General features: G+C 36.1%; 1 protein-coding gene and 1 pseudogene across 1 annotated transcript; both read left to right on the forward strand.

Annotated features, from left to right (window-relative positions):
• The first annotated feature begins 38260 nt into the window (after positions 1 to 38260).
• On the forward strand, positions 38261 to 55398 carry LOC122032520 (N-terminal acetyltransferase B complex catalytic subunit NAA20). Its single transcript, XM_042591824.1, has 6 exons — positions 38261 to 38619; positions 46829 to 46919; positions 50435 to 50567; positions 53275 to 53344; positions 54889 to 54949; positions 55034 to 55398. Exons 1-6 carry the CDS (start codon positions 38542 to 38544, stop codon positions 55123 to 55125), a joined length of 525 nt encoding a protein of 174 aa, XP_042447758.1. The 5' UTR covers positions 38261 to 38541; the 3' UTR covers positions 55126 to 55398.
• LOC122033056 lies at positions 45428 to 45564 on the forward strand (annotated as a pseudogene).
• Positions 55399 to 72089: the final 16691 nt, after the last annotated feature.

Consider the following 72089-nt stretch of genomic DNA (forward strand, 5'->3'; position numbering starts at 1 on the left):
ACCCTTCAAATTTTCTTGTCAAGAGGTATCATTAGCAATCGCACCCAACTCCCTCCGACCACCTGGAACCATCGAACCTTGCTTCCCTACAGTAGTTACACGTAATGAATAGGATAAAAAGTGTAAAGTTATTCTCACTTACGTTAGGTTTAGATGTGCAACCCCAGTTGACTCATCTAGATTGAGTTGTCAAGCTAAAGCTTCCAGGCGTTCTAGCTGATTCTACTTGGACTTGTTTGCTAGGCTTCAACTCCCAGCTTACTCCACTTGGTCTTGTCCGCCAACCTTTAGCCCTCTGCTTACTCCACTTAGATTTATCTACCAAGCTTTAGCTCCCAGCTTATTTCACTTGGACTTTGTCTGCCAAGTTTTTAGCTCCCAGCCGACTCTATTTCGACTTGATTCACCTAGCATCTAGTTAGGACTTTATTGTTTGATTCAAACCAAGACTTAGACCATGTCTAACTCCTAATCAGGTCTTCAATTGCCTAGTTCCACTAGGACTTAATAATTGTCTGACTCATGATCAGGACTTCACCACATGTCAAGTAATTTGTACTTGCACACTTAACACAAATTGCTAGATTGCAACTAACCTAACATTAACTTTAGTTATACATCAAAACTATGTGTTAAATGTTGTGCTCCTAGCACCAACAATCTCTCCTTTTTGATTGTATGAAAACTAAATTAAAGTTAGTAAACAATAATAAAAAAACTAAGGGCATTTATAGTCAGTGTATGATAAGAATATAAGTAATGCAGTTATACATGAATATATTCATTTAAAAAATAACTCTCCCTTAACTATTGCTCCCCGGGTGTTTAAATTGGGCAGTTAAATTTTTATCTCTTGTAAATTTAAAATTAACTTTAACCTTTGTTTTAACCTCTCTTAATTTTAAAAATTGACTTTAACCCCTATTTTTATCCCTCCCCCCCTTTTTCATACATCAAAATGGTTTAATTTGGAAAGAAGAGATAAAAATAAATCAAGGCATATAGTCAAGTGTAATTAAATAAATAAATCAAGCAGATAAACAAGATAATTAAATTGTAATAGGATAACTCAATTGTAAACAAAACATACAAATTATAAAATAAGTCTAAAATAAACCGCAAGTCAAGATAAGAAGATAAAAAAAAAGAGTTAACCAACTATAAATAAGCCTAGTAATAATAGATCAAAGTCTAGGAAGAAAGCTAGTCTATCTTGCATAATCCAAGTCTTCTTCTAAGTGTACTAAACTCGACTTCTACTAAGACTTTTGTGAAGATGTCTGCTATGTTAGATTTGGATTCAATATATTTAAGTTCAATGTCATCATTTGATATGTGTTCTCGAACAAAATGATGTTGAACTTCTATGTGTTTGATTCTGGAATGATGTACATGATTTTTTTGTTAGATTAATGGAGCTAATATTATCAATCATAACTTGAACCTTGTTATAATTAAGTTTATAATCTCTAAGTGTATTCATCATCCATAACAATTGAGCTACACATCCAACCATAACAACATACTCTGTTTCAATGGTGGATAAGGTCACATAGTGTTATTTTCTACTACTCTAACTAATTAATGATTAACCTAGAAATTGATAACTTTCACTCATGTTTTTTTTGTCTAACTTACATCCAGTATAGTCTGAAGTAGTGAATCCTACTAACTCAAAGTTGCTTGTTCGTGGATACCATAGTTCGACATTTTGAGTTCTTTTAGATACCTTAAAATTCTTTTAGCTACTGCTAAATCTGACTCTTTAGCACAAGATTAAAATCAAACATACCTATTGAGAAAAGTATATTCGGTCAACTAGTAGTTAGGTACAAAAGTCCACTAATAATACTTCTATAGTATTTGGCATCTACCCTCTTTTCACTTGGGTCATTATACAATTTGACATTTAAGACCATTGGGATTGCTAAGTCTTTAGAATTTTCCATCCCAAACCTTTTAATTAATTCATTAGCATACTTGGTCTAATAAACATAAATATCTTCCTTAGTTTATTTCACTTGTAATCCTAGAAAATAGTTAAGTTTGCCTACTAGATTCATTTTAAATTCACTTTCTATAGTGGACTTAAAATCCTTTATAAATGAAATGTTAGTTGACCCAAAAATAATATCGTCAATATAGACTTGAGCAATAAAAATGTCCTTAGCATGACTTTTGATAAATAGAATTGGATCAACTTTACCTTATCTAAATCCCTTAGAAATTAAGTAGACAATCTTTCATACTAGGCTCTAGGTAGTTATTTTAGTCCATAAAATATCTTTTTAAGTTTTAGTATATGGTTAGGGTTATCTAGATTTTTCAAATCCTAGTGGTTGGGATGTATACACTTCTTCTTTAATAAAACCATTTAAGAATGTTGATTTTATATCCATTTGAAATAGTTTAAACCTTTTATGAGTAGAAAAGGCTAATAACATCCTAATTGACTCAAGTTTAGCTACTGGGACATATGTCTCATCGTAGCCCAATCATACTACTTAACTAAACCCTTGAGCTATAAGGCGAACTTTATTTCTGGTAATTTCTCATTTAGCTTGTTTCTAAATGCCCATCATGTTCCTACAACAGCTTTATCACTTAGTTTGAGTACTAAGTCCCAAACTTGGTTTCGATTAAATTGGGCTAACCCTTCTTTCATAGTTATGATCCAATCTGGGTCAAGTAGGGATTCATCTATATTCTTTGGTTCTATTTTGGATATTAAAGCTATCTAACTCAGATTTCGGTAGGTAAATCTGGTTCAAACTCCTAAGGTTGGATCTCCTATAATCTGTTCAACTAGATGATTAGTGTTGGTTCTAGACGTCCTTATAGTTTGACCTTTAACTTGAGTTTGAGGTTGATCATCGTTTGACTCATGTCTAATTTTTCTTAAGTTATTGTTAACTACTTTATTACTTTCTAATTGAATATAGTGGTCTGTTTTGGTTGAATTTTCTTGATTAAAGGTTACATTTATGGTTTCTTTAATTTTAAGAGTTTTCTTATTATAAATTATATATTCTCTACTATTTGTTGCATACCCTACATATCTTCCTTCATCAATCTTACTTGTAAATTTTGGTAGGCTATCTCTAGGGCTTAAGATATAGGCTTTTGCACCAATTTTTTTGAAATATTTAATTGAGGGTGTCTTATTAAAGAATACTCCATTGGGTGTCTTTTATATAGTTTTATTAATATGAATTCAATTTTGAACGTAGTTCTGTCCATAAATAACTTAATAAATTAAACTCATTTAACATTATCCTAGCTGCTTCTATTAGAGTTCGGTTCTTTGTTTCAATTATGTCATTTTGTTGTGGAGTCCTAGGACATCAACATTCATGTTTGTAATCATTTTCTAGATAGAATTTTTTACACATATGATTGTCAAATTCTCCTCCATGGTCACTTCTATTTTTCTTAATTTTAATAGTTGTTTCATTTTCTATTTATTTAATAAATTGAATTAGTTTGTATAAGGTTTCATCTTTGTGTTTTAGAAAGTATGTCCAAGTAAACTTTAAAAATTCATCAATATTTACTAGACAATATTGACTTCCATTTAATGATTTAATTTTGTTACTCTTAAATTAATCCATATAAATTGTTTCTAAGATGTGAGTTGTTTAATTTGAGTTGGTTGATTTACGAGTTGATCTTACTTGTTTACCCTTCTTACATGTATCATAATTTAAGTTGTCAGATTTGGTTAAGATTGGTAAACCTTTAACAAGGTCATTTCGACTTATTTTTAACAAGCGTTTAGCATGAGTATGAGCTAGTCTTCTATGTCACAACCTAGTTTTGTCTGGTTGTGAGATAAAACATGTATGTGAGGAAGAAGGTTAGCTTATGGTATAAATATTATTTTTTCTAGTTTCTAGCAATGCCAACTTAGGTTATTTAGTAGATTTAACAATACATTTGTTTATAACAATTCTACTTTATATCCAATGTCATAGAGTTGATTTATGCTAAGCAAATTGAAACTTAGGCTTTCTATAAATAAAACTTTCTTAATGAATAACTTTGAATTTAATACTATGTTACCTGACCCGAATACCTTTAGCTTTTTATTATTTCTGAAGCACACTATTCCCATTTCTTTGAGCTCGAGTGAGGCATGTTGGTGTAGGGAGCACTAGACGATCGAACCTATATTTTGATTATGGCAAAGGGGTTCAAAGTTAAGTTATCTTGTGATATAACAAGTGTGACTAAGTTTATAGGAAAGTTCTAAGTGATCTTAGACAAAGGAAAAGTCCTAGTTGAGGCTAGGCAGGTGGAAAGTCCTAGTTGCGGTTAGGTAACAAAGTCATGGTCTGAGAGACAGGACAAAGTCTTGAGGATCGAGGACTTTGGGCAAAATCCTAGAGTTAAGAACTCTAGGTGAAAATCATGGGGGGGAAAACACCAGGTGGAAGACTGGACGAGTCATGGAGCGAACGCCCAGCATGAAGTCCTAAAGTCTTGGACATTGAGCAAAAGTTTAGTTGGTCTGGATGCCCAATCTAGCAAAAGATAAACTCTCCTGAGAGAAATAGGTGAGGACGAATTCCCCGAAGAGGGAACAGTAGGTGTCGGTCCGACCTAGAGTTTCAATGAAACTCAAAGTTAGGATTGGACAGTTCGAAAGCTATCAAAGTCACTTTTTATATATACTATTTGTTTATTATTCTAACTCTATTTTATAGGGTCAGATTTTGCCTTGTTCGGTCAACCAAACATTAGGATCGGTCGACCAAACCCCCAAGCAAAATGATCAGACTTCAGCTCATGATGAGGTGTTGACCGAGAGATCGATCGACTAAACAGGGTGGTTCAGTCGATTGAATGGTGGATAAACAACGAGTTAATTGGACCAGATAAACCAATGAGGGTAACGGGATCAGTCAATCGAACGGTGTGATCAGTCGACCAAGCAAAGATCTCATTCGAAGCGGTAGTATATGGATGGAAAGCCAGACCGATATAAAAGGATTGATCGAACGATCAGGGGGATCGGTCGATCGATAAAAGTCAGGTTGTGAAACTTGATCTCGAGATCAATGGATCTGGATCAGGTTCAACTCATCTATAAAAGGAGGCTTCGAGTAGCACTTTGATACAACAAATTCAAACATCTTTTGCTCTTGTGTGCTACTCCAAAGACAAGTCCAAAAAGTCATAACGTTGTCCCAACGACCAAAAGCTTGCATCTCCAACCCTTTAAGTTGTCGGTATAATTTTTCATTTATTGCATGTAATCTACACCATTGTAATTGTACTTGTTTTTGTAATTCTCTGAACTAATAGTAAATTGCCCAAAGTAAACACTCAACGAGTGTGAGCCTTGGAGTAAGAGTCATCATAGACTCTGAACCAAGTAAACCAAAGGTATTAGCTTGGTTTTCTTTCTTACTATTCTGCTGTGTTTACTTTATTTTTCAAAAAATGAATGTGAAAGTCACGAGCACTATGTTGGATCGAGATGCGCTAGAGGGGGTGAATAGCGCTCGTGGCTAAATCGTTCGATTTGTAAAACACTCGAGTAATTAAAACGCAGCGGAATAAAAACAAACAACACAAAGACACAAGTCGATTTTACTTCGTTCGGAGCCTAAGGCGACTCCTACTCGAAGGCCCGCGATCCTTGATCGCTTCCGGTGGGCAACAACTATAAGCTCGTAAAAACTATTACAAACTAATTACAATTCAAAAAAGATTATACCGACAACAAGAGACTAAATCTGAAGCTCCAGGTTGTCGGGGTGTCGTTACAGCACTTCGGGATCGTCTCGTAGGCAGCCTGTAGCAGACAGTTCACTTGGAAGACAATTATCCAAGCTGCTGGTCGAGATGTCCTTTTATTGGGCGTTCAAGGCGCCTCCAGTGCCAGTCAAGGCGCCTTGAACCCCAAAACTTATCCCTGTTCCTGCGCTGTGATAACCTCCGCTGACTGTTGCTTATCCCAACCTGAAGGCGCCTTCATCAAGCTCCAAGGCGCCTTCAATGGTCCAAGGCGCCTTCAATCCCTATGAAGGCGCCTCCAGCTCCACTTCGCAGCCAGCTTTAGGTTTTGCACCCGAGGCGCCTCCAAGCCTCATGGAGGCGCCTCGGACACTGTTCATCCGAGTTCTTCTTTGTGTTTTTGGTACATGCAAGTATGTTAATCCAAAAATACCTGCAACACAAAGTTAACACAAAATAATAGTATGAATATGAAATTATGACAGTCTCGGGACTGTCCGGGTCTGACTTCGGATTTCTGACCGGAAACCCTAGGTCGACCCGACGCCTACTGTTCCCTCTACGGGGAGCGCGTCCTCACCTACTCCTCTCAGGAGATTTACCTGTTGCCAGTGCGATCCTCCAGATCGACTGGACTTTTGCTCAGCACTCGACGCTTCCGGACTTTCTGCTGGACATCCGCTTCCCGGCTAGTCCAGTCTTTCACCTAGTTCGCGACACCAGGACTGTCCACCTAGGGTTACCACCCCCTAGGACTTTTGCCTGAAGCCATCGACCTGCCAAGACTTTCCGCATAGGGTTACCAGCCCCTATGACCTAGGGTTACCACCCCCTAGGGTTTTTCCCTTTGCCTAACCGCAGCTAGGACTTTTCTCCACCTAGGGTTACTACCCCCTAGGACCTAGGGTTACCACCCCCTAGGGTTTTTCACCTGCCTAACCGCAGTTAGGACTTTTCCTGAAATACTCATTCAACATGTTAGATCACAACACACCTTAACTTTGAATCCTTTGCCATTATCAAAACTCAGGTTCGATCGTTAGATGCTTCCCGCACCAACAATCTCCCCCTTTTTGATTATGGCAACCCAAATTCAAAGTTAAGTAAAAACAAATGCATAAAAAGGTTTTAAGTGAGCAAGTTTAAGTATATAAAATCAAATCACCGCCTAACTTAAGCTAACACTTAAACTTTTGTGAAGCTCCCCCTTAATACAGGGTTTCACTTTTTACTTTTTAAAGTTTACTTTTGAATTTTCTTATTATCCCCCTTTGCCTTTATCAAAAAAAAATAAGCCAGTTTCAATTTTTCAAGCCAACACTTAAACTTTTGTGAAGCTCCCCCTTAATACAGGGTTTCACTTTTTACTTTTTAAAGTTTACTTTTGAATTTTCTTATTCTCCCCCTTTGCCTTTATCAAAAAAATAAGCCAGTTTCAATTTTTCTTTTTGAAAAATAACTTAGACTACAAAACAGGATAAGTGCTAAGTTGAAAAATGACTTTTCACCTAAAATTTTGAAAGCACTAAGTTAAAATTTTGAAAAATTATCTGAAAAGTAACCTAGAAAATATCTTAGCAATAAAATATAATGTTAGGTTTCAATGTTGGCTAAGTTTGAAAAAAAAAAATTTGAAAGTTGCTCTATGAATCACTTAGCTAAGCCTTTTGCAAACATTGAACTTTGAAAATTTAGCTTAAGTGAAACGTGACTTAGCTTAATTAAAAAAACATGTTAATTTTTTAAGTTGAAGAGAGAGAGTAGCTAAAAATTTAATTTAGGTTATTTATTCAGTCGGTCCTTAAGTCCAAGCATGAGGTTAAATATATTTCAAGTTATCCGGATTGTTTTGTTCAGGTATCAGAGCCCTAAAGTATGAGCATGCTCAAACTTCAAATCTCCATTTCCTTCAGGGCTAATTCCATAGTCTAGTAAATTTAGGGGAGCAAGATTTTCAAGTTAGTTTTCCAAATATTTTTCAAAGGATCTTGAAATAAGTTTGTCAAGTATTTTTCAAAGGATTTTGAAATAAGTTTTTCAAATATTTTCAAAGGATTTTGAAATAAGTTTTTCAAGTATTTTTCAAAGGATTTTGAAATACGTTTTTCAAATATTTTCAAAGGATTTTGAAATAAGTTTTTCAAGTATTTTTCAAAGGATTTTAAAATAAGTTTTTCAAATATTTTTCAAAGGATTTTGAAAAAAATATTTTTAAAGGGTTTTGAAATTTGTTTTGCAAATATTTTTCAAAGGATTTTGAAATAAGTTTTTCAAATATTTTCCAAAGGATTTTGAAATAAGTTTTTCAAATATTTTCAAAGGATCTTGAAATAAGTTTATCAAATATTTTTCAAAGGATTTTGAAATAAGTTTTTCAAATATTTTCAAAGGATTTTGAAATAAAGTTTTAAAAGATTTTTTAAAATGATTTTGAAAAGATTTTTCAAATAATTTTGAAATAAAGTTTTAAAAGATTTTTTAAAATGATTTTGAAAAGATTTTTCAAATAATTTTGAAATAAAGTTTTAAAAGATTTTTAAAATGATTTTGAAAAGATTTTTCAAATAATTTTAAAATAAAGTTTTAAAAGATTTTTAAAATGATTTTGAAAATATTTTTCAAATAATTTTAAAATAAAGTTTTAAAAGATTTTTAAAATGATTTTGAAAATATTTTTCAAATAATTTTGAAATAAAGTTTTAAAAGATTTTTTAACATGATTTTGAAAAGATTTTTCAAATAATTTTGAAATAAAGTTTTAAAAGATTTTTTTTAAAATGATTTTGAAAAGATTTTTCAAATAATTTTGAAATAAAGTTTTAAAAGATTTTTTAAAATGATTTTGAAAAGATTTTTCAAATAATTTTGAAATAAAGTTTTAAAAAAATGAAATAATTTTGAAATAAAGTTTTAAAAAAAAATGAAATAATTTTGAAATAAAGTTTTAAAATATTTTTTTTTTAAATGATTTTGAAAAGATTTTTCAAATAATTTTGAAATAAAGTTTTAAAAGATTTTTTAAAATGATTTTGAAAAGATTCTTCAAATAATTTTGAAATAAAGTTTTAAAAGATTTTTTTTTTAAAATGATTTTGAAAAGATTTTTCAAATAATTTTGAAATAAAGTTTTAAAAGATTTTTTAAAATGATTTTGAAAAGATTTTTCAAATAATTTTGAAATAAAGTTTTAAAAGATTTTTAAAATGATTTTGAAAAGATTTTTCAAATAATTTTGAAATAAAGTTTTAAAAGATTTTTAAAATGATTTTGAAAATATTTTTCAAATAATTTTGAAATAAAGTTTTAAAATATTTTTTAACATGATTTTGAAAAGAATTTTCAAATAATTTTGAAATAAAGTTTTAAAAGATTTTTTAAAATGATTTTGAAAAGATTTTTCAAATAATTTTGAAATAAAGTTTTAAAAGATTTTTTAAAATGATTTTGAAAATATTTTTCAAATAATTTTGAAATAAAGTTTTAAAAAAATGAAATAATTTTGAAATAAAGTTTTAAAAAAAAATGAAATAATTTTGAAATAAAGTTTTAAAAGATTTTTTTTAAATTGATTTTGAAAAGATTTTTCAAATAATTTTGAAATAAAGTTTTAAAAGATTTTTTAACATGATTTTGAAAAGATTCTTCAAATAATTTTGAAATAAAGTTTTAAAAGATTTTTTTTTTTTAAAATGATTTTGAAAAGATTTTTCAAATAATTTTGAAATAAAGTTTTAAAAGATTTTTTTAAAATGATTTTGAAAAGATTCTTCAAATAATTTTGAAATAAAGTTTTAAAAGAATTTTTAAAATGATTTTTAAAATGATTTTGAAATAATTTTGAAATAAAGTTTTAAAAGATTTTTTAAAATGATTTTGAAAAGATTTTTCAAATAATTTTGAAATAAAGTTTTAAAAGATTTTTTAAAATGATTTTGAAAAGATTTTTCAAATAATTTTGAAATAAAGTTTTAAAAGATTTTTTAAAATCATTTTGAAAAGATTTTAAAATGATTTTGAAAATATTTTTCAAATAATTTTGAAACTGATTTTGAAAAGATTTTGAAAATATTTTTCAAATAAATTTTGAAATTAAGTTTAAAATGATTTTGAAATGATTTTTCAAAGATTAATTGATTATAGAATTATAGTTATGAGTTTAATTTGAATTTTAAATTCCTTGGTCATCTCACCCGATCTAAGTTTTCAATCAGGTAATCCTATAATTTTTGTGAGATGAATTATTGTTGAATTTAAGAGTCTGATTTAACTTTGTGTTAGATTCAGGTTTAGCTTTGGTTTCAACAAGTAAGCATTCTTTGGATAAACTTCTGGGCTATGGTGAGTCACACGGAGCTCATTAAAGTAACCATGCATTCGAGGTTTTCCAAATAGTCCTACCCATTGAACTTAATACTAATCCTTGGTCTAACTAGTTAGGATCCATTTAAGGGTAGCTTCGGTCAGTTCCACTTGGCCAAATGCACCAGGTCGAAGTCATATCTTCCTAGACATGCGATGCCCAAGTTTCCCTAACGTACTATCATCCAAAAACTTCACCGGTATTGTTGTTAGAGTTAAACTCAGCCCTTTTTAAACTATCCTTAATTACCCTGCCGGGTAATCTACTCTTGTTTTACCCATTTCGGGTAAATTAGGTTCAGTTACCCTGTCGGGTAGTTCAGTTGGAGGTGCCAGCTAGTTTGGATCCACCATCTATTTTTGAATTTAGAATTTTGAATTTAGAATTTCGAATTTGATTTAGAATTTCGAATTTTTGATTTAGAATTTTGAATTTAGAATTTTGAATTTAAATTAAATTTGAATTTTTGATTTAGAATTTCGAATTTAGAATTTCGAATTTGATTTAGAATTTAGAATTTATAATTTCGAATTTGATTTAGAATTTAGAATTTTTGATTTAGAATTTCGAATTTAGAATTTCGAATTTGATTTCAAATTTTTAATTAAATTTTAATTTGAATTATGTTCTTAATATTGTTTTTCTATTAGCTCCCCCTGGATCATAGCCTCGATATGGTCTATCAAGATAATAAACTTGATCTTTGGGGACCCAATAGTGACAAGTTCCAATTTGATTAACCAAGTTGGATTTTGGCACCCATGCTTGGACAAATTTTCTATTATTTCTATTAACTAGCGATAAATACGATTTGTATTTCGTTTTGGTCTTAAATCCAAGTTCGGCTTTGTTGTAAACGGCTCGCTGTTTTCCATGAATCAGATCCAGATTCTTGGAACCCAAGGTGAACCGTTCCAACGTGTTCTTGAGTTCTCTAATTTGAGCTTTCAGATTGGAATTTTCTTCCTCAAGTTGTTGGACTTGAGTTGAACTTCCAATTTGAACTGACTTAGTTAAAGAACTTGAGTCAGTCGCTTCCTTAAGGGTTGTTACCTCCTTTTGGAGTGACTTAACCCGGACGTTGGATTTAGCCAACTTTTTAAGCAAGTATAGAATTAAATTTTGTGAGTCATCTAAGTTAATACTAGACATTAAAGCACTTACAGTGGTGTTGGGTCCTTCTGAAACGGATACGGATCCGTGGCTTCGCTTGGACTCGGTGTCTGATTCGCTCTCGGTCTCTGAGTCGGACTCGAACTCGGACTCGGTGTCGATAATGTTCGCTAGTACTAGTAGAGCGAGGAGGCTTGCTTGTTCTTCTTCATCGGATTCAGATTCGTCTGATGACTCGGACCATGTTGCCTTTAACACTTTCTTCATCTTTTTCTTTCTAGCTTCCTCTGTCTTGCATGTACCTGCAACCAACGTAATACCTTCCTCGACCGAAGTAGTGTCATACCGTTCATCTAATTCAAATAAATTGTCTATTAATTTATGCTTACTTACTTGGGTAGCTTCGTGTAACTGAATCAGATTCTCCCACAGCTCCCTGGCGCTTGAGAATGGGCCGGCGCGATTCAGCTCCTTATTCGTTAAGCCGCACTGAAGTGTATACGTTGCTTTTGCGTTTGCTTCTACCTTTTTGATAAGGTTTGCGTCCCAGTTCTCGAACGGTAGTGGCATGCCGGCACCGTCTGTTGGTATTTCGAGCCCGGTCTTGGTGATCATCCAGACATCGAACTCGGTTTGTAGGTACGACTCCATTCGGCCTTTCCAGTAGCCGAAGTCTTCGCCGGAGAAGAGCGGTGGTCGAGTGGTGCTATAGTCTTCTTGGAGAGCCATTGAATCTTGCACGAAAAAATGAGCAAAAAACTTGTCCCAGGACTTAATCCTGGATTAGTAGTGCGGGAGAGAAATAAAAATAGTAATTCAGGAATTTTGAGAAAAAATAATAAAATATTATTAAAATATTATTAAAATAATATTTAAAAAATATTACTACAAATTTTTGAAAATGCAATATTTCGATAATTCCAACCAATGGTGAAAAGATGAAAATTAATTTTTTAAAAACAGTTTTGGAGGGAAAAAAAACGAAAGGCGTAAGGTTATATTTTTAACCTATACAAACGACAAAGCCACGGAAAAAAAATGCTTGAATGGTGGTTGCACCAGTTCAAAGCGACCCCGCTCTGATACCAATTGTTGGATCGAGATGCGCTAGAGGGGGGGGTGAATAGCGCTCGTGGCTAAATCGTTCGATTTGTAAAACACTCGAGTAATTAAAACGCAGCGGAATAAAAACAAACAACACAAAGACACAAGTCGATTTTACTTCGTTCGGAGCCTAAGGCGACTCCTACTCGAAGGCCCGCGATCCTTGATCGCTTCCGGTGGGCAACAACTATAAGCTCGTAAAAACTATTACAAACTAATTACAATTCAAAAAAGATTATACCGACAACAAGAGACTAAATCTGAAGCTCCGGGTTGTCGGGGTGTCGTTACAGCACTTCGGGATCGTCTCGTAGGCAGCTTGTAGCAGACAGCTCACTTGGAAGACAATTATCCAAGCTGCTGGTCGAGATGTCCTTTTATTGGGCGTTCAAGGCGCCTCCAGTGCCAGTCAAGGCGCCTTGAACCCCAAAACTTATCCCTGTTCCTGCGCTGTGATAACCTCCGCTGACTGTTGCTTATCCCAACCTGAAGGCGCCTTCATCAAGCTCCAAGGCGCCTTCAATGGTCCAAGGCGCCTTCAATCCCTATGAAGGCGCCTCCAGCTCCACTTGCAGCCACTTCAGGTTTTGCACCCGAGGTGCCTCCAAGCTCCATGGAGGCTTCTTTGTGTTTTGGTACATGCAAGTATGTTAATCCAAAATACCGCAACACAAAGTTAACACAAAATAATAGTATGAATATGAAATTATGATAGTCTCCGGACTGTCCGGGTCTGTCATGAAACCCTAGGTCGACCCGACGCCTACTATTCCCTCTACGGGAGCGCGTCCTCACCTACTCCTCTCGGGAGATTTACGTGCTGCTCCTCCGGATCGACTGGACTTTTGCTCAACACTCGACGCTTAGGACTTTCTGCTGGACATCCGCTCCCGGCTAGTCCAGTCTTTCCCCTGGTTCGCGACACCAGGACTTTCCACCTAGGGTTACCACCCCCTAGGACTTTTGCCTGAAGCCATCGACCTGCCAAGACTTTCCGCATAGGGTTACCACCCCCTATGACCTAGGGTTACCACCCACTAGGGTTTTTCCCTTTGGCTAACCGCAGCTAGGACTTTTCTCCACCTAGGGTTACCACCCCCTAGGACCTAGGGTTACCACCCCCTAGGGTTTTTCACCTGCCTAACCGCAGTTAGGACTTTTCCTGAAATACTCATTCAACATGTTAGATCACAACACAGCTTAACTTTGAATCCTTTGTCATTATCAAAACTCAGGTTCGATCGTTAGATGCTTCACGCACCAACACACTATTCACCCCTTCTAGCACTTTTGATCCTATAATTGATATCAGAGCAGAGTCGCTCTGAATCGATACAATTACCATTTAAGCATTCTTTTTTCATCCTTTTTTTGAAAAAAAATAAATTCTTACACTTTTTTTTTATTTTTAAATTTTTGTCATAAGTTAGAATTTTTCTAATAACCTCTCCTGACAAATTTATTGATTTGTTGAATTTTTCCTCTAAATTAGTGCAACAATAATAGAGTCAATTTTTCGCCTTATTCTCTTACCGCATTACTAATCAAGATTAAGTCTTCGAATAAGTTTCATTGTTATTATCTGTGCAAGATTTTCTATCAATGGCCTACCAAGAAAGTTACAACACCACACGCCTACCACTATTTTCCGATGAAGGTTTTGGCTACTGAAAGAACCGAATGGAGTACCACATGAAAACACCAATGGAAATGTGGATAATCATCCAGACGAGATCCACATATCCCACCAAAGACGGAGCTCTCATCCCCTGTGACAAATGTGATGCATCAACCCATAAAAAGATCGAGGCTGATGGAAAGGCGGCTCGAGCCCTACAATGCAAATGAACCAAAGATGGGCTAAATCGAGTTGGATCATTCAGCAGTGCAAAGGATCTCTAGCAAAGGTTGATCAAACTTCACAAAGGAACCTCCGATGTTAAGGTATGTAAGAAAGATTTGCTGTTAAATAAATTATATAACATCAAAATGTTGAATGGAGAATCAGCAAGTTAACTACACACTCGAAGATCTGCTTATTAGACTCCACTCAATTGGACAAAAAATGGAAAATCGTGATATTATAAGGTATATACTACAAGCCTTTCCTAGAAATACCTTATGGGCATCTATGGTAGATGCCTATAAGGTTTCCAAGGATCTTTCAATTATTAGATTAGATGAATTATTTTCTGATTTTGAGTTATACGAATGGACTAATGCATGCCCAGCCGAGAAAGATATTACTTTGTTGCAAGCACAAGCAAGATTAAGAAATAAAAGATCAAATTTTGACCTGAACCTAAATTCGAACTAGAAGACAACAAGGAGATCACCTCCAAACTAGTTAGCCAGGTTCAAAAATTGCTAAAGAAGCAAAGGACAAGGAATGCCCTAAAAGATACGTGGTCTGAGTCATCAGAAGACTTTGAAGAAGAAGAAGAATAAGCTCAAGCAATCTTCCTTGCTCTACCAGTACAAGCCTACATTGCCGAAACCGAGTCCGAGTCTGAAACTAGAGCTAACTCAAAAATCGAGTCTGAAAGAAACCACGAATCTGTATTCGTTTTTCATGGGCCAAATAATACTGTAAGTTCTCTGGTTGCTGGTGCTCAAGTAGATGATCTATAGAATTTAGTTTCATATTTATTAAGAAAGTTGGCCAAATCTAGTATCCAAATCAAGTCACTCCAAAAGAGGCAACATCCCTTAAGGAAGTGACTAGCTCGAGTTTTTTGACCTAGCAAGCTCAAGATGGAACCTCAACTCAAGTCCAACAACTTGAGGAAGAGAATTTTAATTTAAAAAATCAAGTCAAATAACTCAAAGACATATTGGAACGGTTCACATTGAGTTCCAAGAATCTTGATCTGATTCTTGGAAAACAAAGGGTCGTATACAACAAATCCGGACTCGGATATAAGGTTAAATAAAAATTCAGATCATACTTATCTTTAGTAAAATGATTATATAGAAACCTAGCCCAAGCTTGGGTCCCTAAGTCTAATTTGATTAATCAAGTTGGACTTGATCAATATTGGATCCCTAAATATTAAATCCACTACCATGAGAGGTCTTATCAAGGCTATGATCCAAGGGAAGCTAATAAAAAATTATTTTTGTTATTAAATAGAATTGCATGATACTTGATTTACCATTTTCTTTATTTATGCTTAGATTAGGGTAGATAAGGACTTAGGATTGATCAACACTTGACAAGTTAGACCTATGATTTTCAAAAAGAAAATTAAATATCCAATTTCTTTAAAAGGTTTTGTCTAGAAGTGGTTACTTCAATACTCAAGAAGGCCTAATGTCTCGTCACAGTCTGAAATCTAATTATTGAAATATATATTTAATTGATTAATTGTTAAATCTAAGTCTAACTCAAATGTCGACCAATCCATAGAATTCAATTTAAATTGAGGATAAAAATTAACCATATCACAAAACCTATAAGGTTCCTTGATAAAAAATGATGAGATGGATTTAGGTTAAAATTAAGAATTAGTTTAATCAAATTCAAATCAAACACAAATTAAATCAAACTTAAATGAACTCAAATCAAATTTAATCAAACCTAAATTAAAATTAATTAATTTCAAAATCATAATAATTTCAAAACTTAATCATTTTAAATTTTAATTAATTTCAAAATCATAATAATTTCAAAGGTTAAGTAATTTTTAAATTTTAATTAATTTTTAAAATCTTATTTATTTTCAAAACTTGATTAATTGTTTAAATTTTAAATAATTCTCAAAATCTTAATTAATTTTAAAACTTAGTTATTTTCAAAATTTAAATAAATATTTTATAAAATTCAAAACTTAACTTATTTGATAACTTAGGAAAAATGAGATGGAAAATCATGAAAATAAATGATTACTTTAAATAGATTTTTAATCTTATTTTTCATTTTTCATGCTTGGACTCTAGAGCCCCTCAAATTTAAACAATTTATTATTATTATTTTGGTATTAATCAGGGTGGAGAAAAAGGAAGTTAAAATATTTTTTATTTACAAAGTCTATGTATTTTTTAAAATTTAGAGTCAAAAGCTAAGTTTTGCAAAAACTTAAGTTTTCTTTTGTAGCGTCAAAAAATGGTTTTTGGGATAAGCCAAAGAGATTCTGTTTAGATAAGTATTTTTACAAGAAAAATCTTTTTAAAAGATAAGTAAGAAAGTCTTTTAAAGATATAGATTTAGCTAAATATTTTTACAAGGATTTTTTTTTTTAAAACTAAGTAAGAAATTCTTTTAAAACTATAGATTTAGCTAAGTATTTTTACGAAGAAAATCTTTTCAAAAACTAAATGAGAAACCCTTTTCAAAACTAAGTATTTAGTTAAGATTTTTTTCTTTAAGCTAAACACATTTAGCTAAGATTTAGTTAAGTGCTACTTTCAGGAAAAACTTAAAGGAAAAAGATTAAGGAGTCAATCTTTCAAATTTAAAATTTTTCTATAACTTTTTCTCTCTCTACTTAGTACTATTTTTGATATATGTTAAAGGGAGAAAGAAAGGTTAAAGTTAAGTTAACTTAAGTCAAAACATAATTAAACATAATTTTTTATTAAGGAGGAGCAATTTTTCAAAAAATTCAAATTGTTTTACTTAGGCTCATGCTCAAATTCCTTATATTACAATAATTTTTGTTATGCTTTATTTAACTTTGAACCATATTACCATAATAAAAAAGTGAGAGATAGATTGTTAGTACAAGGAGTACCAGACGATCGAACCTGTGTTTTAATTATGGCAAAGAGGTTCAAAGTTAAACTATCTTGTGATCTTCCAAGTGTGACTGAGTTTGGAGGAAAATCCTAAGTGATCTTAGGTAAAGGAAAAGTCCTAGCTGAGGCTAGGCAAGTGGAAAGTCCTAGCTGTTGATACGGTCTGACTTGACTGTTGTTTTGATGATTGACACTGATTTAAGTTTGTATCAGATATTAATTAAACTCAGATTGATTACTGATCAATGTTGATTAGGTGGGAGGGAAAAGTCCAAGTATGGAAACTTGGCACGCGAAGTCGGAGAGGGCTCGGTAGGTCATTCTCCGGACTAGGTCAGAGAGGGCTCGGTAGCTCGTTCTCTGGACCGGACGAAGTCGGAGAGGGTTCGGTAGCTCGTTCTCCGGACTAGGTCAGAGAGGGCTCGGTAGCTCGTTCTCTGGACCGGACGAAGTCGGAGAGGGCTCGGTAGCTCGTCCTCCGGACTAGGTCAGAGAGGGCTCGGTAGCTCGTTCTCTAGACCAGGAAGGCTTTAGGGTTTAGGGCTGGGAAGCTCTAAACCTACCTACATAGGCATTGGATCGGTCTGTTGAATATCCAGTGATACTATGGATATCTGATCGGTCTGTTGACCGATCCAGTGATACTATGGTTATCTGATCGGTTACCAGACCGATCAGTAACCAATCAGTAACTCACTGTGAGAATTACTGATCGGTCTGTAGACCGATCAGTAACCAATCACTAACACTCTGTGAGATTTACTGATCGGTCTGGAGACCGATCAGGAGGCAATGAAGTTCGGGAGAGAGTATAGGGGATCGGTCTGTGGACCGATCCACCTATAGCCTGATCGGTCCACAGACCGATCAGAGCTCTCCTGGACCGATCAGGCCATAGCCTGATCGGTCCAACAAGCTGTGGATCGATCCACAATACTGTCTGAAGTTTCTGTTGTTTCTCTGCAACTTCTGATCCATCTGATTTAACCATCTGCTGTTAGCTTTTTAAGTTACAGGTTGCAGGTATCATGCCAGTGCTTAAATTTAAATTAAGCTCCATTAGAAGAATAAGACAAAGGGTTCTTTCTACTGTGTTTCGCTGTAAATGGTCAATTGGAGCATCAACGGTTACTGGCTGCGATCAGGCTGTGATCTGGCTGCGATCAGTTGGGAATCAGCTTGACTCTTGCTCATTGGTTCGAGCTCAGAGACCCCAGTGAAGACCATGAAATCTATTGGTGTGAGTTCAGAGAACCAGAGGAGGAGGAAGAGTGATTGGCGACGTCGTAGCTTGCAGCAGGGATTCGGTGCAGGTTGACAGCAATTCGGGACAGGCTGAACGCAGTGGAAGCATAGGCATAAGAAGAAGGATGAAGAGAGGTTCGAAAAGCGAACTCTCGGTCGATCAAGCAAGGGTGCTGAGCTTTGAGTTCTTGGCTGTGCTTCTTTCTTGTGCTCTGTTTAACTGTTGTCTTCGCGTGGCTGTGAGCATTTTTCTTCATTCTCTTTAGCCACTGATTTGTAAGTCTTGTGCTTTATTTACATATCTTCTGAGACTTTGTGGAGAGGTTACTCCACCGAGAAGGAGAAATCTTTAGCCGGTATCTATCCGGGGTGTGATCTACCGAAAGATCAAGAGATCGTCCACCTTACGGACACGCCGAGGAGTAGGGGCAAGTTATCCCCGAACCTCGTACATACTGGTGTTAGTGGTGTGTGTCTTTCTTTTCCTTGTATTAGATTTTCATGTGCATATTTCCGCTGCGCTAACGAGTTGATTGAAGAATTTAGTTAAGTTTTAGAGGAGGCTATTCACACCCCCCCCTCTCTAGTCATCCGAAGATCCTAACAAGTGGTATCAGAGCAAGGTGCTCTTCATCCGGATTAACATCCTAAAGAGCAAGAAGATGGCTATGAAGGAAGGGTTTAGCACCAATCGTCCACCCTACTTCGACGGAGCAGACTTTCAATAGTGGAAGAGCCGCATGGAATATTATCTCAAGACCGACATCTCAATGTGGTTCTCTGTCAAGGAAGGGTTTACACCTCCGAAGGACGAAGAAGGTAAGGAACTTGACTCATCAAGGTGGTCCACTGAGCAAACTCGCAAAGGACAAGCTGATGCCAAAGCAGTGGTCACTCTACAATGTGGGATAGCCAAGGATCAACTCGTCAAGGTAGGTCCATTCACGAGCGCAAAAGACTTGTGGAACAAGCTCATCGAGTTCCAAGAAGGAACTCGAGACTCTCGGATCGCCAAGAGAGATTTATTCTTAAACCAACTACAAAACCTCACCATGAAGGAGAACGAGACGGTAAGTGAACTACACGGAAGGTTCAAAGAAATTATCAATGGTCTTCATTCCGTAGATGAACGCGTAGAGAATCGTGATCTCGTAAGGTATGCTCTCAAAGCCTTTCCTAGGAATGCCCTGTGGTCATCTATGATAGATGCCTACAAGGTCTCCAAGGACCTTTCAATTGTTAAAGTAGATGAATTTTTTTGTGAAATGGAACTCCATGAGTTTGCTAACAAGGGTCAAAAAGAGAAAGGTATTACCTTAGTTGCAGGAGAAAAGAGCAAAGATTAAAGAAGGAAGAAAGAAAAGAAGAAGGAAAAAGAGATTCCTTCATCCTCATCCTCCTCCGAGTCCGATGATGAAGGTGGATCATCATCAAGCGAGATGGCCAGCTTTGTAAGGAGAATCATGAGAAGAAGCCGGAGATACAAAGGGAAAGGTAAACCTATCGATCAAAAAGTTGATAAAACTAATGTTACTTGTTATGAGTGTAGCAAGAAAGGACACTATCGGAGCGAGTGTCCAAAACTCAAGAAGAAGGAGGAAAGGGCCAAGAAGAAGAAATCTCTTAAGGCTACTTGGGATGAATCCTCCTCAAGCTCATCGGAGGAAGAGAAGAAGGAGAAAAACACACGTTAATTAGCGTTCATGGCAAGGGAGGAACCGGATTCCGGGAGTGATGGTGACACAAGTGACACCTCAACCGTGGCTTCATCATCTTCGGATGATGAAGAGGTAACCTCTCCTCATTTAGAGAAATGTTATAAAACCATTGCACATTTATCTACTTTGCTTAAGAAATCAAAAACTCAAATTAAATCATTAAAAGATGAAGTAGAGCACTTGAGGGCCCTTAGGGAAGATGAGGTTGATGACCTACATCTAGAGGTCCTTGAGGATGAAAACAAAGCCTTAAAGGGTGAAGTTGAGAAACTCAAGAAAATGCTTGAAAAATTCTCAACTAGCTCTAAGACCTTAGATATGATTCTAAATGCCCAAAGGGCGGTCTACAACAAGGTTGGGTTAGGATATCAACCTAAGGAGTCTAGTTTCATTTCACTAGTGTCTAGAACCCAATTTCATAGATCACATGCTTCTAGGGTTCATGAGACTAGGAAGGTTGTGACCAAGGCATGGGTTCCTAGGTCTTTCATTGTAGATGCATTAGGTCCCAAGATTTGGGTACCTAAAACGTCTATTTTTCGTGTCTTGTAGGCATTGGTCAAGGGGGAGCATCTATCAACTTGGTTTGTTGATAGTGGATGCTCCAAGCACATGACCGGGGACAAGTCACTCTTTACCACCCTTCAAAACAAAAATAGAGGTAATGTGTCATTTGGTAATAATGGTAGCCTTAAGGTTATAGGAGTTGGAGACATTCATATATCCGAATGTCTCCAAATCAAGAATGCCCTTCTAGTCAAGGGGATGACCTTTAATCTCCTAAGTGTCAGCCAATTGTGTGATACGGGTTACACAATTGAGTTTCATTCAAGTCAATGCCTGGTCAAACACATTGACACACTTGACACGGTACTAGTAAGCACAAGGGTAGATAACATTTATCAAGTATCTTTTAAAAGTGCTACTAATGCCTCTGCTAAGTGCTTCATGTCAAAAGAAGAAGAATCATGACTTTGGCATAGGAGGTTGGCCCATGTAAACATGAAGAATATTCGAAAGCTAGCCAACAAAGGATTAGTGCGAGGCCTACCAAGCATCAAGTACCAAAAGACAAAATTATGTGATGCATGTCAAAAGGGTAAGCAAACAAAAGCGTCTCATAAAGGTAAAAGCGCTGTAAGTACCTCTACTGCTTTAGATTTATTGCATATGGACTTATTTGATTGTAGTAATGTCATTTCATTGAATGGAAGTAGATATTGCTTAGTGATCATTGATGACTTTACTAGATATACATGGACTTTCTTTTTGAAAAATAAGGATCAAATCATAGATATTTTTGTTTCCTTTTGTAGAAGAACTGAAAATGAAAAATCAACAACAATTAAAATAATTAGAAGTGATCATGGTAGAGAATTTCAAAATCATAGATTTTTAGAATTTTATCAAGAAAAATGATATAGGCATGAGTTCTCTACTCCAAGGACCCCACAGCAAAATGGGGTTATGGAGAGAAAGAATCGAGTCTTGCAAGAGGCTGCACGAAGCATGCTCAATGAGTACTCACTACCGAGCTACTTATGGGCTGAAGCTATAAATACAGCTTGCTATGTGCAAAACTGAGTCTTGATATATAGGTTTTTAGGAAAGACTCCCCATGAACTTTGGTTTGGAAAACCCCCTACAATTAAACATCTTAGGGTGTTTGGTTGTAAGGTGTTTATCTTGAACACCAAGGATCATCTTGGAAAGTTCACGGCTAAGGTTGATGAAGGGATACTGGTCGGGTACTCTCTCATCAGCAAAGCCTATCGAGTCTACAACAATAGGACTAAATTGATTGAAGAGTCCTCGGATGTAGCATTTGAAGAAATCCCTAAATCAAATGATCAATCGAGGGATGTAGGAGAAATTCAATTTGAACTTAGAAGGCTAAGTTTGAATGATCAAAACATAGAAAGAGTCGAAGTTGACTCCGATGACGATGAGCAAAGGCAACAAAGGGCTCAGGCTGATCCTTTGCTTGATACTGAGTCTTTGCCTGTGCCTAGTGAGACCACTCATGAGGCACCGCCGACGCCAAGGCAATCTAGGATAGACTCTAGTCATCCCCAAGACCAGATTGTTGGAGACATCCAACAAGGGGTTAGGACTAGATCATTCTTTAGAAATGAGTCTAATGAGGTCGCCTTGATCTCAGAAATCGAACCAAAAATAGTTGATGTGGCATTGCACGATCCTGACTGGATCATAGCTATGCAAGATGAGTTAGGTCAATTTGAAAGGAGCTAAGTGTGGGACTTAGTTCCTAGACCTAAGAAGACCACCATTATTGGAACCAAATGAGTCTTCAAAAATAAGTTAAACCAAAAGGGAGAAGTCGTAAGAAACAAGGCAAGACTTGTAGCCAAGGGCTATAGTCAAGTCGAAGGCATCGATTATGATGAGACTTATGCTCCCGTGGCCCGATTAGAGTCCATTCGTTTGATGCTAGCTTTTTCTGCACATAGAGGCTTCAAGCTCTATCAAATGGACGTTAAATCGGCTTTCTTAAATGGTTTCATTAAAAAAGAGGTCTATGTTGAACAACCACCGGGGTTTGTGAATACCGAAGCTCCAAACCACGTGTACAAGCTCAAGAAAGCTCTTTATGGGCTTAAACAAACACCTCGAGCTTGGTACGAAAGGTTGTCAACTTACTTACTAGAAAAGGGTTTTGTAAGAGGTCAAATAGATCCAACACTATTTCTGCGTAGAGATGGTGAAAACATATTTGTAGCCCAGGTGTATGTCGATGACATAATTTATGGCTCAAATAACAAGGGCTATTTGAATGAATTTATCACTCACATGGAAAGTGAGTTTGAGATAAGTTTGGTGGGAGAATTGATATTCTTCCTTGGACTTGAAGTCAAACAAACTCGAGATGACATTTATGTCCATCAGACGAAATACACTCAAGAGATGCTCAAGAAATTCAAAATGAGTGACTCTAAGGAAGTATTCACTCCTATGGTGACAAACACTCACCTTGACAATGATGAGAATGGAAAATCAGTTGATCTAACGCAATATAGAAGCATGATCGGTAGTCTTCTATATCTCACAGCTAGTCGACCGGACATACTTTTTGTTGTGGGCATGTGCGCTAGATATCAAGTCTGTGCCAAGGAATCTCATTTAATTGCAGTTAAGAGAATCCTGAGATACCTTAAGGGCACAATTAGAGTAGGTCTATGGTACCCTCGTACGGAGTCTTTTGACTTGATAGGTTATACCAACTCCGATTATGCTGGGTGTAAATTGGATCGGAAAAGCACTAGTGGGGGTTGCCAATTTTTAAGTTCATCATTGGTTAGTTGGTCAAGTCGGAAGCAACATTGCGTTGCTCTCTCCACGACCGAGGCTGAATACATTGCCATGGGAGAGAGTGTATCACAATTGTTGTGGATGATCCACACCCTAGAAGATTATGGGCTTTCGTATAAGGGAGTGCAAGTGTTGTGTGACAACATCAGCACAATAAACCTAACGAAAAATCCAGTCCATCATTCAAGGACCAAACACATTGAAGTGCGTCATCACTTCATTAGAGATCACGTAGCTAGGGGAGACATTGCGCTCACATATGTTGAGTCAAAATCAAACATAGCTGATATTTTCACCAAACCCCTTCCGGAAAATGAATTTAGTCATTTAAGGAGAGAATTGGGAATGTGTTTGGCTCAATAGGCCATTAGGACTTCATCATGATCAATAAGGATAATTAAAACGATAAGAGAAATTGGGAAATTAATTTGGGCAACTTGGGGACATCTCACACAAACTATAAGGTTTAACAAATTATTTTTGTTTGCTAGAAATGGGGTGAGATGCTAGGATCAGCTAAATTATTCAAAATGTATCATGCATCTCTTGAATAATTAGGTTGAAGAGACATAAATTGAGTATGGGGAAGACCATTACATAATTCATGTGTATTTTAGATCTTACTCATATATTCCAACCAAGGAAACTTGGTTGGACCTTTACCTAGAAATTATCTAACTATGGATGATGTGTTGATTGATACCTTTGATCGATACCTTTCATGATTTTGATTGAAAATAGGACAAGTTGTTGAAGTAATGATAGCAATTTGGATATATTTTGACAAACTCGAAATTGATCATAGCAAGGATGTGTTTTGAACCAGGTAATAGAGAGCCTAAGTCTTGATTAATACCTTGGTCCACTATAGATCATAGTTTCAGAAGTTTTTCTGGTTTTGAAACTTTTAGATTCAAAAACGTCTGAACTCTATGCGTTTGGAGTTGATCTAAGTTTTTAAAGGTTTGGAACTTTCGGGTTCTGAGCAATTTCAGATTGTAAAAGCTTATCTTTCGGAAATATTCATGTTTGTAGATTCTTCAGGTACTAGGTTCTGAATTTGGAAGTTTCTGAACTTATTGAGTTCTGAATCTTCAGTTTTTAGAAACCCTAAAACTTCTTCGAATCTTAGATTACTGAAATTCCTAAATTTTCAATTTGTCAGACACTGATCGGTCTACAGCCCGATCAGAAGAGGCTGGATCGGTCTATCGACCGATCCAGAACTCTCTGTTTGCTTGCTGATACTCTCCCTGATCGGTCCAGGGACCGATTAGATTATTCTGGTACACGAGGATCCTGATCGGTCCAGGGACGGATCAGGAGATTCCCTGATCGGTCCACCGACCGATCAGGGTATTCAGGAGACCAAGGGAGATCCTGATCGGGCAGCCGTCCGATCAATCAACACCTGGATCTATCCCATCCCTCTTAACTCTTCCCGATCCTTTCTCTTCCCATTGCACGCCGAAGCCCTAGCCGACACCCTCCTACGCCTCAACTCTTCTCTTCGTTCTCCGAGAGATATGGCACCAAGGTAACTCCATTCTCCCCGAGCTCTACTTATTTTGGCACTTCATTTTTCATTTCTCATCGTATCTGTGTTATTGTCTTGGTTCTCGGTTGTTGGTGCTTTCCGTGCTCACCTATTTGCCCCGTCCATGTCACATCTTTTTTAAACCTTTAGGAAGAAACAAGCTGGTGAGGGAACCTCTAAATCGTCAACTGAGAAATCCAAATCTAAGGCTCCCTCCCGACCTCAACCATCCGTTTCTGGGCGATTTCCAAACCATCACTTTGAAGAAGCCTTTAAACAAAGAACCTTCAAACTGCTTCCTTGTAGGTCTGTGGATCGAAAATTCATGGATGAATTCTGTCCATCTGTGTCAGAAATAATTGCCTATTACAAACTTGATTCTCTAGTCTACTTAGAACGGGACATCAATTACGACTTAGTATCCAAGTTTTATAATAATCTTCATCAAACTTATGATGTTAATTATAGAACTAGAGTTGCTAAGCAAACTGTTGATTTCTCTTTCTCGGCCTTCTTTGACTATCTAGCCTGCCGGAGGTGTTCAGGAAATATCTTTTCCATATATCCTGATTTACCAGACCCTTTACCTTCTCCATTTGATGTCTCATCTGACTCCATTTATGAGTATTTCTTCGGACATCCTAGACCGGGTGGACAGGATGAGTTAGATGGTGATTTTCCTACCTTTGCAGCCCTGAGACTATCTGTCCCAGATTACATTCTTTTTAAGATTGTCACAAATTGCCTTCTGCCAATCACATCCAAGCCCTTGTCAGAGATCCGACCATATCACTGCCTGATACTTTATGGATTGCGTCGGCGTCTCGATTTTGACATCATGTCGAGCATTTACTCTTCTATCATCTCCTATAGTGAGTCTAACAGCTTCACAGTTTATATGCCTTATGGGCATATAATTACGGATTGGCTTGAGACCCTACAGATTGATGTCTCCAAGGGAAGGATAGTCAAGATGGTGAGGCAGGACTGCAGACTTGGAAAACATGCATTTTCCAAGTCTGGCATCATAGGACAGAATGAGGCGGTTCGTTGGAAGGACGGGAGAGCACTGGGTGAGTTACCACGGGCACCTCCACGACAGGTTGATGCTGCTCCCGTTGCTACTCCTCCTCCTGCTGCTGTTGAGTATGGAGAGGCAGATCCTGATCTACGCTGGCAGATTGTTGAGCTGGAGAGCCGCATTGATCAGCACGATGAGCTACTGGTTGTTGAGCTCCATGGGTTGCGCGTTCGGATTGACCAGCGTTACGATGATCTACGCAGTCAGTAGTTAGTGACGCAGCAGGTGCTTCTGGGATGGATGGCCAGCTACCCACCTCCGCAGTATTACTCGGGCTATCCACCCTCGAGCATGCCGCCTCAGGGATTCATTCCTTCAGCAGATGATGATGATGCTCCTCAAATTGAGGATGTTGATTGATACACTTTGTTTTATGTTGGTCATTTTGACTGCCTATATTTCAGATACTGTTTGATGGATACTGTGTCTGACCTGGATATTAGCTGTTTATGCTACTCATTTTTCTATTACTTGCTTCTCTTTATTTTTCAGTTCTTATTGACTATTTATATGCTTTTCATATGTCATATCTTGATTGTCTCTTATTTATTGTCCGATATTACACTTAGAGGGAATTCTGTGTGGATTAAGAAAGAGACAGTATGGGTTAAGGGGGAGTCCTTTGAGTCTTATTACCTAATTCGTACCTTTTCGGTGTTTGACAAAGGGGGAGAAGATGACTAAGTTTAGAGATGAATGAAGTTTTGATTTTAGGGGAGAGGATAACCTTGAGGCTTATTAACTTCCTTAGTGTTGTATTCGTCTTAGAGGGAGGATCTTGATTCACCTAAAATTAGGGAAATATGAGCATTTCTGATCTAAACTTAAATCGTGTTGTCAAACAACAAAAAGGGGGAGATTGTTGATACGGTCTGACCTGGCTGTTGTTTTGATGATTGACACTGATTTAAGTTTGTATCAGATATTAATTAAACTCAGATTGATTACTGATCAATGTTGATCAGGTGGGAGGGAAAAGTCCAAGTATAGAAACTTGGCACGCGAAGTCGGAGAGAGCTCAGTAGCTCGTTCTCCGGACTAGGTCAGAGAGGGCTCGGTAGCTCGTTCTCTGGACCGGACGAAGTCGGAGAGGGCTCGGTAGCTCGTTCTCCGGACTAGGTCAGAGATGGCTCGGTAGCTTGTTCTCTGGACCGGACGAAGTCGGAGAGGGCCTGGTAGCTCGTTCTCTGGACTAGGTCAGAGAGGGCTCGGTAGCTCGTTCTCTAGACCAGGAAGGCTTTAGGGTTTAGGGCTGGGAAGCTCTAAACCTACCTACATAGGCATTGGATCGATCTGTTGACCGATCCAGTGATACTATGGATATCTGATCGGTCTGTTGACCGATCCAGTGATACTATGGTTATCTGATCGGTCACCAGACTGATCAGTAACCAATCAGTAACTCACTGTGAGAATTACTGATCGGTCTGTAGACCGATCAGTAACCAATCAGTAACACTCTGTGAGATTTACTGATCGGTCTAGAGACCGATCAGGAGGCAATGAAGTTCGGGAGAGAGTATAGGGGATCGATCTGTGGACCAATCCACCTATACCCTGATCGGTCCACAGACCGATCAGAGCTCTCCTGGACCGATCAGGTCATAGCCTGATGGGTCCAACAAGCTGTGGATCGATCTGTTGACCGATCCACAATATTGTCTGAAGTTTCTGTTGTTTCTCTGCAACTTCTGATCCATCTGATTTAACCATTTGCTGTTAGCTTTTTAAGTTGCAGGTTGCAGATATTATGCCAATGCTTAAATTCAAATTAAGCTCCATCAGAAGAATAAGACAAAGGGTTCTTTCTACTGTGTTTCGCTGCAAATGGTGCAATTGGAGCATCAACGATTACTGGCTGCGATCAGGCTGTGATCTGGCTGCGATCAGTTGGGAATCGGCTTGACTCTTGCTCATTGGTTCGAGCTCAGAGACCCCAGTGAAGACCATGGGTTCTATTGGTGTGAGTTCAGAGAACCAGAGGAGGAGGAAGAGTGATTGGCGACGTCGTAGCTTGCAGCAGGGATTCGGTGCAGGTTGACAGCAATTCAGGGCAGGCTGAACGCAGTGGAAGCAGAGGCATAAGAAGAAGGATGAAGAGAGGTTCGAAAAGATCGAACTCTCGGTCGATCAAGCAAGGGTGCTGAGCTTTGAGTTCTTGGCTGTGCTTCCTTCTTGTGCTCTGTTTAACTGTTGTCTTCGCGTGGCTGTGAGCATTTTTCTTCATTCTCTTTAGCCACTGATTTGTTAGTCTTGTGCTTTATTTACATATCTTCTGAGACTTTGTGGAGAGGTTACTCCACCGAGAAGGAGAAATCTTTAGCCGGTATCTATCCGGGGTGTGATCTACCGAAAGATCAAGGGATCGTCCACCTTACGGACACGCCGAGGAGTAGGGGCAAGTTATCCCCGAACCTCGTACATACTGGTGTTAGTGGTGTGTGTCTTTCTTTTCCTTGTATTAGATTTTCATGTGCATATTTCCGCTGCGCTAACGAGTTGATTGAAGAATTTAGTTAAGTTTTAGAGGAGGCTATTCACACCCCCCCTCTCTAGCCATCCGAAGATCCTAACACTAGCTGTGGTTAGGCAATGAAATCCTGATCCAGGGGCATGGGCAAAGTATTGGTGGGTCAAAGACTTTGAGTGAAATCCTAGAGTCGAGGACTCTAGGTGAAAATCTTGGGGGTCGTGGACACCAGGTGGAAGACTGGACGAGTCGTGGAGCGAATGTCCAGTATGAAGTCCTAAAGTTTTGGACGTTGAGCAAAAGTCTAGTTAGTCTGGAGGACCGGTCTAGCGAAAGATAAACTCTACTGAGAGGAGTAGGTGAGGATGCGTTCTCTGAAGAGGGAACAGTAGGCGTCGGTCTGACCTAGAGTTTCAGTGAAACTCAAAGTCAGGATCAGACAGTCTAGAGGTTATCAAAGTCACTTTTTATATATACTATTTGTCTATTATTCTAACTCTATTTTATAGGAAGCTTAACATTTTACAGGGTCAGATTTTGCCTTGTTCGGTTGATCGGATGTTAAGATCGGTTGACCGAACCCCCAAGTAAAAGGATTAGATTTCAGCTTGCAATGAGGTGTTCACCAAGGGATCGGTCGATCGAGCAAGGAGGTTCGGTCGACTGAACGGTGGATAAACAATGAGTTGATCGAACCAGATAAGCCAGTGAGGATAGCGATATTAGTCAACCGAACGGCTGGATCGGTTGACCAAATGAAGATCTCATCCGAAGCGGCAGCACCTGGACAGAAAGTCAGGCTAATACAAAAGGATCGGTCGATCGATAAAAGTCAAGTTATGAAACTTAATCTCGAGATCAATGGATCTGGATCAAGTTCAGCTCGGCTATTAAAGGAGGCATCGACTACCACTTCGGTACAACAAATTTGAACATCTTCTGCTCCTGTGTGTTACTCAAAAGATAAGTCCATGAAGTTGTAACGCTATTCTAATGACCAAAAACTTGCATCCCCAACACTCTAAATCGTCGGTATAGTTTTTATATTTTGCACTTAATCTACACCATTGTAATTGCACTTGTATTTATAATTCTCCTAACTGATAGTGAATTACCCAAAGTAAACACTCAATGAGTGTATGTTAGAACTTAAGGGATGTCCTAAGGCAATCACCTTACGGTTTTTTCTATTTATTTGATAAGTATGGATTCACTATTTGAGTGTATATTATATGTTTGATTATCTTAAACTCATTTACTAAATGCCCATAATATAATTCATAACATGAGAGAATTTGTGATTGGATTGCAATAACTAGTGATTATTGTTGGTACCCCAAGGTTGTTTTGATGTGATCAAACAAGTTAGGTTAGGTTTTGTTGTGTTTAACCCTGTGTCTAAGTGTACAGGAGCTTAGGAGCACAGGAAGTCGAGCAAAAGATGCAGCTAGCGAGAAGGGCGTTATGGGAGAGAAGCCGACGGGCTTGGTGTATCTGAGGGACGAGGTGCTGCGGAAGAGTACATCTACGGACGAGAAGGGAGTGTGCGGTGTTTCTAAGGGACGAGAAGACAGGAGTGGAAGATTGCTCGAGGAGCAAAAGACGTAACTAGCAAGAATGTCAGCACAGGAGAGAGTCGATGGGCTCGGTGCGTCTGAGAGACAAAAAGCTGTGGAAGAGTATGATGGCGGACGAGAAGGAAGCACGCGGTGATTCTGAGGGACGAGAAGCTGGAGCGGAAGCTTGCTCGAGGAGAAGGCCAGAAGTTGGGTTCAAGTGAGCCCTATTTCGGATGGCCGAGATCACCCAAGCAAGAGGAACCAGAGTAGAAAAGAGGCGAGCGAAATCGGGCCAGAAGGCCTGGACTGAAAAAGTCAACATGGTTGACTTTCTAGGTCTGGGCACCTGGAATCAAAGTTTATCCGGATCATGATTGACCGTGATCCGTTGCAAAGGGAATAAAATTTTATCCCCCCCAAGGCGCCTGGAACCTTTCCAGGCGCCTCGAGCAAGGCTATATAAGTAGCCTTCATCCCAAAGCTAAACAACAACAAGAAATAGTGCAACAACACTTGTAGATGCTTTTTGTTTTATTTAGCTTTCTTTTTCTGTGCATTCATTGTTGCAAGAGGATTTTCCACCTGAAGGAGATTCGTAGTGTAATTCAACTACCTTGGATTAACAACCTTCCCGGTTGTAACCAAGTAAATATGTGAGCCTCGTCTTTTTAGTTTATCATTTATTTATTCTTATGCAAGTGTTTGTTTAAGTTATAAGCCGATGAAGGTACTTTTGTTTGTTTTTGTGCATGGACTATTCACCCCTCTAGCTGGTCGTGGCCTAACAAGTGGTATCAGAGGTATGACGCTTCAAGAGGACTGATCGTCGATCGAATTAAAAGACGATGGCTGGAGCAAGCATCTACCCACCAATATTTGAGGGGGAGTTCGCTTTTTGGAAACGTCAGCTGGAGGTATTTATTAAAATGGATTTTAATATTTTATTAATAATAAAATATGGTTATGAAGCACTAAAGAACACAAATGGAGAAGAAATTAAAAAACACCTCTGAACCAAAAAGTAGCATGACGACTTTATGTCAAATGGTAAGGCTGAATATCATTTAATAAGCGTACTATCGGTGGAGGATCTCGACAAAATCAGCAACTACCAAAGTACAAAAGAACTTTGGGAAAAGTTCTTGAAGCTCTACGAAGAACCAATTGAAGCCGAAACCAACTCCTCGATGGACACTGAGTCATCGTCAGAAGAATCCAAGACCGAGAAAATTATCGAGATATCCCTTATAATCGAATTCTTTCCTAAGGGCACAAAAAGCTCATCCCAGATGAGCATCGATGAAAGGGGAGAGTCTTTAGAAGAAAGCAGCAGTTCAGGGGAACTACTGATAACGAGATCGACTAAGTAATTTGTTAAATTGCTATCAAAAACCTGTTGCATGCTAGAAAAAGAAAACAATGAATTGAAATTGATTTTAGATAAATCTTGTCAAGTAAAATATTATGATAAATTAAAAATTGAAAATGATAAATTGAAAGTACAAGTAGAAGACTTGACAAATCATGCATGCTTAAATGTTAAAATTCAAAATTATAATACACTAAGCTGACATCTTAGATTTCATAGGGGCAAAATCAGAAAACTATCCAGAAAATATGTCCCAAAAAAATTTTTAATTAATCAAGTTGGAAGGAATCTATATTGAGTTCCCAAATCTTGTATAAATTAAACTTTAATTAGGCTTAGGACTTTCAACGAGAAAATTAAATATTTGATTTCGCTTAGTGCCTCGGCACAGCTTGGAAGTCAATTAATGAAATAAAATATTTAATTGACTAACTGACAAAAACATTTAAATATGATTAAATAATGCTTTAATTAGTTGTCAAAGTTACTTAAACATTTTTTTTGCAATTGTTTTTAACTTAGATTTTTTTTTAAAACTTAAAGTCTTTTAAAATTATTTGTCTATCAAAGTTTTTTTTGAAAGCATCAGTTTAACTTTATCAAAATTATTTCTCCAAAATTACTCATATATATATATTTTAATTTGTTTAACTTAAGAAATTATTTTTACAAAACTTAAAGTTTCTAAAAAATATTGATGTTACAAATTTTTTTTAAAAGGTGATATCAAAATTATTTTTAATTTTTTTTTCAAAAACTTGAGAAGTTTTTTAAAAAAATATTGGAAAATCAAAGTCTCTCTTAGAACTAAAAACTTTCTTATTTTTTTGACAAGTTACCCTTAGATTTTTTTTGGTACCCCATTTTTTATGCGATCAAAGGGGGGAGAGAAGGGAAGATTAAGTTTAGGGTGAGGTGGTTTAAAACTTTTTAAAAGATTTTAATTTTTACACTTGAATTGTAAATTCTTTGCTTTTACTTTATGTTGGTTAACCCTAACTTAATATGAGTTGCTCACATCAAAAAGGAGGAGTTTGTTGGTACCCAAGGTTATTTTGATGTGATCAAACAAGTTAGGTTAGGTCTTGTTGTGTTTAATCCTGTGTCTAAGTGTGCAGGAACTTAGGAGCACAGGAAGTCAAGCAAAAGATGCAGCTAGCGAGAAGGATGACATGGGAGCGAGCCGACGGGCTCGGTGCATCTGATGGACGAGGTGCTGCGGAATAGTACACCGGCGGATGAGAAGGGAGTGTGCGGTGTTTCCGAGGGACGAGAAGTTAGGAGCGGAAGATTGCTCGAGGAGCAAAAGACGCAACTAGCGAAAAGGTTAACATGGGAGAGAGCCGACGGGCTCGGTGCGTCCGAAGGACGAAAAACTACAGAAGAGTACGTTGGCAGACGAGAAGGAAGCACGCGGCGATCCCGAGGGACGAGAAGCCGGAGCGGAAGCTTGCTCGAGGAGAAGGCCGGAAGTTAGGTTCGAATGAACCCTATTCTGGATGATAGAGATCACCTAAGCAAGAGGAACAAGAGCGGAAGACCCGGACCGAGACGAGCGAAATCGGAGCGGAAGGCTCAGATTGAAAAAGTCAACATGGTTGACTTTCCAGGTCCGGGCGCCTAGACTTCGGGCGCCCGGAACCAAAGTTTATCCGGATCGCGTTTGACTGTGATCTATTGCGAAGGGGATAAAATTTTATTCTCCTCCAGGCACCTAGAACCCTTCCAGGCGCCCCGAGCAAGGCTATATAAGCAGCCTTGCTCCCAAAACTAAACAACAATAAGAAATAGTGCAACAACACTTGTAGACGCTTTCTATTTTGTTTAGCTTTCTTTTTTTGTACGTTCATTTTTATAAGAGGCTTCTTCGCCTGAAGGAGATTCTTAGTGCGATTCAATTGCCTTGGATTAACAATCTTCCCGGTTGTAACCAAGTAAATCTGTGAGACTCGTCTTTTTAGTTTATTTTCTATTTATTCTTATGCAAGTGTTTGTTTAAGTTATAAGTTGAGGAAGGTACTTTTGTTTGTTTTTGTGCAGAGGCTATTCACCCCCCCCCCCCCTCCGATCTGGCCGCCAAGGGGCCTAACAATTATTTCTACATGTGTAATTATAAATATATTGAAATTTCTCTAGTCGTTGAATTGATGCATTAGGACATCATCAATTCTATAAGACTAGCACAGGTTATACTCCTTAATTCGGTCAAGCAGTTATTTTCTCATTGGCTGGAGACATTGGGATGTCGAAAATTAATTGTAGATGCTGACTATAGTAACTAGTTCATTAGAGTGACACATTGTAAGACTTCATATGGTTCTCTCTCTCTCTCTCTCTCTCTCTCTCTCTCTCTCTCTCTCTATATATATATATATATATATGTCACTGCAGCACGAGTGCAAGTTTTCTTCAACTTGAGGTATACAAGTCATCTTGGTTATGGAGACTTATACTTTGACATCTTAAGCAAGCATCTCATTGAGGTATGGACTCAAGATGATTGAGTATAAGTTGAAGTGCCCGAAGGTATTTGGATAGCCCACAGAGGATTCATCGTTCCTTGCGAAGAGACGTATACCCTATGACCACTCGTTAGGATTATTACTCGTAGTCTTTAGCCAAATCATCACATGTTAAGAGTGCGAGACTCTTGTATACATGTATGAGTAATTTGAATCCATAGAATGAGAAATTATTACTTGGGCTAGGTGTGACGTAGTCATCCTAGTGGAGATAATACACATAGATCATGTCCTAAACCAAGTGGGTATAAAACGAGTGAAAGGAACAAGACGACTCACGAACAAGACGACTCACTGTAGCTGATGAAGAGTTTATAATTAATTCTAAGATCAACTATGGTTTTTCAACTAATTGAGGATCATGATATATTACTAGGTGTCACTCATGATCGTTCTATAATTAAGTAGTTAATTATGGATGACCAAGATAAATCGGGAACCTATTGGGTCATATGCACTAATGAGTCTCTAAAAGACGTAAAACAAGTTAAAGAATATGATTCTTAAATCAAGAGATAAATGTTTGGTTGGACCATACATAAGATAAATATGGAAATATTTGTTGCAATGGAATCATGGATGAGTCACATCTCTTATATATGGAAGAGTTGGATCATATTTGGTTTAATCATGAATTAGTCATGAACCAACTTGGTTTAGTTGTAACCAACCCAAGGGGTTAATGACTTAATTTTTGGTTAAGGAATAATGAGTTGGATTTGAACTTTCTAATCCAACTCATTAATGAGGGTTATATATTGATATGATTGAGCGAAGATTATATATATGAGATCATTAATTAGCTTGTAAGGTTTTTGAAAAATCTCAACTCAATTTCTCTTCTCCTCTCCCTCTTAACTCTCTCTTTGCTGCCACCAACAAGGGGAAACTCTTCCCCTTGTTGCTGTGACCACTATAAAGAAGAAATCTCTTCCTTGTGTACTTCTCTTCCTCTTCCTCTTGATCCCTCTTCTTCACTCGTGGTTAGTAACTTCCGAAGGAGAGGCTTGTACTCAAGGAGTTATTTTGAGAAGCTCGGCGTGGATATGAATAGAGGTGAGGTTCGACAACGTCTCTACTGTTGATGCCCTTCTTGTTACAGGTCATCCGTAAGGTACACCTAGCGTAAATTTACTTTCCATAAAAATTTAATTATGCGATCATGTTTGGCATGTTGTATCATTGTATGTGTGTGGTGTGTGATGTAATAATTTAGGAATTATTATTATTTTATTTTCTACTACGCATATTTACAAAATGTGTTTTAGCACAGACCGCATCGGACATATCCTAACAGTGTAGGCCTTGAAGTAGGAGTCGTCATAGACTTCGAACCAAGTAAAACTAAAGGTATTAGCTTGGTTTTCTTTCTTACTATTCCGCTATGTTTACTTTGATTTCTGAAAAACGAACGTGAAAGCCATGAGCATTATTCACCCCCTTTAGTGCTTTCGATCCTACAAGGTAAACATTTTTCTAGTTTCCGATTATGTCTTTGGTGCATCTACTGTCCAGTATTCATTCATGTTGGATTTGACTTGCCAAGTTTTTTTAGTCTAACTTGGCGATGAGTGTGGTGTAACATATCTGCTTTGACTCAGTTTCTTCATTGTTTTTACAATTAGCTTTTCCCATAGCTCTTTCTCATTTTTAAATGATCCAACTTTCTCAACTTGAGGGTGAGTCAGACCACAAAGAATTATGGTTATTGCTTTTGCATTTGACTGAGCTGCTTGCTTCATGTTATTTTTCTCTGAGTTTAGTTAGCACAGTTCACCTTTCATGTATTTTGGCTAGTTGGTTCCATTTTGGATACTATTCTAGCAATCTGAGTTAGTTTTAAGAATGTCTTCCATCTTTCTTCTCCAATTGCAAAACTTTTGCCATTGAAGAGAGGAGGGCGGGTTGTGTTAAATCCTTCCTGCAATGATACTACTCTAATACACAAATTTGTTTATGTTGTATTAAGGTTTGAGGCAGGATATAAGTTTGGTTTGGATTTGGAATCGTTGTAATTAGGGTTCGAATTGGGTTCAGGCTAAGCTTAGATTATTAATCAAATTAATTGTTTATTCTGTCTCAAAGCACAAAGTTCATCCTATATTAGATTCAGATTTTGTTTTAGGCTAATTGAGCAGAAGTTTCCTAAGTTAGCTTCTAACCAATGACAAGACACGAGGGTCTTAAGACAAAGATAACTTAAGAATCTAACACTAAATCAACTTTAATACAATGTCTTGGTCTAATTGGTTTAGAGTAAGGTGAGTTAGCTTCTACTAATTTCACTTGACTAAATGCACTAAGTGTTGAATGTCTCTATGCGTATTTTAAAGTTTATTTTCGAAAAACATGTAGTGAAAACATAATAATAATTTTCTAAATTATTATAATACACATCACACATACATGGGAACACATATGCATAGATATAATAGTAGAATAATTTCGTTTAGGAAATATACTTATTGGATGATGTAGGCAGGAACGACATCAACAAACAACCCTCACAAGGATTGCCCCTATTCATATCCACGTTGAGATACCTTTGAGATGACTTCTCTAAGTCACAAACTTCGTCTTAGTTTTGGTACTAGCCAAAGAAGGAAGACGACACAATCTAAGAGAGAACCCATGACTTAATTTGTGCTCGTCTACAAAAGCAACCCTACGACACAATATCGAGAGCACAAATAGTCCCTTGGTTGCTGTCAAAAGTCCTACAACACACGCAAGTGGTGGGTGGCAACGAGAAATAGCCAACGACACCAAGAGGACAACAACTCCTTTGTTGTTGTTCGGCAGCACAACAACTTGCTGGCTGCTGCCCGATGGTTGAGAGGTTGTCTGGTGGCTCGGGACGTCGATGATAGGTTACAGGGGTGGCCGGGAGGATGGCCGGCTGTCAGCACGTGGCCGAAGGCTGGGAAGAAAAGGAGGTGACTATGCTTCCTTTGTGGGCGATGACAAAGAGAGGGAGAGAGGAGAAAAAAAAACACTAAAACATTGTCTCATGTTTCTCTCCTATAGAGAAGTCTTTATACATCTCTATAAGGGTTTTATAGCAATATCAAAACCCATACCCATTATGCTAACCTGGTCCATTAACAATAAATTTGGTTCAAAAACTAAATCATCTTCGTTTACAACCAAACTAATTTTGATTCATAACTAAACTAAACCAATTAAATTTATTATTAAATTATAATGAATCCAATTCGCCTACAATAAACATGACTCATTATCGTTTTTGGTGTTCATATTTATCCTTTTGTTTAGTTTTATAGGATTTAATCTCTCTCAGTTTGAGATAAACGGGAGAGCTGATAAATTATTTTTTTTGAAAAAAATAAAATAAAAAAGAAGAGTATTATAGGAAAAGAAAATGGAATGAGATATATGATTTGGTTAATTTTATAATGGATACACTTTTTGGATAAATCACAGTTGAATATTTATATTTACCGAAATTTAAAAAATTGTGATCAGTTCCGTATTTATATTCCAAGTTTATTGTTTATTCTTTAAAACATATTATAAATTCTTATTTCATTTAGTTAAATATTGTCTACTTTATATATTTGCGTAGTCGCAACCCTAAATATTTGAATTTCTTATATGTCATAATTTCTAGTTCGCCATCTGCATCGTCTCCCATGGGGTAGGGATTTTCTAATCCAGGATCCTTGGGATCCTCTAGTCCAAGATCTTTAGATCATCCTTAGTCCGATAAATTTCATCCTGCCTATATAGGTAGTGCCCCAACTTCTCACAATGAGATGGTGGAATCCACTACTTAAGTGTGGATCTCACCATCCCAATGTGAGAGGTTGAGACACTACCTGTATAGACAGAATCAAATTAACCCCTTAGTCCCTTGTTCATCCATTGATTGAATGAACTGAATCTCACCTATTTAATAAGTAGGATCTAATTCATCCAATCAACAAATGAACAGGATCTTTTTTGATCCAAAATTTTTTTTTTTGGACAAAAGGATCTGACCTCGTCTCGTCTCCCGTGTTTCCTCCGCCCTCATTTCATTTTGCACGCCACCACTTCGCTGCCCCCTCGTTATTCTTAATCCGCCCTTCTGCAGGAGAAGTTTTGTACTGTAGCCCGAGTAGAGGAAATCGAACAGATAGAATTAGTGCATATGATCAGGAGCGAATAAAAATCTGGTTAAATCTAATAAATCGATTTAATTATTTTAGAATTTCGGTTAATTTAATTAATTATTTTTTAAAAATTCGGTTTGGGTTTTAAAATTTTCTATTCAATTAAATTAAAAAAATCGAATTTTAATCCGACCTGGATTTAATTCTCGGGTAACGTGGGCCACGTGCCTACTTTTTAAAGCCCAAATCCCTAAATCTCCTCGTTAGCAAGCCGCTCGCGACTCTCCTGTCTCCCCACCCGACCCCGTCGCACGATCCCGTCCTCTCTCGCCGCTCGCGACTTTCCTGTCTCCCCACCCGACCCCATCTCAGAATTTCTAGTTCGCCATCTGCATCGCCGCCCGGGTTACCTCCGCCCTCATTTCGCTTTGCGCGCCACCACTCCGCTGCCCCCTTGTTAATCTTCATCCGCCCTTCCGAAGGAGAAGTTTGGTATTGCAGCCCGAGTAGAGGAAATCGATCAGATAGAGTCAGTGCAGATGACTACCATTCGTCGATTTTGCTGTAATGATCTCCTTCGTTTTGCTTCTGTGAACCTTGACCATCTGACGGAGACAGTAAGTTCACACGCTTAACTTTTCTCGTTCGCATTATTTCTTTTATACACATACACTCTGTGCTTTTGCTAATCTATCAAACAAAAAATTGAAAAGAAAATTGATAGCTTTATTGATCATATATATATATATATATATATATATATATATATATATATTTATCACAGATCGATACATATTTATATACAGAAATTTCTTTTACTTGGTCCTAAGACTTTGTGGATCTGTGTTTATACTAAATCTATCAAACAGAAAATTGGAAAGAGAATTTGCAGCTTTGTTGATCACTTTGTATTACAGATTGTTTCATATGTGTTTACAAGGAATTCTTTTACTTGGTCCTAATACTGTGATGAAGATCGATTCCTCCATTCATATCCATTCTTACTCATCCTTTTTCGTTATTATCTTCTTTCAACCATGTCAACATCAGTTTGCATATAATATAATCATGCCTTGTCTTATTTTGTGACTTAAAATTTGCTAGTCATCCCTTGTATGCAAGGAAGGGAAATTAGTCTTTTTTAAATTTCTCTCAAACAAAGTAACAATTGTCTTAATTTGCTTCATCCAATGCAAGAAAGATTCTCTCATGTAGTACAAATTATTAGTTATTTTTTCTTTGACCTTCATATCTTACATCTAACAACATTTCACCTTATATTCTGGGATCGACTTCTGAGTATGTATAAGCTGTGCTCAGGATTTACTCAGTAGGCAAATCAGGGTGAAGGATGTTGATATGGTCCCGAGTATAGGATCGAGTCACAGGTCGAGATCCGGATCCGTACTTGGTCATGCAACACGTAAGGGGGGAAGGGAGGAGGGAAAATACTCGTCCTAGACAGAGTTCAAATTACTCAAGGGGGAAGACTCGTCCTAAACAGAGTCTTAATTGCTCAATTTTTCTCCCCTCCTTTATTAATAATGACACTCCTTATATAAGGAGTCAAACATGACAAGATTAGGAAAGACCAACCATAAAAGAAAACAAGGAATCAAAAATAGAAAAGCTAATTAGGCCATTATTTGTTTTCTACTATAGCAGTAGTTAAATTAGGCCATTATTTATTTTCTACTAATTAGGCAATAGCTAATTTATTTATAATAGCTAATTAGGTAGTAATTAATTTGTTTCCAACTATAGCGATGTTCAACAAAGGCGTCCACCTCGGCGCCCACATCATCACTCCCCTCCTCGATACTGAGCTTGTCCTCAAGCTCGAAAGCGGGGTATAACGCCACTGATAGCATGAAGGTGGACGTCTTTGTTTAACATCGCTATAGTTGGAAGCAAATTAATTACTACCTAATTAGCTATTAGAAATAAATTAGCTATTGCCTAATTAGTAGAAAATAAATAATGACCTAATTTAACTACTGCTATAGTAGAAAACAAATAATGACCTAATTAGCTTTTCTATTTTTGATTCCTTATTTTCTTTTATGGTTGGTCTTTCCTAATCTTGTCATGTTTGACTCCTTATATAAGGAGTGTCATTATTAATAAAGGAGGGGAGAAAAATTGAGTAATTAGGACTCTATTTAGGACGAGTCTTCCCCCTTGAGTGATTTGGACTCTGTCTAGGACGAGTATTTTCCCTCCTCCCTTCCCCCCTTACGCTAGACGAGTATTTTCCCTCCTCCCTTCCCCCCTTACGTGTTGCATGACCAAGTATGGATCCGGATCTCGACCTGTGACTCGATCCTATACTCGGGACCATATTAGATGTCTACCTATTATATATATATATAATTTGTCCACCTTATTATTCAATATTTTGTCTTTGCTCTAACAATAAGGCTATTTTATTCTAAAAACCTTAAGTTAGATATAAGTGGCTTTAGTGATGCTAACTATGCTAGACACAATCACTAATGTGATAATAAGATCTACTAGATTGCTTGCCATGCAGCCATATTAAGTAGGGCTAAAGAGAGGATCATAGTTTGAAATTTCATACCGTGCCAAGTGGCATGGTCGAAACAAATATTCTAGTAAATCAATACTTGATATTACTTGACACGGATAATCTATCATGTATCGTTGTGTCAATCATATTGATGAGTATCATATCGTGTTGACATTCAACATCCCTTGACATGCCATCAAATGGATCAAGATGAATTAAAATAATATTTATTATTTTCTATAGCTTTTATTTGCACAACACAATGTAAGAAGAACAAAGTTTGAACTTAGGAATATAATTGTGTTTTCTTCTTTTATCTTGTTCCTCCTTCCTCTATAATTCTCCAATGGCACTATATGTTGAAACATTTGTTTGATATCGAAATAGTATCGTTCTAGTCAAGTTTGTTGTCCAAGCTTGCATTTTGAACAATGGATAGGATATCCATCTATACAACTATACTTCATATTTAGTTCAAAGTGTGTGTCAGCTAACTTATCATCTGGAAAACGCACTAAAATGTTATATCTTCTCTTTTTTTTTTAATGAGAGAAATGCCTTGAAGTGCTCTTAGATATCTCTATGCCAAAAAATATACAAAGTTTAAGGTGTTTCATCTGGAAACTCTACTCTAGAGGTTGCTTGAAGGCCTGAATCTCATTGTGATTGTCTCCCATAGTGAAAATATCATCAACATAAACCAAAATCCAAGATGTGTCCTTTATTTTTGGAAGAAGAGAATAAGAAGTAATCATTGGAACTTTAATGAAATCCATCTTTTAGTTTGGTACCAATTTCTTAGTGCATGTTTTAGTTCGTAAAGTGAATTTATAATTTACAATACATTGGACATATAATCCCTTATTACTAATAGATGTCATTTTTTGCCATCGGTGTGAATGTCTTTTCATAGTTGACCCTATATACTTGCTTGTATTCATATGCATTCAATCCATCTTTATAAGGATCCAAAGATCTATCAGACTTTTTCATAATAGAATACATCCATTTTGAGCCAATGAGATGCGAATTAGAGTGATATTATGAAATTAGATCCCAAGTGTGTTATTGTTCCAATGTTTCAAGTTCTTCTGCCATGACCTAACTCCATTCTGCACCTTGAAAGAGTGAGCAATAAAAAAACGAGGAAGTGTAACAAATAGAGAATGACCGACTTCGCTACATTTCCTTCTTCCAGTTTCTGAACAGCATTGAAGTTCGAATTACCTGTGCTTGCAGGACACACTGATTGATCGTTCCTAGTTCTTCGTCGGTTAATACTAATAGGTGGAGAGGTAGCATACTGATCTCTACACTCTGCAAGGTGGCACTGCATCATTAGAGTGAGTGAGCACCCTTCTTCGATTGCGAGCAATTCTGCCGTCCGGAGTTGGCACGTTGGTTCCAGACCTGATTTCGACTTCCAAGACAGCTTGAAGGTTGAGTGACTGGGGCAGATTGTAGACAGAAATCCATACCGGAGTCTGATACGAAGCATGTCTAATTATATGTGCTACATTTTGCACTGTCTATTTCTTTCTGGAAAGAGTGAGGAATAAAAAAAAGATCTTATGTGGTAAATAAGAAAAACTGGGTTGGGCGTCTAATTATACACATAGATCCATGAAGTGGTGCTGGTGTTTGTTTATTGCTCAAAGGAGTGTTTGATAGATAGTTACATGTGCTTAAGTTTGGTGATGATTGAGACATAGGAGGGGAATCTTCTACTTGTGAGTTATTAGGAAATACAAAGCTGACATGTGGAAATGAAGAGTTGCTTGGAGTGCGATTTACAACATGTGAATTTCTAGGAACTCTAGATAATGAAATAATTGAAGAATCATACAAACATGAAATGAGTTAGAAGAGAATTAAAGTTAATCTTCAAAGGAAATTACATTTCTAGAAACCCTCATCCGCCTTGCATTCCAGTCATCTTACCAATAACCTTTTTGTGTTGTAAATGACCTAATACTTTGCACTTAACTCACTTAGTGTCAAGTTTAGTATGTCTTGAACAAGGAAGGAGCATAAAACAAGTACATTCAAATGCCCACAATAACTAACTGATAGTTTGGAGGATAGCTGTACAACTTTTGTAAAGGAGAAATGTTAACCAATGCCTTAACAGGGAGATGATTAAATAATTTGTCATTATTGTACTTTCTGTTAAAAAGAATTAATAACTTTGCATGGAGGTGTGGATACAGATAACTCCAATGAATGATTCCTTTCTGCTAAAGAAGTTGTGAGTTACTCTGATATTTATTCTCCGTCAAAATCAATGCATAGAACTTAATCTTCTTTCCAAATTGAGTTTGAACCATGACATGGAATAATATAAAATCTTTTAAGACTTTAGATTTGTGTTGCAAGAAGTATATATAAGCATACAAGAGATGAATTCTATACATATCACTATATCAGTATGAATAAGTTCAAAGAGGTAGTATGAGTTGTACTTTTAGCGAAATGTAAAGTATGAGAATCTGAAAATGCAAAACTTTCACAGTTACTAGAACAACATAATCTTTTAAAGTCAAGTTTATCAAGTGCATTTCTAGAAGTAAATAACATATTGAGGTTTGAAGCATTTAGATGTCCCAAAAGGCAATCCCAAAATTTCCATAATTTATTAGAAGATTTATTTTTGGAGAAAGAAAACAAGTCTGTCCTTTCCTATGGCCTCCCCAATCACCTTCCCCATTTGTAGGTCTTGAAGAAGACAACCAAATGGGGAAAATAATATGATACAAATTTGTTTACCAGCTGACCAATAAAAATTAAATTTGTAGATAGATTAGGAATGGTAAAAATTATAAGAACCAAAGAAAACTTGGTTAGCAATAATAATATAGGATAAAATTCATTTAAACATAGATGATATAGTAGGGATCGAGCCGATCAAGCCCAATGACATAGGAGGATTCATATAGTGGATCCCACTTAGTGAAATAAAGGCTTGATTGTTATTGTTGAATATATTAGGAACAAAAAAATATTATTAAGAGCCAAAGGTGGGGAATTTTGAGGTGTAATTGTTAATGAACCAACTTTCCCAATGGGAAGAGTTTGTCCATTGGCAACATGAATTTCGTATTTTTTACTATGGAGTTCGATGGATTGTAAATTGAGTGAATCTGGTAGCTTGAGAGATTCTTATTTCCTAGGCTAGAGAAGGGCTTGACTAATTTGTTGGATTAGTTCTAGTGAGATGAAAGTAGTATGGGAGTTAGGGGTGAGCACAATTTGGTTTACTGGTTTCATAGGTAAAATCAAACACAATCCAAACTGTTTTTTTGCTGAGTTGGTTTCTATTTGGTTCAGTTTAAAATTACAAATTGGTGCTGGTTGGAAGTTTGAATGATGTCAAAATAGGATTCAACATTGCTATTCATGTGGGAAGTTGCAATGACGCGTGGATGCCTGGACTTAGGGAGGACTGTGGACTTAGAGCCCCTTTAAGATTTACTATTTATCTAATTTTAATTATTACTAGAGTTGATATGTGTTAAAGTATTTAAATTCATATGCAAAATAATTAATATGTTTGGTTTGGTTTAATTGGATTCTCTGACATTGTAAATAGAACCCATAAAGATTGATTACTTTGTACCCCAATACAAACTGATATACAAGAAATTGAAATTTTTGGTTTGCTTTAGTTTGGTATATTTCAAGATAAACATGCTCACGAGTAGAGCATTGCTCACTGGATATTGCAAGTTTGTTCATGTTAAGGAGCCAGCGGATAAGAGCTTGTGATATACCCAGTTGGAATTTCTAGTTTAAGAGGACGTTTTCTACAGTCTTAGATTAGATGTCCCTTTTCTCTTTTAATATTTGTAAAATTTAGGATCCTTATTTATTGCTTGGTGCCTCTTCTCTTGACATTTGGAGCATTCCACTTCATTGAGATCACAAGAACTAATTCTCTTTGCAAGAGTTGTATCAAGTATAGGCCTTTCTATCTCTAGAGACTTGAGATGAGTTTCTTTATCCAAGAGTTTTGATAAGATCTCATCAAGAATTAGGTTGCTTGATCGATTTAGATAGCAACACAAACATGGTCAAACTCAGGCCTCATCTTCATCAAGAATCGTCTGCAAGATTGTTGTTTTAATCTAAAAACAACTTTGATGGCTTCTCTAGTAATATTAGGTTCTATCATTTTTCTTTCATGCCCAATAATCATCATTGCAGAATGATATTCTAGAACTGAACTAGAATTTTGTGATAAAGAACTTATCTTTTATTCAAGTTGAAATAAAAGAGTTCTATACTTTGTTTGTAGTAAAGGAGCTTATGTTTATATAGCGATATAAGGTTCCATGGACTCCACATCCACATCTTAATTTTAGCATTATTGATCACCTATTTGGAATATTTTAGCATTATTGATCACTTATTTAGAATTTGGGATGCCACCTATAGTTTTTGTAATGCACCCGTTAACATAGCTCCAAAGATCATGTACTTCTAAAAAAATTTGAAAATAGGAAGCTCATCTTACTATTTTATTAAGAATCTGGACCCTTTACTAGCTAACTTTGGTGAAGCCCAAAATAAAATTATGTTAATATCCTTTTTTCTATTCACACTGAAAATAATTCTAATGCTTATTAGTAATTTCCACAGACGCATCAATCAAGGATTTAGAGTTAAGACTCAGCTGATGTGTATTATTGAGAATTTTTCTCATTAATCAATCAAAGATTTAGAGTTCAAAACTTAGTTGCAGCGTATTATTGGGAATTTTTCTCATTAATCAATAATCTAGAGTTCGAGCCTTAGCTACGGCGTATTATTGAGAATTTTTCTTATTAATTAATTAGGAATTTAGTGTCTCTTTAGTCCACATCTTAGGATTGATAGGAATAGAGAAACTTCTATAAATACCTTAGGCCAGCGACATTAGAAAACATACTTAAATTAATTTTTTATAAGGGCGAGTTCGTTACAGTAGCTTGCTGCTGGGATTCTCAAACGTCACCCTTGCATTGTACTATTGCATGAGTTTGGCGCACCCTTAACCAATTTATGAGCGACCTTTTGGCTAAGATTAAGTGTAGTATTTGTTCTTATAAAATTTATGTGTATTCATGTATTATATTACATGCGCAATGTGTGTGCATCGCTAGCGTCACCCCTTCATTGCACTATTGCATGAGTTTGGCACACCCTTACCCAATTTATGGGTGGCCTTTTGGCTAAGATTAAGTGTAGTATTTGTTCTTGTAAAATTTAGGTGTATTCATGTTTTATATTACACACGCAACGTGTGTGCACGATCGCTAGTAATAATTAATTTTTACCGTATAAATTTAGGTAATTTGTGTGTCCATGATGCAGAGTTAGATCTACAAAACTGGATGGAAAAAAAATGCTTGGATATAATTTGGACCAGATCTGAGAACACAGACGGATTAGAATTTAGTTTTGATAATTCCACCTGCACATTTTTTGATGTTATGAAGACTCTGACACCAAAGTCAAACTAAGATAATGATTAAAAAGCACTTACTGAAATATCATCCAGTATAAAAGGAACAAATCATTAAGAGCAAAATAGTGGATCTCCAACCTGTGACCAAATAAAAGTAAGGAGATTGTCTCCAACTGGTGATGAATCTAACGTGTAGGCAATGACGTTCTTGGTGGTCTGCAATGCCGGAGTGTGTGAGGAGGAATAGAAAGCAACTTAATTTGATGAACATCAGGCAACAGTGGGTAGCATGGGATGCTAGAGAGTTAGATCTACTGCAGGCAATGGTGTTCTGGCGAGGCTGCTGGAGACAAGTATTCTTCATTTGCTGTGGTGCTGGATCTAGGATCCCTCCAGTGGCTGATTTAGGAGGGGAATAACAGTGAGTGAGCTAATGAACCGAAGTGGTTCTGTAGCGTAAGATTCCAAAGTTCATTGCGTTTCAATGTGCATAGAGGTGAGGTTAAAAGCAGGGAGGGAATCTGCCTAGACTAGGATGGCCGAAGAAGGTGATGATACCTTTGATTATAGGTGTATCCGTCATACAGGACGCTCTGATACCATATGACACAGAAAGTTGGAAAGAAAATTTATAGCTTTGTCAATCACTTTTCATCACAAACTATACATATTTATATCCAAAGATTTTTTTACTTGTTCCTAAGACTGTCATGAAGATTGATTCTTCCATTCATCTCATTTGGATATAGTCATCTCTGATCTTGTAGTTATCATCCTTTTCCATTTCTATCTTCTTTTTTTATCTTTTAATCCAATTTTAATTTAACCTCTTGTGCTTGAATTTTACCAGTTCAACATGTCATTCTACATGACTTACCTGGCTCGATGGCCAGATTACTTTCGTGTTGCAGTGGCTCCTGGTAATCACATCATGGGATATAGTAAGTTCTCTATTGCTGTTGATCTCCTTTATTACTTCTTTGCAATACCAAATTGTTAACTGTGCTTTTCGAAGATGAATGCTCTTGTTATCTTTCATAACTAAATAAATTAGTGCTAAATATACTATAAGATGGATGCCAAACTATACAATGATTTGTTTATCAAGATTAGGAATGGATCACTGTGAAGATTATCAGTATTAACCACCTAGAGATATGCCATACGATCGAACCTTTAAATTTCCAAGAGACTCTGGATAGTTAATGATACTGCTCATGATCAATTCACAGTATATTTGAAGATTATTATTTATGGATGTCTTGTAATGGTTAGACATGAGGGCATTGTCTACTGCAAATGAACATATGTAGTGGAGACTAGCATTAATAAATCAAGGTTAATATGGAGGATTATTTCAGTGAATTTTTGATCTTGAATTATATCAATTCGTGGATCCAAAATTTAGATGGAAATTATCAAGTGTTGAGTTTTTTTTTTCACTTTAGTTGCAATAGTTTGATATCCTAATGTGCATGTGTATTCTATTTATAGCATACTATAATAGATTAATAATAAAAATACATAAGTTCATATTTTAGATTGATGGCATTGCACAAATGTCATTTATTTTGTCAATTAAGAAATGAAATGAGGGGTAGAACAATTAATCTTCAAATTATTTTGACATAGAATAATCATCAAAAACTCCCTCTTTGTTGTCAATTTAAATTTTTCGGTTGACATGACATGTAAAAACGGTATCGTTTTACATATGAATAATGTTTCGTGACAAATCAGGAATCATGCTATTCTATGGTAGAGACATAAAGGTTCTTTATGTTGTGTAGCACTTTCACATGATAGGAGGGCTTATATTCCATTTTGTCTCTTTTGATGCAACTACTAAGTGTTTGAAAAAGCTTCTTAACCTTTTTAGTGTTCAGCAAGGTGCAAACATGGTATCTTGAATTGTGTGAAATTCTCTATGTTTGTGAATGGAGATGTTGCCGTTTCTATACTATATATAGATTATTATTTATAGTTCCATAGAGAGTATTCTGAGTTGAAATTGCTGGATCATAAAATTTACCATTATTTCTTGCAAGAGAGTGTGTATTAGGTTTAACAAGTCCAGTTTATTATTCTTACATGGTAGATAACCATGTCTCACCTACTAGCCAACTTATTTAATTTTACCTAGGGTGGCCTTTGGTTTTTGTAATGTGAGTTGGCTAGAAGTTCTTGATTCTTTAACACTTTGAGGTTGCTTGGTTTGTGGAATCATGGGCTATATCATGTAAATGTTCCATGTATACTTTAGCATTTATGACAAAAAAGGGCAGCCCGGTGCACGAAGCTCCCGCCATGCGGGGTCTCGGGGAAGGATCCATTGTACACAGCCTTACCCTGCTTTTTGCAAGAGGCTGTTTCCAAGATTCGAACCCGTGACCTTTTGGTCACATGGCAACAACTTTACCGTTGCGTGCTCACCTTCTTTAGCATTTATGACAATCTTTGAAAAATAATTTAAGTTTTGAACTTCTGCCAGGAATCAGTTTACCCTGTTTCTATAGTAATTCTCTCAAAGAAAGGTGATAATCACACATTAACATAAAGGGAGGATCTTTAGCTAAATTGTTTGCAAAGTAAAAAATGTAACATCTTCCGCATAACAAAATAATGCTTTCTTTTTATATTTTTCAAACTTTGGATTACAGCATGTTTTAAATGAAAACAGTATATATATTGAAAATACTAGAAACAGTACATATTGACAATTATTCTTGGCATATGATTCTTTTTGTTTACAACACTGCCCTTTTTTCGATTCATAAATAACCAAAAATCTTAATTAGTATATTCTTAACATGAATGCTTCTTTTCATTTTTATTTGTGAAATAGAATTGCAAATTATCACTTTATGTTAACTAAACCACAAATGATTATAGAGTATCATCAACAATTAAACTTTCTTTTACTTTCTATTCTGAATGTTAAGCCAAAATTCTCTTTATAGTTGTATAAGGTCCTTTTTTAAGATCAAGATGGTATTGCTTATTTGATGATTTATTGTAATCATTAAAAAAGTATACATATCCTCTTTACTTAATTCAATCATCTATTTTTTATTTCTATTTTAGTAACTTTTTAACTTAGCTACTTATAACATGAAACTTCGGGAAAAGGTTATAAGAGATGAAACAAATATTTTGATAATCAATTTGCTTTCATGCTTGTAAGATCAACTATAGAATTTATTTATTTAATAAGCAATTAATTGAGCAATACAGTGTAATGAAGAGAGATATGCATATATTTTACTGTCTTGGAAGAATGGTTATGATAGAGTTCATGGAAAATTATTGTAGTTGCTGCTAGAGGAGAAAGAATATCTAGTATTTATGTCAATGTGATAAAATACATGTACAATAATGTATTTATTAGTAGCAAAGTTTTCAGTGTATGTTTTACATTAGAACCAGATGTAGTTTAAATTAATTAGAACTACAATTGAATGCTTAATTATAATAAAAGAAGTGAAAGGATGTGTAAGATGAAAGCAACAGTGGTTATGCTGGTGTGTGATAGATAAACAAGACTAATGTAAATGACCATTATGAACTTTTTGTTATAATGCACTAAAAGTGTCATATTTCATAAATGTGTTGATGCAACTTGCAACTTACAAATATCATCTAATAGACAGTATAGCAAAGGGAGTGGTCACAAAAATGGTGTCAACTTCAAGACAACTGGAGAGTTATGGAGCAAGAACATCCAACATTGTTTTGGACACCATATGCAACATATTGTATTGAATTGATGATGCTGAACATCAGTAAACTTGATATAGTAGTGAAGAAAGGCAGTGAAAATGAGATAATTGTTAACAAAATTCAATGAATTAATGAGGAAATGTATTGATAGGATAGGAAGATTCTACGACTTGGAGCGATTAGGTTTGCTACTCTCTTATGTTAAAGTTGTCCTAGAATGGAAGAGGACTGCAGCTTTGGGTTAGAAAGAAATATCAGACCTTGTTAACAACAACCTTCAAATCATCCAATCAGCCAGCATGGAAATTTTTGATAGATGATTTAACCAATAAAATTTGATTTCCTTTGACCATTGAATAGGAAATTTAATGCATTAGTGTTTCCCAGGCTCTTAGGAGTAAAATAACTGTGGTAAACCTTCACAGCCTGGGCAAGGTCCTAGTATCTTTTTAGTTATTCGTAATAACAATAATATTTCTTTTAAAATATTCTTATTCTCTAATTTGATAAAGCACTATTTAAATTAGGAAAGTCTTAACAGTTTTACACTTTTAATATTTGTTTTTTATATAACTATTCTGACATTTGCATTCTTTTCCTTAGTGTGTCCTGAAAATTGATTGTGGTATGATGATGTCTTTAGAGTAAGCATTAACAAGGTTGTTGATTTCGTTTTTACATTTTGATAATCCATTATGTACCTAATTATAGTTGTTTACTAATGTGCTTGTTTCAGTTATGGGCAAAGTTGAAGGACAAGGTGAATCTTGGCATGGCCATGTAACTGCAGTTACTGTAGCTCCCCAGTACCGAAGGCAACAACTAGCAAAGAAGCTTATGCATTTGTTGGAGAACATTAGTGACAAAATGTACTAGTTACATTTTTAAATATTCTTTGCTGTTTAATATTATATGTTTAGGTTGTTTTTTCTGCTAAACTGCATGCATGTATGGGGCTGTCCTGCTAGATATCTCTTGTGTGCTCTATGCTTTTAAATTGCTGGATATTAATGGAATTGCATCATATGCACACATCACACCAAGGTTAATAATTCAATATATTATGAATCTGGCTAGAAGTTCTATGATTGGAATATGAGTAAACATGACTTCATTTATATCCACTATACTTTGATGTTTGCTGTTAATATGCCTCATCTAGTTGACATTGAGTTTTATACTGATGTAGGATTTTAGTTTAGTCAATTATGCATACCAACATTTATCTTGAGCATTTTGCTTGGTAGAATTCTTTTAATTTAAAGAGAGATCTAGCATGAAGAAAATTCCAATCACAATTCACAAATGATTGTAAAATACATATTTAGATAGATTGAGGTTTATATGATGATATATGGAAGATCCCTTTCTTTCTTCATATATTTGAGAATTTTGAGAATGTTATGAGGTGGTAAATTTATCCTTATCTGAAAATTACCCTCATAACTCTGCCCGTGACTACCTAGTCATGGCCGGTCCCAAGCCCGGATAAAGGAGGAGGGTTGTGTTAGGTTGCCAACTTAAAACTATGACAAATATTCAATGAATGGATCCATTAAACTATTGTGTTATTGTATCGGAAAATTACCCTCATAACCTAGCAGTGGATAGAATTGAGTTTCTAACTGGCGGTAAAAAGTTTCAAATGTTTTTCTCCTACTGATATTTACCTAGACAATCCAGTTTATATTGCATAATATTACTCTATTCTTTCTTGATTTATTTTCATCCAAAGTTATTTTTACTTAGGGTTTCTGGATTCCATATTTACAATGACTTGCCTAAGAGGGAACTTAGCTTTCCCTACTTTAATTTTGTTTCAATGAATGCACATTTTACTGAGAACATGATGGAGTAGGTGACAACAAATATTTCTTATTTTGAATATTTCCTTGCATATTTATTTCAGTTTATATTGGTTATAACTTATAACAAATAAGTGTAACTTAGCTTGCAGACTTATTGTCACGACTCATTCATTATTGTCTGTTTGCTATCACATTCTTGAGACGTCCTTTATTTGATTCTAAGGTTTCTTATGTGGTGAGTTTGATGTTTTTAAAGTTTGCATGGTCTTACATTCTTCTAACACATAACTAGTCTGGTTGTCATGTCTCTTGAAACTTCTTGTGATGTCTCCGAAACTTGTTTTTTAACATGTATTCTTGAAATTGATCAGTAAATGGGTATCTTTAAGAATATATAATTTAGTTTTTTTATGAGAACAATTAAGGAAATTTGAATTAGTAATAGTTCTGAAATGGATAATTTAGGATTGGAGTGTTCCATTCATGTCATTATGGTTGCCTCAAAAAATTTCCAAATTTGGTGTTGCCTTCTGAGTTGCAATTATATTACGGCATATTCAACTCTTAGTTGGAGAAAAAACAGTAGTTTCTTCTTCCTAGCTTGCAAATTGAGTTGTTAGAATTGTTATATTGCTTGCGGGAGCTCTTACTGCCTCAATTTTGACTTGTGCTGATTCAAAATTCAGTGACTTGTACTGAAGGATTGATCTTTTGAAGTAATAAGAAACTACTATAAAATAAACAACAAAGAAGCTAAGATCAGATGAAATGATAATTTAGCCTTGTTCATCTTGTCAAGAATAATTTCTTTTGGTTATGGTAGAATCTCCAATGATATTATGTGAATTAAGCATAATTAGGAGAACTAAATGACAAAAGGAGCAACAGCATTTACTGACAAGAAGCCTCTAGAATAAGTTTAACTAACCCTCTGCATCCAAGTGCAATGTTTTTTTTTCATGTCCTGTTTTATTTATTTTCTTGATTTCTATATTGCGGTTGGTAGAAAATTGCTGAACTAAAACAGAAATTATACACTTTCTTTTGTCCTTATAAGAGAAAATGTCTAGTTGTAAATGCAAAGTAGCATGGTGCAGAAAGGCATAAATGACTATCCATTCAGTATGTCTATGGTTCATGTCTTATTTATAGTTTGAACACAGTCACACAGATCAGTCAACATTTGTCTCAAAAGATTACTATCTTTTACCAAGTTTCTATTTTCTTTGCCAACTTCATCCTCCTGCATTATAATTCTATTCTTTTGGTTATTTGCAAATCAGTGAAATAGATTGTGAACATTCTCAATAAGCTTTTTCCAGGTTTCCCATATGATGAAATTCTAAGATCATGGTTATATGGCTACTAATCTCATGCAATTTTGGAGTGACTATTTACACTTTAAATTGTTTGAATATGAAATTTGCTTAATATGCCATAATACAAACCAACACCAAGGGAATTACTAAATACAACATTCATTTTTTATACACAAAAATTTGACCCTTATCTCTCATTGCACATGAATAAGAAATCGTCAATTTACATTAATATGCCAATTTAAGTTCTGGATACAATAAAAAAAACTGGTTCTATAGATCTCATCAGAACTGGCTTTGACACTCCTTTTCCCTAGAATTCTTGTCATTTGTTTCTTTCCAATTTCACTATTATACTTCCAAGAATGTTAGAACTATCAGATGGCTGGATGTTAACAGTTCCTATTGTGTTCCTAGTGATTTGTTCATGTATTGCATATCTTATGTAGGGACAAGGCGTACTTTGTTGATCTTTTTGTAAGGGCATCCAACATGCCAGCCATAAAAATGTATGAAAAGGTGTGGACACTATCGAATTAAATTTTTTGCTTGTTTGTTTGGCTACAGATTTTCTGTTTTATTTCAGTCTGCTATGCTTTCAAAACCTTGATTATTCTTATTTGACATTTGAAGTTGTTGCTTGATCTGAATCTGTAGTGTTTAAGCACTTGACCTGTTGGTATTTCCGCTTTGCATCCTAAGTAGGAAAAAAAGGAATGTAGTGATAGAAATCTATCTTTTGGTGAAGTGAGAATGATGAGAAACAGGGAAGGTTCTTATACTTGCTACATTTAGAAATCTATCTTGTGTATGAGGGTAGAAATGTGATTAATACTTGTGAATCATTTTTCTTTTTGATTATTAATTGTGAAAATCTTAAGTATAATTGTAAAATATTTGGGAACAGAAATGAAGAATAACCATAATTGTGGCCATCTGGCCATATTTGTCCAATGGTATTTAATCCCTCATCCAAATTATTTTGGGTTAGCTATAAGACCTTAATCCTCAATTGAGATCTATGCAAAGCTATATCAGCATTATTTTCAAATTAATAAATTAGTCTTTGTTATAGATGTTTGCCTTGCCCCCTCTACCTCTTGCATCTTTTACTCTACTAATAGATCCAACTCTTAAGTCTCAACTATAGAATTTGTTTGTCATTTTTTTAACATTTTTATCATCTCAACTTATTTTCTCTCATTTTAACATCTACTAGAGTTGCACCTAATTAGCAGAAACCAAGCCTATTTTTTTACAAATGGACACATATTTTGATGCAATCACTAACAAGTGATCTTCAGCAAATTAATGCGATGGAAATGGATGGAAAGTTGACCGGGACACTCAGCTAACCCTTTTTAAGTTAGAAGAATATCTTTTGTTTTTCTTTTTTGAATTTAGTCTTGATCAAATCTCTATTCCTAATTTTTTTTTTGCCTTCCTTTCACTCTTTTACTTGCATTCCTTACCTAATCCTCATCTCATTTGATCTTTCCCTCTTCTCTACCCCCCAAAGAATGGTGTTTCCTTGATCAGAATGGTTGTGGACCTTCTTGAGTGATTGATGATTAGGAAGTTACTTGAGGAAATTTTGCCGGGCAGCTTGTGGATTGAATGCTTGATCTCCTGTTTTGTGAGAACTTAATGTTTTTAACCCTTGCTAGAATCTCAAAACCATCATTTAAAAGATATTTTCATAAGCTGCATGTGTACCGCATAACTTCTTAAGCTTATTCACCTAGGGAGCAAATTTCATCCGCTTAAGCCATAGCTTGTTTGAGTCATGGCCAAGTTAATGTTGCTGACTAAATTGTGGTTTAATGAACCAAAAACAAATCTATTGTATAGATCTCTATTCGCAACTTTGAATGGATTACTATGTTGGTTAACTCATATTCCTATATTCTATTTATTTTATGTTATTTGGTTTTGAAAAGTTGATACTGATTGGTTCGAGTGAAATAATAATTTATTATTGTAATTGTAATTGGTGGTATGCCAACTGAAGAAGTTTGTTTGGATTGACTGACTATTCATTGTGTTTGTCTATCCTTGTACAGCTTGGCTATGTGATATACAGACGAGTTCTTCACTATTATTCTGGAGAAGAAGATGGGCTGGGTAAGCGACTTCAATTTTGAGGTAAAGTAATAGTTTCGTTATTCGAATTGATTATGACAATGCAAATCTTTTTACTTGTTTTAGATATGCGAAAGGCTTTATCTCGAGATGTCGATAAGAAGTCTATTATACCCCTTAAACGTCCAATAACTCCAGATGAACTCGAATATGATTGAGTACCTCAGCAAGTGATGTACTTTTATTTGGTAATAATTGGTAAATCGTTGTATTTATAACAATTTAAGTCAGTGCTCGATAAATTTGAATTATGCTTTGAAGCTATTTGTGTGAGAAACTACTTAGTTGTGTATTATTTGCTTCGTCGAATTTGATCCAAGATTAAGCAGCTTGCTGCTACATTTTCTGTCTACGTTAATTGGAGGAGGCTTTTTTGGAAACTACTGTGACCTGCCGTGATTTAATTTTTCTGTTCTCGTGGTCTTTTTCAATTCAAGTTTTTTTTTTGGTTCTGTATGATGCTTCTGCTGGAGATCACCGTGCTCCCAACCTGGCCCAACAGTTTGAAAGTGATATATATATAATTTATTTTTAATTTATACTTTAATTGAGTATTTAGGTCGGATATTGATAATTTCTTTATACCCTTCTTTATTTAAGTTGGACATCGGATCCGTAGTGAGATCTCTACTATTTGGACAGTAAGTTCAGGGGATGAGTAGGAAAAGTGGGGCTGAGTATGTAGATAGGTGGATGAGTAGCTATGGTCAAGGGCGACAGTAGTGACAGAGGTCTTATGGTTGGGGAATTGAGATGGCGTTGGGACGAAAGACAGACTGACTGACAAAGTGTAAAAAGGTGAAGACTCCCCTAGTGTCTCGATGAGTCCGTCTGGATCAATATGGAGGGTAACTTTTCTCGGAATTAATATGGAGGAAAGTAGAGGAGGATGAATTATATGGGTAGAGGGATTTACACTCCATCAATCTCGAGATTTGACTCCTTGACTTCAAGTGACAAATTTTTTTCATTTATCATGTTAGCTATGTTTGTGAGATTGAGGCCAGTGTTGCCAGATTTATACTCCATTAATCTTGAGATTCGACTCCTCTATTTTAAGTGATAAATTTTTATTCATTTATCATCTCAACTATGTCTATGTGAGTGAGGGTGACCGACTGACTAAGTGGCTTCAGCAGATGGGGAAGAATGTTGATGGGGAAGAGAGGGACTATGGCAGAATCTTTCTAACCCTTATGAGAGGGATCATGGATACACCAGTAACGTAGAGTACCAATCTCTTCTCACCTCTCTTAAAATGAAGGTAGAAATTCAACAAAAGCCTACCTTTTATCCCGATCAAAAAGAGTGTTCTTCTTTTAAGAATTATTAAAATCATATTTCATTCATACCTAAAATTTCTTTTTGTGTTTCAACTTAGAGTTTATTTGTTTAAAAAGGTATCATTTTGAAGTTATTGTATACACAGATAGCAGTAGTATTTTAAAACAACTTTAAGCAAAAATTATTCCAAAGTGGAGTAGTTTGTAGTTAGGCTTGGTTATAATTGTGTGACTGTGCTCATCTCAAATGTCCCTCATAATCTTCAAATTATATAATACAGTAAAGTATAAAATTATTTAAATAATTAATTTATTAAATAAATGATTCTATTTTATAATATGTGATAAAAAATGATTCGTTCATCTCCAGTATCCCTGTAAATCCGTCCCTAAGTTAACATGGAGAAAGTAAATCACGGATGACTATTAATTATTAATGCAAGTGGTATGATAACATATGATAACATCTTATCTCTTAACCACCGTATCGTCCAAGGTCGGCTTAAGACATAAGTCATTAAGATCGATGCCTAAGACTCCAAATTTATTAAGGTCTATTATTTTTAATATTTTAATTTTATTTTTTTTTCAAAAAAACAACTATCTGATATTAGTGTCGTTCACTTTTTATTAATTTATAATAGATTTTTTATAATTATTATTTTTAATTATATGCTATAGTATTTAATTAATTATTTTTTTCAATATCCCTTAAAAATCTTAGTGGTTAGTGTTCAGACAACTTTTCCATCGGTAGAATTGTACGCCATTTTTCAATGATTCCGTAACTTTCTCTTATCTTGCCGCTAATACCCTTATAGTATAAACCCAATTTTATCGTGAGACATCACTGTTATATTAAAAATAAAATTTTTATAATTTTTATAAACTTCTTCCTACAATCATAAACCCAATAAACAATTTTATATTGGGCCCATCACATCCTTATCTATATTTTCTATTTACTATCTTATTTACTATTTATTTATATATTATCATAAATAAATATTTATAATATACATGTTAATTAATTTATTAATAATACATATTAATAATATAAATTGATTTATAATATACCACGTTCATTTGATTAATTTTTTTTTAAAAAAAATTAAACATTTACTTAACAACTAACATGGATCCATGTGTATTAAATATTTTATTCTTAAAAGCACCATGAAATTAGCATCCAATTTTGGATGCTAACTTCTCTAATTCTCATCTTTTTAAAGTGGTGCAATGTAATTGGGTTTACAAAATCCAACTTCTTAGGTTTTGAAAATCCACCATTACAGACACCCTTAGAATGTCTTTCCCTCCTTTTTTTTTTTTTCTCCTTCCCCAATAAAAATATGAATTAGAAGTTTTTTTATTAATAGAATGCAATTTTTTAAAATATTAAATTATTTTATTTTAATTTCCGTGAAGTCTTTAATCACATTGTTGACTTTGACTACGTTATTTTTTAAGTATTTTGTCTCCATATTTTTCGTCTTTTCTTATTCTCTTGCATGCCTACTATATGTATCGTTTTTTTTTATTTAAGTCCATCTTATACTTGTCATAAAAATTTAATTAATAATTTTATATCTCAAAAATACATAAAACTGAATTCTATATAAAAACTTATTTTTTCAAAATAATATTTTATTTTTTTTCAATATTTTTAAAACCCAGCATTGTGGATCGTAGATCCAAATGAAAAAAATGACAAGGAAAAATTATTTTTAAAAAAAAATATTAAAGGTAATTTTTTTTACCTAGGGCCTTGGTAAACCTCGAGACGGCCCTGGTATCATCCCGAGGGAACAATTCTAATGTAGTGCAGAGGGTATTTTAGAAATTAAATTATAGGTAAGATATTATTTTGATAAATAAAAAAAACATCCTTTTTAAATGATATGAATAAAAGGCCGGTTGCCCCGGTAATAATGTAATGATTAAACCTTTTAATAAATAATCAAGAGATCAAATGTCGTCGTTTTAGCGATCATTAAATGAGCCTCCATGATTTATTTTAATGGCCCATATAAATTTTCATGGAGTTAACGGATCACTTTCCTGATTAATCAGTTTAAAAATTTATACAGGATTAAAAGAAAAATGTCAGTTGATTTTCTATTAAAAATAAATGTTCACCCAATGCATATCCATAATATGCAGCGTGTCATCAATTTGCTCGCTTCTTCCTAGGCATTTCTGCAGTTTCCCGCAAGTCTCCTTTTTTTTATTATTATTATTATTTTTTGTTGTTCTCCCATCTTCTCATTCTTGTTATTCTTCATCATAAGAAATCTCAATATTTATTTGAGCAAACCATAATATGAAACGACGGTGTTTGCTTTATTTTTCTGACATTTTATCAAAGGGCGCATGGAAGAATTTCCTAAGGGTACATTACATTTTGATTTTTACAAAAGGGCACACATGATTTCTAAAATACCTCTCCACCCTACAAACTATTACTCATGACAGTGGTTATCTGAAATGACCGACCCGAAGTATTATTATTCGAGCCACTCAAATATTGTCACCTACAGTGTCATGACCGAATAATAATGTTTTATACGCAACGTTTGCCACCCAAGTTCAACGGAACTAAGAGAAAGAGAATCAACAAATTTACCACAGTTTGGAGATCATACTAGTTGGTTGTCTTGCCTTGGCGCAGTGCACAGTTGAGGTTATCGAAAGACCATTTCTGGCAATTTTTTTCTCTTCAACGCTGTCACATTTAAGTTTTCTATCTCTTACCAGAGATATTATCTAGGGTTAATGTTTTATTCGCAAGGTATTTTGATTCTATAGAAGTGCATATTTTTCCCTGGCTATTTAGGCTAGACTTAAAAATTTGGCAATGTATTTAGAGTCATTCCACTGTACATCTTGGAAGAGAACATTTAGATGTCATCTTGACCAATGTCGGAGCTTGTCTGACTGATCTACCCGAGCTGATCCAAGGATGTGGGTAATGAGTGTTAGTGTCAACACCGTCGCCTCGGGCTATCTTCCTCTTTATCTCATGTTTTTCTTTTTTTCCCACCCTAAATCCAAGTTTTTCTCCTACTCGACGTCGTCGGCCCCCAGGCTACAGCCAGGTAGACATTACCTGGCTCCGCCTGTGATCTCGACCTACATACATCGCAACATTTGAGGTTTATTGAATCACCATTTGTGGCATTTATTATCCTCAACGATTTATTACTTATGTTTTCTATTGGCAACAAAGGTGAAAATGTCACCTTGACAACCCCTTCAGAAAGATCCCCCCCCCCCCCACACACACACACATTCAAAGCTACACAGGCTGTAGACTAAGGCCTAATAGTGTTTAGAAAGGAAATTACTTTGGGAGAAAGAAAAAAAGGGAGAGAAAGAGGAAGCAGCCTGGGTTGACAACGTCAACGCTCGTTGCCCATCACATCACCTAGGATTAGCCTAGGTAGATCACCTGGGCTAGCTCCATCATTGCCCCCGCTGTCTGGAAGGGAGGTAAATCATGGGAGACTTCATCCAACAACAACAACTCATGCAAGAAGGATTGAGGCAACTAGCAGGTGTAGAATGTACTTGCTGGGAATCGACACCATGCCTATTAGCAGAAACACCATTGCATAAACTAATTGTGCAGCTCGTAGGGGCTATTATGTAGGTTTTCTAACTTTTCCACTAGATACTATCGATTTATTGTTTAATGATAATGTATTTTGATTTTATAGAAATGTATTTATTTGTGTACTTGTTTGTAATAATATGTTGTAAGAGGTTTTTCGACCTTTGGAAGATTTTAGTAAGGAGAAAGATAGTGGCTCGTGCTCGATGCATAGACAGTTGAGTAGAAACTCTAGGGGTTGTCAAATCACATAAAAATTAGATGTCTTTATTCTTGTATTTTCTTTATGTCTTCCGCTCATTAACTCTTTGAAATGAGCACGAGAATGATAAAAAAGTGATGTACTATTCACCTTCCTCTAGAGTCATTCTGATCTTACAATTAATATCAAAGTAAAATGCTTTGAAGAGGCTTCATCATCATTAAAGCACAAGACTAGAGGTTTGCTTTTCAATTTTTTTTAATTATCTTAGCATTTTTGTTTTTGCTATAAAAGAACAGGAGGATAAATTTCAAAGAAAAATTCAGTCCCAACATCTATGATCCATCGCCATTCAATTAGATAGAAAATTTCAAATATTGGAGGACCAACTATGGAAAATTCCATCTTAATGGGAGATTTTAAATGGAAAATTATTGAACCATGTAGTTTAAGTTTCGTATTACCCAAATCGCGTAGGCAACTTTGAAAATACCCAAGTCGCATACTAGATGTTATATTTGAGAGATATCCTAAAGACAATCACCTTAAACGTTGTCTTATTTATTTGATAAATAAAATTCACTATTTGGGTGTGCATTCTATATGTATATGATTTTATCTTAAACTTAATTAATGAAGTCACAATATAATGCATATCATGAGAGAAATTATGATTGGATCACAATTAGTGGGTATCTCATTATAGGTAACTATGTAAATATTGAAATCTTCCTTGTCGATGAATTGATGAAACTTGACATCATCAATTCTGTGAGACTAACACATGTTACACTTCTTGGTTTATCTAAGCAACTAATCCTCACTGATCTGAAACATAGGGATGTTGAGAGTTAACATATGAATACTAGTTAAGGGTAACTAGTTCATCGAATGTGACATACTATGAGACTTCATGTAGTTCTTTACATGTCAATGAAAATCTAATTGTAACTCGAGTGTAAGTTTCTTAGACTTAAGTTATTAAAGTCATCTTAGTCATGAATACTTATACTTTGATATCTTAATATAACATTGATAAGCTATGAATTGACACATTAATTTTGGGTTAATATTTGGTGTTCTTTATATATTTGCACATGTTTAATTCTAATTTTGATCATATTTCCCCAAACAAGGTTTTTATGAGCTTTATGATGTTTTTCCATCTTATGCATGATTTATTTCTCATTATGTGAATTTGGTCTTGTAGGGTACTAATGGGTTCATGATTCAAGTGGAGGCATGATTTACTCAACCAAATGGAGCCCAAAACCCTAACTGACCCCAATTGAGCTTGGACTCGAGTCAAACCCTAGTTGGACAAAACCCTAGGTATAAAAGCTGGAATTTGGCACGGTGAACAGTGAGCTTGCGCTACTGTTCATCATGCTAGTTTTCGTGACGGCGAGAACGCGGCTCCCTCCCTTCTCCCAGATCTTCCAGTCAGCTTGTCCTCATCGGCGTGGAGCTCCTCAGCCTCCGGCGACCAGATTCCGACCATCATACTTCATCAGCAAAGCGGTTTGGCGAGCGGAGCACTGTAGCTGCGAGTCGCGATTTTCAACTCAGACCAACGGCGTTCTTCTGGTTTGAGTCTCCATTCCTTCACGGGATTATCGGCGGTGGTCCTCCGGTGATTCTGAACCTTTTCCGACAAAACTTCAATGTTCCTTGCTCCCTTTGTCCAGCTCGTGACTCCAGCTTCAGAAAATGCAGCAGCGTGCAGTAGAGAACCATTTCAGAAACTGACCTTGCTGAAATTTTGTGAGCTAATACAAGGAAATCTGAGTCATCTTGAAGCTTGAGGACACCAGATCGACTTCTGTTGGAGTGTTCTTTGCAAATTCCTTGTACGACGACAAGGAGAAGACAAGTTTGATTTAAGATTTGAGTTGTAGGGATGTTAGGTTTCCTTTGCAGTTTGTTTCTAGCTTAGGTTTTCTTGTTTCTACACTTTTGTTTCTGAATCTGATAGTTCATAGCTTAGATTTATTTGTAGTTTCAATTTCTTCATGAATCTGATCTGTCTAGTTCCGTTTTTATTCTGTTTTGTTCTGTTTGTGCAGCAGTTATTGCTGCGATTCTGTTTCCTATGTTTGTGGTTAGCAATTTCTATTAAAGCCATTTGTAGTTGAGAAGTTAGTTAGCTTAATAGAGTAGTTAATTTCTATAGAGATCAGTAGGGTGTCGTGTTAAGCTAGTATTCAGTCTTGAATCTGCAATGAAGTGAGCTGAAATTTTGCATTTTGATTTTTCATTAGGTAAACTAGGCTAGCTAAGAAGATTTAATTTCTTGTTAATTGTTGGTAGCTTAAGATTAGTTTTCTAGTTTAATTTAGATAAATCCAGAATTCAGGTTTCAATAATTGCAGTGGGTTGAGTTTCATTTAGTGCAAGATCATTTCTGCAGTTTTGCATTTTTTGCAGTTTTGTAGATCAGTGCAAGAATAGTTTGAAGATTTGTTTCTTTTGGTTGTTTAGAATTCATTTTTGCAGTAGGGTAATTGTAGTGTTTGCAATTTATTTCTAGGGCTAATGCTGCATTTTTAATACCAAACCCCAGTTCATAATTGAAAACCCAAAACGAGTGTTCTAAATCCGAAGCAAGCATGTTGCTAGCATGATCCTCGAAAAAATCGACTCGGCCCCTATACTAAAGCATTTCCTTGTGTAGTTGTGGGTTTTCAAACATAACATTAATTTGGGAGTTTATTTGTGACATACAATTTGGAAGTTTATTTGTGACTAACACATGTTACACTTCTTGGTTTATCTAAGCAACTAATCCTCGCTAATCTGAAACATAGGGATGTTGAGAGTTAACATATGAATACTAGTTAAGGGTAACTAGTTCATCGAATGTGACATACTATGAGACTTCATGTAGTTCTTTACATGTCAATGAAAATCTAATTGTAGCTCGAGTGTAAGTTTCTTAGACTTAAGTTATTAAAGTCATCTTAGTCATGAATACTTATACTTTGATATCTTAACATAACATCTCCTAGGAGGTGTAGGTCTAGGATGATTGAATATAAGTCAATATGTCTAAAAGTGTTTAAATAACCAAAAGAGGATTCACCACTCCTTTTATAAGGAGACATGTACCCTATGACCTCTTGTCAAGATTATTACTCATAAGTCTTTGGTCAAAATAAACATGCAAGAAGAAGGTCTTATTAGATATATATTTTGAGTAATTTGAATGCATAGGATAAGGAACTACAACTTAAGTTAGGTGTGACGTAGTCAACCTAGTGGAGACTAACACATAAATCATGACCTAAACTAAGTGGGTATAAGATGAGTGAAAGAAATAAACACATTGATAACTATAGTTGCTAAAGGGTTCAAAATATATTCTCAACTATAATTTTTCGGTCAATTGGGAATCACGATGTACTACTAGGTGTCACTTATGATCAATTTACAATTAATGGTTAATTATGAATGACTTGCATAACTAGAAACCTATTATGTCACACGTATTACGAGTATGTCTTAAAGACCTAAAAATAAGTTAGAGAATAAGATTTTTAAATAGAGAGAAATTAAGTCTAGTCGGATAAGGCGAAGGGTAGATATGGAAAGAATTACTGTGACAGAAGCACTAATGGGCCACTCTCTTGTAGGTGAGTTGGGCCTACTCATGTGACATGAATTTGGATTTTATGTTCACACTTCTTGTAGGCAAATTGAAACAACACGTGTGATGTGGGCTTGGGCTTGAGCTTGAATCTCAATCCTTAATGAAAAGGTACAAAAGACCTCTCCATGGAGCAATAGGTTAAAGGATTTTATTTTTGCTCCTCTTCTTTTGTTGTCGTCGGCTCCCCTTGTTGTCGTCTTTCTCCATGTGTCGTCCAAAAGGTTGGTCATCTTCGCCCTTGTGTCACCCAAAATTGTTGATCGGCCCTCACCCTTGCCACTGATTCCTCTTGGTGTCACCGGCCCATCTCCTCTCTTGTGTCGTCTCTTTGATTTGGCTAGTACCAAGCAGAGAGGCAACTTGTGGCTTGCGAAGTCATCTTGAAGACAAGTCGACATGGACACTAATAGAGGCAAGTCTTGTGAGACTTGCTAGTTGATGTCTTTTCCTCTAAATGTCATAAGAAAGGTATTACTCGTAAACTTGTTTTGATCTATGATTATGCCTTCCACATGTATGGTCTTGTCATTTTGGGATGCGCGTAAACTTTTTAGGAAAATCATTTTTTCACTTCCAGTATGTGTTTTATTGTAAAACATATGTAATTTTTCACGTAAACCCCAAAAAATGGTATAAGAGCCTCTTGTGTTTTCAACTTAGATCGTAAATCTTATTTTCTTATCGTAAGTTTTCTTAGAAAAAACTAAAGTTGTGCCCAGTAGCACCAATGGTGCTAGCCATATATTTCATGTCCGATTAGGAAATTTTAATTTTGGAAATTGTTTTCTAATCTGTTAGGAAATTATTTCCTAATCCGTTCGAAAATTCTAATTTTAGAAATTGTTCCCTAATCCCGTTAGGAAATTCTGAAATTTAGAAGTTGTTTCCTAATATGATTAGGAAACTCCAAATTTAGAAATTATTTCCTAAATTCAATTTAGAATTTCTGAAATTTCCATAGTAGTTTCTTAATCTAATTACTTCCAAATTTAGAAACTTACCAAATTATTTTCAATTCTAATTATGGAATTTTTGGTTTATGGAAACTGAATTCCTAATTATGGAAACATGTTTATACCATGACAATTATGTCATAATTATACCATGTTTATACTATGATAATTATGTCATGTTCATACTATATTTGTACCATGACTTTTATGCTATGTATGTACCATGATATTTACCCATGTTTATACCATGACAACTATGCTATGATTACATCTTATATGAAATTGACGAGACCTTGGTAACATACATTCCTTGTGTAAATATTAATGTTTACATCTTCTATTAATATGGTAAGAACTAGAGTTTAATTTCTTGTTTAGGTTGTTGGGCTCTCTCCAAATCAAACTTGACATTAGACATGTTTGGACCATTGAGATATGATCTCATAATTAATGAGTTGATTTTAACTTAAAGCATTAATTTGTTGAACTCATTCCAAGGTTAATGCGAACAGAGGTGAAGTTGGATGATATACATATGATGTATATATGTTAATGAGTTAACAACTCGATGAGTTATGCAAATATCAATAGTTGATAGCATAAAGTAATAGTTATATATATGTGATATATAATTGATATATTTGGTACCTATCAGAAACTAAGAATGACTTGTTAGACTCACTCCAAAGTTATTCTTATCTATAGTGGATATCAACCCACTTGGAGACAACCTACTATCTTCCGAATTCAAAGTAAGCACTCTTGAATTTAAATAACTGGATTTTTTTTATAAATGTGAATTATTTTCATGTCATATTTAATTTAATCTCTCTTATATACTCAATTTTATATTTCTAGGCTGTTAGAATAAGCATGACTTCTATAAATTTACGCTCAATTTTAAACGCAATCAAATTGACAAGGTCAACTTTTTGGATTGACTTTGAAACCTGAGAATTGTTCTCAAGGTTGAGAATATTGCCTATGACCTTAAAGAGCCTCTTCCCCTGAGTTTGGCTGATGATGCTACTGATAACCAAAGGTTGGCCCATCAGAAGCATATGATAGATTTTGAGCTTGCAGGCTGCATCATGCTAGCTTCAATGTCTCCTAAACTACAAAAGCAACATGAGCATTTTGATGCTTAGACTATTGTTTATCATCTTTATGAGTTGTTTAATGAGAAAGCGAGATTCGAACGGTTTGAGGTATCCAAGCTCCTCTTTCACTCAAAGATGCAAGAGGATTCATCTGAGGTACAATTTGTACTAAAGAAGAATGACTATATTGAGCGGTTGAGATCACTCAGTTTTATCATAGATCATGAGTTAAGTATTGACTTAATTTTGCATAGTTTGCCGACAACTATTCATAGTTTGTGATGAACTATTGGATGAACCAACTTGAATTCACAATTCCTGAGTTGATCAACATGCTTAAGACAGTAGAGTCATCAGTTAAGAAAGAACCAAAAGCTATGATGTTGTTTGACTCTTCTAAGAAAGATTCTAAGATGAAGTCAAAAACTCAAGCCAAAGGAAAGAAAAAGTCCAAGAAAGAAGAATCGGCTCCAAATGACCCATGTCATTACTATAGGATCATAGGCATGTGTGTGAGAGAGAGAGAGAGAGGGAGGGGGGGGGGGGGGAATTATGTGATTTTAAACACTTGTCTTTTAAAACTTTTTTAAAAAAGTGCGAGTGTGCAGCAGAATAAACCTAAGTATAACAACGAAAAATAGAACACGATTGATTTTTACTTGGTTCAGAGCCTTCGGTGACTCCTACTCCAAGACCCAGGCTCTTTTGGACCTATCGATGAGTAATCCACTAAAATTCTCTACTGGTAAACTCCTAGTACAGAGTACAAAAAGAATAATAGGAAAGTATAACAACCCTACACTTCCTTAGCAATAAAGTAAATGACTTTAAATTAAATAGTTACCCAAGACAAGGATATCAAAATATGTGAGCTCAAGTGTTGGTGTCAGTCTACCGATAACGGTTGAACGTAGTTGAATAGGAGTAGTAGTATCTTTGCAGCATAGTAGTAGAGGTCGAGCAGCCAAATGGTCAAGAAATCACGTAAACAAGTCATAAAAAAGTGATACTGAAGATGATATTCAAGGCTTCTTTTACAGTCATTTCCGGGGGCCTAGACTACCCCGGGCACTTGGACTGAGGCATATTCGATCTTTCTTCATTGCTAGATTATCCACCTCTGGGCACCTGGACCACTTCTGAGTGCCTATATAGCTGACGTGGCTACATCTAGGCGAAGCTCTATCCAGTAGCATCTATCCACTCCTGGGCGCCTAGATACTGACGTGTGTCGGCCAGTTGGAGTGCGCCAACTTAGCTATTCAAGTGACTATATTCAGGATCATCCGGGCGCCTAGACCCACATCAGGTGCCTGAACCTCCGGGTGCTTGGATCCTACCCTGACGCTTGTAAACCCTTTTCCAACTTTCACTTTCCTACACCACAATGTTAGGACAATAAGTATAATACAAAATAAATGTTTTGACAGTCTCAGAAGTGTCCAGTCCTAACTTCGGATTTTGCTAAAATCCTAGGTCGGACCGATAGCTACTGTTCTCTCAACCGGGAACACATCCTTACTGGATCTCTCCTCCACTTACTTGCCTCACTTACCATTTGCCTACTTATTTGACTTTTGACTGACCAGGTCTTCCTACCAGATGCCCCATCTAATTTTCAGCCAGTTGTCAGGTCCCACAGACCCAACTGGACTTCCTGCCATATATCAACCTATCTGGTCTTCCTATGCAGTTATCAACCTAACTGAACTTTAGTCTAGTGTCAGGTCCCATCAAGTCTTTCAGTTCTACACACTTGGTAAATAGGTTAACAAACACAACATCTAACTTTAATCCATTTGTCATTCATGTAAGTACCCTATGTGAGTTTTGATGTGATCAACTGGATTAAGTTAGGCTCTTCATATTTGATGCCTTGTGTCTAAGTGTGCAGGGATTTAGTAACATAGGAAGTCGAGCGGAAGATGTAGCTAGTGAGAAGGATGACACGAAAGGCGAGTTGATAGATTTGGTACATCTGAGGGACGAGGTACTGTGAAAGAGTACACCAGCGGATGAGAATGATGCATTCGATGCTTTTAAGAAATCAGAAATTAGAGCGGAAGACTGCTCGAGGAAAAGGCCGGAATTAGGTTCGGGTGAGCTCAATTCTAGATGGTCGGAGAATCACCCAAGCAACTAGAGTAGCAATCGAACAAGTCAACTCTGTGTTGACTTGTCCAGGCGCTCAGACCAAGTCTAGGCGCCCAGACCAGGTCTAGGCACTCGGACCAGGTCCAAGTGCCCTGACCAACCTAGTATAGAATAGGCGCCTCTTTGAGACGTTACTATAGATGACGATTCAGAGTCGACGTTAGCAACACTCTAGGATTCAGAGTCGGCAGCATATCCGGGCGCCCCCAACAAATAAGGACTACCGTTGGGGGCGCCCGGATCCACTCTAGGAGCCCGGAGTTTCCACATCAGCCAACTATCAAATTTAACCAAAGGGCTATAAAAGGAGAGCTTGTTCTCCTATTAGAATATAACACACTCTGTAATCTTCTAGTTTCGAATTTTTGTACTCTCAACGCTGTAAGAGGTTTCTCCACTTTCAATAAAGGAGATCTTTTTATTAGAGCTTTTACTGGCTTGGATTAGCAACCTCCTTGGTGATCAGACCGAGCATCAGTTTGGGTGAACTTAATTTTGGATGGTCGGAGCATCACCCAAGTGATCAAACCAAAAAATGATTAACAAGGGAAGTTAACCATTTTCGAATGAACATTGTTGAAGGTGTCTTCAAAGGCTTGGAAGGAACCTTCCATAAACAGTACCGAAGATGCCTTCAAAGGCTTGGTAGACACCTTCAGTGGCAGTGCCAGCCTCAAATGATCTTTTGTTATCGTTGAGTTATGGATAAAATTTTATCCACTTGAAGGCGCCTTCAACCCTTTTGAAGGCACCTTCCACCCACGAATAGGATCTTTCAAGGGCTATAAAAAGACCCCCGGAGGTAGGAAATATACAACAACTTGAACTATAACTCTTGTAACACTTTCCTAGTATTCTCTTGAGATTTTTCAATAATTATAAGAGGCTTCTCCACCTGCAACGAAGGAGATCTTTTAGTGTCTTTCACTACCTTGGATTAGCAATCACCTAGATTGTAACTAAGTAAAACCATGACACTTAATTTTTCTTTTAAGTTGTTTAGATTGATTTTATTATTGCTATTTTAATTGTGCTGCTAATCAAGTTCAAAGTACGAGAAGGGGTTAAATTTATTTTGGAGATAATTCACCCCCTTTTATCGGCCCTGTTACACCAACAACTATTTTCAGAGCTAGAACATCTCAGAAGGACTAACCACAGATTAAAGTACTAAGATAATGGCCGAACAGAGCATCTACCTACCGAATTTCATGAGAGAATTCACAACATGGAAGAAATGCATGGAGGTATTCTTTAAAATAGACTTTGAATTACTTTTAATAATTAAATATGGTTTTGTAGCTCCCAAGGACCCACAAGGAGGTGAAAAAGAGGAATACCAATGGGCCAAGAAAGAGCAAGTAGGCTTCATAGCAAATGGACGAGCCAAATTCTATCTGCTGAGCGTGCTACCTTTATAAGAAGTCAGTATAATTGGCACCTACGAATCAGCAAAAGAACTTTGGGAGAAGTTCCTAGAGCTACATAAAGGTACGTTCGAAGCCAAGCTCACAAAATAGGATTTGCTCCGTAACCAACTGACCAACCTCTGGCTGAAAGAAGGAGAGTCAGTAGCACAACTACATGCCAAGCTGAAGGAGTTAATCACCGGACTTACAAATCTCAGAGAATAGATAACAAACTGAGATTCTTTAAGGTATGCATTAAATGCTTTCCCCAGAACACAAGATTGGACGTCTATAGTAAACTCCTATTATATTTCAAAAGATCTAGAGGTAAGTACTTTAGAGAATTTATTTTTTACTCTAGAACTTCATGAATCTAGATATCCAGAATTAAAAAATGAGCCTAGTCAAAATGATGATCCAGACTCCAAAGCTTCAATCGATGAAGACGAAGTTGCCCTAATGGTAAGAAAATTCAGTAAGTTTATTAAATCTAATAAATTTAATAAGGTGTAGGCTAAGAAATAATCTAGGAGTAAATGGAAGATACAATGCTACAACTGCAATGAAGAATGATACATCAAAGATGATTGCCTAAAGCTGAGGACGAAGGAGAAGAAAAAAGAGCCTGCCAAATCAAGGCACAGAAACTTAAAAGCAACATGGGACAAGTCATCATCAGAATCAAAAATTGAAGAATATGCCGGACTAGACCTATTGGAGGACCACCAAGGAGAGGATGAAAATAGTTCAGAGATAAGCATTGATGAAGGGGAGGAACCTCAGAAGAAAGTTACATGAAGGGGGAGCATTAGAACACGAGGTAAGTGAGGTACGTGCACTATCTTCTAAGCAATCTTTTGAATTTATCAAAATGTTATCTAAGAATATAGTACAACTAGAAAGAGATAATGCTAGGTTAAGATTAAACTTAGCAAATTCATACCCCTTAGATATGTTTGATAATTTAAAAATAGGCAATAAAAAAAATTAAAAGTACAAATTGAAAATTGGAAAATAACCATGCATGTTCAAATGATGTTAAAAAAATCAAAATTTAAAAATTATTATAGAATCAACTGGTACATAAAAAATCACAAGAGTAAATGAGGAAAATCCCTAGTGTTGGTGCAGTTTGCACTAATGGTCTTACTAAGATTTTGATGAATGATAAAGTAAGTTAAGTTATGTATTGTTATGATCTAACCACTTTACTAAGTGTGTAGGAGTTAACCAGATAGGTCAACGGGTCGATCGAATATCTGGTGCGAAGTTCAGATAGGTCAACGGGCTGACTGAGTATCTGGCAAGAAGTTCAGATATGTCAACGGGCCTACCGAATATCTAGCAAGAAGTTCAGATAGGTCGACAGGTCAACCGGATATCTGGCAGGAAGTACAGTTGGATCCGCGGACCGAACAATTGGCAAACTGATAAGTAAAGGTAAGTCACTGGAGGAGAGTGACTAAGTGAGGACGCGTCCCGGTTGAGGGGACAGCAGGCATCATGTTGTTACCCCAAGGTGGTTTTAATGTGATCAACCAAGTCAGGTTAGGTCCTGTTGGTTTTTAACCGTGTGTCTAAGTGTGTAGGAACTTAGGAGAACAGGAAGTCGAGCAAAAGACATAGCTAACTAGAAGGATGGTACGGGAGAAAGCCGATAGGCTCGGTGCGTTCGAGGGACAAGATGCTGCTGAAGAGTACATGGGTGGATGAGAAGGGACGTGCAGTGTTTCTAAGGGACGAGAAGCCGGAGCGAAAGATTGCTCGAGGAGAAGAGAAAAAGATGCAATTAGCAAGAACGATGGCACGAGAGAGAGCCGATGAGCTCGGTGCGTCAGAGGGACGAGACGCTGCAGAAGAGTATGCCGACGGACAAGAAGGAAGCACGCGGCGATTCCGAGGGACGAGAAGCCAGGAGCGGAAGGTTACTCGAGAAGGCCGAAAGTTGGGTTCGGGTGAGCCCTATTCTGGATGGCCGAGATCACCCAAGCGAGTGGAGCTGGAGCGGAAGACCCGGATCAAGGCGAGAGGAACCGGAGCGGAAGACTGGGACCGAAAGTCAACAAAATGTTGACTTTTGGTCTGGGGCGCCTGGAACCCTTCCAAGCGCCCAGACTATGATGTTTATCTGGAATGCATCAAATGTGATCCGTTGCGACAGGGATAAAGTTTTATCCCCCTCCAGGAGCTTGGAACCCTTCTAGGTGCCCCGACTAGGGCTATAAATATAGCCCTGATCCCAAAACTAGGACAGGACTTGAGAAACACTTGTAATTGATTCTACTTGATTCTAGCTTTGTTATTGTGAGCCATCAATGTTGTAAGAGGCTTCTCCGCTTGAAGGAAACTTTGATAGTGAGCTTCAACTGCCTTGGATTAACATCCTCCTCGGTTGTAACCAAGTAAATCGTTTGCGCCTCTTTCTTTTAGTCTCTTATTTATTATATGCAAGTATTAGTTTAATTTAGCTTATAAAGTTCGAGGAAGATATGTTTTAATTTTGTAGGTCTATTCACCCCCCTTTAGCTAGTCCCCCAAGGGTCATTTAAGTGGTATCAGAGCTAGGACACCTCACAAGGACTAACCGCTGACTGAAGCAAATAAGAAATGACTGGAGCTACCATATACCCACCAATGTTCGAGGGGGAGTTCGTGTTTTGGAAGCAACGAATGGAGGTATTTCTGAAAATAGATTTTAATATTTTATTAATAATGAAATATAGTTATAGCACCGAAGAACATGAATGGAGAAGAAATCG

This window comes from Zingiber officinale, chromosome 11A (assembly GCF_018446385.1).
Source record: "Zingiber officinale cultivar Zhangliang chromosome 11A, Zo_v1.1, whole genome shotgun sequence".
In the NCBI taxonomy this organism is placed as follows: Eukaryota; Viridiplantae; Streptophyta; class Magnoliopsida; order Zingiberales; family Zingiberaceae; genus Zingiber; species Zingiber officinale.

What these genes read in the sequence shown, in the direction of transcription:
- LOC122032520 (XM_042591824.1), top strand. Translation starts at nt 38,542, where the DNA reads ATGACTACCATTCGTCGATTTTGCTGTAATGATCTCCTTCGTTTTGCT. An exon ending in TAATCACATCATGGGATATA is followed by an intron (nt 46,920 to 50,434) that starts GTAAGTTCTCTA and finishes TGCTTGTTTCAG; the next exon opens with TTATGGGCAAAGTTGAAGGA. An exon ending in TGGAGAAGAAGATGGGCTGG is followed by an intron (nt 54,950 to 55,033) that starts GTAAGCGACTTC and finishes TACTTGTTTTAG; the next exon opens with ATATGCGAAAGGCTTTATCT.